This window comes from Pristiophorus japonicus, chromosome 7 (genome assembly GCF_044704955.1).
Source record: "Pristiophorus japonicus isolate sPriJap1 chromosome 7, sPriJap1.hap1, whole genome shotgun sequence".
NCBI lineage: Eukaryota > Metazoa > Chordata > Chondrichthyes > Pristiophoridae > Pristiophorus > Pristiophorus japonicus.
In genome coordinates, this window is record NC_091983.1 from 240,077,689 (window position 1) to 240,149,488 (window position 71,800).

Here is a 71,800-nt window from a genome sequence, read left to right on the forward strand (position 1 = left end):
GCCTAATCCTGCTCCTATTTCTTTTGTTCTTATGTTCTTAGTGTAGTGCTGTAAATCATGTAAAATGAGCAGAGCTGGGAGTTGGGGGATTGGGACTAATATCACACGGAGTGATTCAGGGAAATCACGGTGTGTGTAGCGGGAAATCAACAGGAAACCATCGTTAATTCATTCTCAGGATGTGGATGTCGCTGGCCAGGCTGGCATTACTGCCCATCCCTAGTTACATAGCAACAGGAGGAGGCCATTGAGCCTCTCGAGCCTGTTTCACCATACTCTCCATGTAACCCGTGCTGTACCTGCCCTGGGAGTGTTTGATGGGACAGTGTAGAGGGAGTTTTACTCTGTATCTATCCGTACTGTACTTTCCCTGGGAATGTTTGATGGGACAGTGTAGAGGGAGCTTTATTCTGTATCTAACCTGTGCTGTACCTGCCCTGGGTGTGTTTGATGGGACAGTGTAGAGGGAACTTTGTTATGTATCTAACCCGTGCTGTACCCACCCTGGGAGTGTTTAATGGGACAGTGTGGAGGGAACTTTACTCTGTATCTAACCCGTGCTGTACCTGCCCTGGGAATGTTTGATGCTGACACTGAGTAATGAAATGGGGATATGTTTGTGTCCCAGCACCAACATCCTTCAACCTTCAGGAACATAAAATGAATGAAAAAACTCCAGATTCTCATGTGATAAAAATGCAATGTGACTTTATTCAGTCCCAGACCATAAATAATTCATTCCTTTATCAGCAAATATTCATTGCTTGAGAGCTTGGCTTGTGACTGGAGCTCCGCAGATTGATGGTAACCTGGTTACTCTCGATCACTGACTGCAGATTGATGGTAACCTGGTTACTCTCGATCACTGACTGCAGATTGATGGTAACCTGGTTACTCTCGATCACTGACTGCAGATTGATGGTAACCTGGTTACTCTCGATCACTGACTGCAGATTGATGGTAACCTGGTTACTCTCGATCACTGACTGCAGATTGAGAATGGAACTGTCACTGTAAGTGTTTAATCCTCTCACACTGCATTCCCCTGTGGGACACAGCCCAGTATCCCAGCACAGTCCCCCATTCCCCTGTGGAACAAAGCCCAATATCCCAGCACAGTCTCCTAGTCCCCTGTGGGACACAGCCCATTATCCCTGCACATTCCCCATTTCCCTGTGGGATACAGCCCAGTATCCCAGCACAGTCTCCCATTCCCCTGTGGGACACAGCCCAGTATCCCAGCACAGTCCCCCATTCCCCTGTGGGACACAGCCCAGTATCTCAGCACAGTCTTCCATTCCTCTGTGTGACACAGCCCAGTATCCCAGCACAGTCCCTCATTCCCCTGTGGGACACAGCCCAGTGTCCCAGCACAGTTTCCCATTCCCCTGTGGGACACAGCCCAGTATCCCAGCACAGTCTCCCATTCCCCTGTGGAACACAGCCCAGTATCCCAGCACAGTCTCCCATTCCCCTGTGGAACACAGCCCAGTATCCCAGCAAGTCCCCCATTCCTCTGTGGGTCACAGCCCAGTATCTCAGCCCAATATCCCAGCACAGTCCTACATTCCCCTGGAAGGTGCACGGCTGCACATGCACGGAATCTTGAAAAGGTCGCGCGGCCCGGAATTTTTTTCACAGGTAACATGGAGGAGGTTGCAGAGATCCCAGTTTTATTTCAGTGACAGCAGAGTGTGGAATTTTGAAACTCTGTTTATATTCGGATCGATTTCTTTGTCCTCAGATATCTTTTAAATCTAATCTAAGGATCAGTTTACCGAAGCCTCTCTAAATACCAATAAATGGCGAGCTATTGCTTGTATTGTTCTGGGGTTTATCAATCGGACACGTTGATTGTTGTACATTGTTCCTTGGGGGAACAGTGTGGAGCAGAGTTTGGGAGAGAATTCCTTTCACCGTATCTAACCGCACGGCCGAGGGTTTGATCGAGTCGATGGTCCAGCCAGCGATCAGAAGCAGCTCGATCTGGGTGTGTGGCGACGCTCTGATCCGGATTGACGGGCTGAGGAGTTGCTGCTGCAACAATTGAGAAGCCTGAAGGACAGAAGTTTATTCGGCGAGTCTCTGCGATTCGGGCACTGGGCGTGTTGGTCACTGAGGCTTCGGAGCGGGAAATCTGCGGATGGTCCCAGATCAGGAGGGGTGGGTAATGGTTCAGAAGGTCCAAGGGCCCGGCACAGGGACATTATGGGATGGGGAATGGGCCGGACAGGGGCAGGGGGATATTATGGGATGGGGAGTGGGCTGGACAGGGGCAGGGGGATATTCTGGGATGGGGAGTGGGCCGGACAGGAGGATATTATGGGATGGGGAATGGGCTGGACAGTGGCAGAGGTATATTATGGGATGGGGAATGGGCTGGACAGGGACAGATCGATATTATGGGATGGGGAATGGGCCGAACAGGGGCAGGGGGATATTATGGGATGGGGAATGGGCTGGACAGCGGCAGGGGATATTATGGGGTGGGGAATGGGCTGGACAGCGGCAGGGGATATTATGGGATGAGGAATGACTGGATAGGGGCAGTTCAAGCATTGTGTGCAGCATTGGGCTCCACACTATCGAGAGGTGAGTGAGGCTGTTGAGGGGGAACAGCACAGATTCACTCGGGTGCTGCCTGGTGTGAGGGAATACAAATATGGAGAGAGACTTGGAAAATGGATCTCTGTTTCTCTCTCCCTATGTCTCTGTCGGTCTCTCTGTATCTCTGTCTCTTTTCTCGCTCTCTCCTTGTCTGTCTCTGTCTCTGTTTCTCAGTCTCTCTGTATCTGTCTCTGTCTGTCTACATCTCTCTTTCTCTCCATCTCTCCCTTTCTCTTTCCTTCCTTCTCACTCTCTCTCTGGGTTGAATGAGATGGGATTTTTCAAAATTGTAGATAATACTAAGTGGATTGGAAAGGGTTAGTCCCCAGTCACTATTTGAAGTTAAGCGGTGACTGCAGGACAAGGAGACACAGGTACAGACTGGGAAAAGGCAGTTTCAGGCCTGGTGTAAGGAGACACTTCACTCCCAGAGTGACCAATACGTGAAATGGGCCCAGGGCAGGGAGTGGGATTGAAACCTCTGGGGCCATTTTCAAGGGTCAGTGGGAGGCTGTGACAGGCGGGGCGGGGAATTGCAGTTTTTTTAAAATGTGGGGTTGGATGGGCTGAACGGCCTCCCTCTGCATCTCTCTTAAAGCTGCCGGACTTGCCTTCATTTCTCGAGTTAAATGCTGCAGACCAATGGGTCCATGAACCCCCCACCCCAAGGTTTATGTGTTTAATCCTTCCATACAATCAGACAGCACAGGAGGGGGTCATTCGGCCCATCGGGTCTGTACCAGCTCTTTGAAAGAGCGATCCAATCAGTCCCACTCCCTGCTCTTTCCCTAGAGCCCTATATAGATGGGATATTAGTCAGCTCTCCCGAGAAGATTGTAAACAGCAACAGGACAGATCCCTGAAGCAGTGCAGACATCTGACCTCCACCCTGACTGTCAGCTCCCCTCCCCCATATTATTAAATCTCTCATTACCGCATTTCATGTGGATTTTTATATTTAAATAACAGCAGAACACTTTCCCCAGCTCACAACCGAGCTGAATATCCGATTCGTTTTGATTGGGGCAGCCAAGTAATTGGACATTGGAACTTGGCGGGCTTTAGGACCGCGCGGAATGCTGAGCTGGGGCGACGTCTGGATTGAGATTTCAGTTTTCTCTCCCTCCCTCTCGCTCAGTCTCTCCTCTCTCTCTCTTTCCCTCCCTCTCTCTCTCTCCCTCAATCGCTCCCTCTCCCTCAATCACTCCTCTCTCTTTCCCTCCCTCTCTCGCTTCTTCTTCCTCCCTCGCTCTCCCTCCCTCTCGCTCAATCTCTCCTCTCTCTCCCTCACACTCTCGCCATCTCCCTCCCTCTCTTTCCCTCCCTCTCCCTCTCCCTTTCTCTCCCTCTCCCGAACTCTCTCTCCCTCTCCCTCCCTCTCCCCCTCCTTCTCCCTCCCACTTTCCCCCTCTCTCCCTCTCTCTACCTCCCTCTCTCCCACTCCCCCTCCTTCTCTCTCCCCCTCTCCCTCCCCTTGAGTGCGGATTATGTGCTGAACTCCTCCGGTCCATTGAATAGACTCCTGAACTTGTTGCTGAGCAATGCGGAGCTGTCTCCGGGACCTCGCCGCGCCCGGAGCTCGCTGATCTCCCCGAGAGTGAGTCAGACTCTGTCCCGGGATCTCCCGGGATCGCCTTGCTGTTTCCAGCAGCGATTGGCGGCTTGGCGCGGGGAGCAGACAGGTTCCTGTGTGGATTGTATCGGAGGGCTGGAGAATTGGAGAGGACGATTCTGTGTGCATTCTAGAGCAGCAATCTTCCATTGGATAAGAGTGCATTGTATCTGAGGATTGCAGGCATTGTATAGGAGCGCTGTGCATTGTATCGGAGCGCTGCAGCAATCTGCACAATAAAGAAACACATTGTACAACAACTTGCATTTATAGAGCGCCTCAACCCAGTAAAATATCCCAAGGCGCTTCACAGGAGCGTAAATCAGTGTGACTGGAGATGGTGAGTGTGTGTTGGGGTGTGACTGGAGATGGTGAGTGTGTGTTGGGGGTGTGACTGGAGATGGTGAGTGTGTGTTGGGGGTGTGACTGGAGATGGTGAGTGTGTGTTGGGGGTGTGACTGGAGATGGTGAGTGTGTGTTGGGGGTGTGACTGGAGATGGTGAGTGTGTGTTGGGGTTTGAGCAGGAGGAGTGACGTCAGGCCCAGAAGGTGACTGTGGATTGTGATGCTCGAGCTGAAAGGGAACAGCATTACGGGGGAGGAAGTGAGACATTCAGAGACTATTCCTGCTCGCGGTGGAGCAGTTTGTAAAAGCCCATTGAATTTATTATAGAAAATAGATTATAAATATCCCCGTTACTAGTCTGTATATCAGTCACAGCCCAGAGTAACACCTTGTGTCATAAAACAGGCCGTGGGAGGGTCACCAAACACAGAGTCTGTCAGTGTTTAAAGGGGCGACTTTTTAAAGTGTAAGAACATAACATAAGAATTAGGAACAGGAGTAGGCCATCTAGCCCCTCGAGCCTGCTCCGCCATTCAACAAGATCATGGCTGATCTGGCCGTGGACTCAGCTCCACTTACCCAGCCGCTCCCCGTAACCCTTAATTCCCTTATTGGTTAAAAATCTATCTATCTGTGACTTGAATACATTCAATGAGCCAGCCTCAACTGCTTCCTTGGGCAGAGAATTCCTCAGATTCACAACCCTCTGGGAGAAGAAATTCCTTCTCAACTCGGTTTTCAATTGGCTCCCCCGTATTTTGAGGCTGTGCCCCCTCGTTCTAGTCTCCCCGACCGGTGGAAACAACCTCTCTGCCTCTATCTTGTCTATCCCTTTCATTATTTTAAATGTTTCGATAAGATCACCCCTCATCCTTCTGAACTCCAACAAGTAAAGACCCAGTCTACTCAATCTATCATCAGAAGGTAACCCCCTCATCTCCGGAATCAGCCTAGTGAATCGTCTCTGTACCCCCTCCAAAGCTAGTATATCCTTCCTTAATTAAGGTGACCAAAACTGCACGCAGTACTCCAGGTGCGGCCTCACCAATACCCTATACAGTTGCAGAAGGACCTCCCTGCTTTTGTACTCCATCCCTCTCACAATGAAGGCCAACATTCCATTCGCCTTCCTGATTATCTGCTGCACCTGCAAATTAACTTTTTGGGATTAATGCACAAGGTCCCTCTGCACCGCAGCATGTTGTAATTTCCCCCCATTCAAATAATATTCCCTTATACTGTTTTTTTTCCCCAAGGTGGATGACCTCACACTTTCCGACATTGTATTCCATCTGCCAAACCTTAGCCCATTTGCTTAACCTATCTAAATCTCTTTGCAGCCTCTCTGTGTCCTCTGCACAACCCGCTTTTCCACTAATCTTTGTGTCATCTGCAAACTTTGTTACACGACACACTGTCCCCTCTTCCAGGTCATCGATGTATATTGTAAACAGCACCGATCCCTGTGGCACACCAAGAACCACCGATTTCCAACCCGAAAAGTACGCATTTATCCCGACTCTCTGCTTTATGTTAGCCAGCCAATTCTCTATCCATGCTGATACATTTCCTCTGACTCAGCGTACCTTTATCTTCTGCAGTAATCTTTTGTGTTGCACCTTATCGAATGCCTTTTGAAAATCTAAATACACCACATCCATCGGTATACCTCTATCCACCATGCTCGTTATATCCTCAAAGAATTCCAGTAAATTAGTTAAACATGATTTCCCCTTCATGAATCCATGCTGCGTCTGCTTGATTGTACTAAGAAGTAGAATAATTTTGCTTTTCCAGTGAGAGCTCTTAGATTGAGGTGTGATAATGGAGGAAGGAGAATAGATTTTGCTGAAGGAGCTGACTCAATCCCACTCCAGAGACTGGAGCCCAGCATCCAGGTTGACACTCCCAGTGCAGTACTGAGAGAGCGCTGCACTATCGGAGGGGCAGTACTGAGGGAGTGCAGCACTGTCGGAGGGGCAGTACTGAGGGAGTGCTGCACTGTTGGAGGGGCAGTACTGAGGGAGCGCTGCACTGTCGGAGGGGCAGTACTGAGGGAGTGCTGCACTGTCGGAAGGGCAGTACTGAGGGAGCGCTGCACTGTCGGAGGGGCAGTACTGTGGGAGTCCAGCACTGTCGGAGGGGCTGTACTGAGGGAGTGCTGCAGTGTCGGAGGGGCAGTACTGAGGGAGTGCTGCACTGTCAGAGGGGCAATACTGAGGAAGTGCACCACTGTTGGAGGGGCAGTACTGAGGGAGTGCTGCAGTGTCGGAGGGGCAGTACTGAAGGACTGCAGCAATGTCACAGAGGCAGTACTGAGGGAGTGCTGAACTTTTGGAGGGGCAGTACTGAGGGAGTGTTGCACTTTCGGAGGGGCAGTACTGAGGGAATGCTGCACTTTCGGAGGGCAGTACTGAGGGAGCACTGCACTGTCGTACAAGGCGGTAAATCGAGGCCCCGTCTGCCCTCTCAGCTTCACAGCAAAGATCCCCCGGCTTTATTTCAAAGAAGAGCAGGGGAATTCTCCCCAGTATCCTGAGCAATATTTATCCCTCAACCAACATCACTAAAATAGGATAATTGTTCATTTGTCTCATTTGGTATTTCAACAAAAGTGATTTAGCCACCTCCTATTGGCTGCAGTGATTCCCAACTGGTGATTATTTCTGTGTAACGCTGCAGCTAATGGGAGGCGGAGTTGGAGGGTGGGGGTCGAAGGTCAGGAGCAGCACCTGTTCCGAAATGCATTGATTTTATTCCTCTCCTTACAGGGAACTGATGGGAGAAGGAAGAGATGATCGATGGGAAACAGACTCTGGTCAGGAGACAGTCATCACATTGAGTCTCAGTACTGACTGGCCAGCCAATCAGAGCATCTGTCTGATACAGCAGGCAGCTGGGGGGAAACAGCTGGAATCCCAACACCTGGAACATCTGCAACAACACTGGGAAAACAGCTGGAATCCCGAAACCTGGAACACCTGGACCAACACTGGGAAAACAGCTGCAATCCCAACACACGGAACATCTGTACCAACACTGGGAAAACAGCTGGGATCCCAACACCTGGAACATCTGTACCGACACTGGGAAAACAGCTGGAATCCTGACACCTGGAACACCTGGACCAATACTGGGAAAACAGCTGCAATCCCAACACCTGGAAAATTTGCAGCAACACTGGGAAAACATCCGCAATCCCAACACCTGGAACATTTGCAAGCACCGAGATCGCCCCTCTGTGAGCAGGTCCAGTCAGAGCGGGGACCCCCTGAATCATCCCCAGATGGACCGAGATCACCCCTCTCTGAGAGGGTCCAGTCAGTGCAGGGCCCCCTGAATCACCCCCAGACGGACCGAGATCGCCCCTCTCTGAGAGGGTCCAGTCAGTGCAGGGCCCCCTGAATCATCCCCAGACGGACCGAGATCACCCTTCTCTGAGAGGGTCCAGTCGGAGCAGTGATCCCCTGAATCATCCCCAGACGTACTAAGATCGCCCCTCTCTGAGCGGGGTCCAATTGGACGATGCATCTGTCCGGTTTGTTGCCCCTTCAGGCCATTTGGGCGGCCCTGTCTCTTGCCACGCAGCACTTCCCGTCCTGGGGTCACTACGACCTGTGTAAGGCTCAGCTTCACTGGGACCAGGCCATGAGTTGGGATTACATGGCCTGCCAGCCCGAGGCCGCCCTGCTCACCAGGTCACTGAAGGTCAGCTTGGATCCCGCCGACAGTACGTGTGGAGAGACCCCCGAGATGTACTGCACGCTGGTGAGTAGAAGCCTTTCTGAGATAGCCTCTGTTGTGTGTCGCACTATGAAAGTGAATTCCATCCAAACTCCTACATTTGCTTCATTAATAGAAGCATCGAGTACAAAAGCAAGGGAGTCATGGTGAACCTTTATACATCATTGGTTAGGCCCCAGCTGGAGTATTGTGTCTGGGCACCACACTTTAGGAAGGATGACAAGGCCTTGGAGAGGGTGCAGAGGAGATTTACTGGAATGTTTCCAGGGATGAAGGACTTCAGTTATGTGAAGAGACTGGAGAAGCTGGGATTGTTCTCCTCAGAGCAGAGAAGGTTAAGGGGAGATTTGATGAGGTGTTTAAAATCATGAAGGGTTTTGAAAGAGTAAATAAGGAGACAATGTTTCCAGTGGCAGGAGGGCCGGTAACCAGAGGACACAGATTTCAGATAATTGGCAAAAAAGCCAAGGGGGGAGATGAGGAGAATGTTTTAATGGAGCGAGTTTTTATGATCAGGAATGGGCTGCCTGAAAGGGAGGTGGAAACAGATTCAAGAATAACATTCAAAAGGGAATTGGATAAATACTGGGAAAGGATAAATGGACAGGGCTATGGGGAAGGAGCAAGAGAGTGGGACTAACTGGACAGCTCTGAGCCAGTGACAGAGACAGACGATATCACGGAGGTGAAAGTGGGCGGGCTTGGTGAAGGAGGAGATATGGGGATGGAATAACAGTTTGATAAGTTGCATTTAGTGGAACTGTGAGGAGATGTAAAACTGCTGGACTGAAGAGGAAAGGTCAGGACACATAAACCACAAAACTCGCTGCTTCCCAGTGTCGCACCGTAAGGGGTGGCAGTGTTTGTAAAATTAGACACAGTAATAGATGTGAGGAGGGAGGTTGAATGTTTGTAAACACCCCCTGAAGCTCCTGACCCCTGTGTCTGAGCCCTGCCCAATATCCCCAGTGGGGAATATGTCCCATTATGTCTGAGCCCTGCCCAATATCTCCAGTGGGGAATATGTCCCATTGTGTCTGAGCCCTGCCCAATATCCCCAGTGTGAAATATGTCCCATTGTGTCTAAGCCCTGCCGAAAATCCCCAGTGAGGAATATGTCCTTGAGATGTAAATTCAAGCCTGTTTCTAAATATTAATGATGCTTTTGTTGAGTGAATCATCTCCTCAGGATAATTGGTTCCTACATCGTTGTTCGAGGGGAAACGCCTGGTTTAATAATCGGCCGTATGTTTCAGTAATAATTGAAAATGTATAATTTATTGCAGAACATGCAGTTTATCAGAGGGAATTATTCTCCAGCTCAATTAGTAATCTGTTATAAAAATACGACAAGTCTTTGAGGTAAATCTTCCAGCTGTCCCATATCCCACTGTGGAGCTGTGTGTGAAACAGGGCCCGGACCCAATGAGACCACACTAGATGTTACTGTCTCAGTTTCACACCTCAGGACGTCCCAAAGCGCTTCACAGCCAATGAAGGACTTTTTGAAATCGCAATCATGTTTCTTTCACCGATAAAAACGCGGCTGAATTTATCGGCCTTTATCTTGTAGTTTGCATTTTTTAATATGTAACAGTTTTTGACAGGTGTACTCGCTCCTTCTTTCCCGATGTGTCCCGACTCCTGAACTTGTGTTCCCTGATTGTGTGTTGACTGTGAGTGGGTGAGTGAGACGGAAAGACTCCAGGGTGAGAATGTATTCAGACTGTGGCTGTAACATTGGTGCAAAGACACGAATTCCTGGTCACAAGCTGTTGTGATCGAATGTACCGGGGCACGGTGGTGCAGGGCTTCTGTGACTGGACCAGTAATCCACAGAACCGCACTTCCAATCCCTCCATGGGCTTTGAGACTGGGCAGAGGGAGATACTGCCGGTCCTGCTGGGAGACTCAGTCCCAGGCACATCCTTCATTTTTTTATTTGTTCCTGGGATGTGGGCGTCGCTGGCAAGGCCAGCATTTATTGCCCATTCCTAATTGCCCTTGCGAAAGTGCTGACGAGCTGCCTTCTTGAACCACTGCAGTCCGCGTGGTGAAGGTACTCCCACAGTGCTGTTAGGGAGGGAGTTCAGGATTTTGACCCAGTGACAATGAAGGAACATTGAATATATTTCCCAATCAGGATGCGGTGCAACTTGGAGGGGAACATGGAGGTGGTGGTGTTCCCATGGAGACCATGGGTTTGTGAGGTGCTGCCGAAGAAGTCTTGGTGAGTTGCTGCAGTGCATCTTGTAGATGGTAAACACTGCAGCCACGGTACACCGGTGGTGGAGGGAGTGAATGTTTCAGGTGGTGGATGGGCTGCTTTGTCCGGGATGGTGTGAAGCTTCTTGCGTATTGTTGGAGCTGCACTCATCCAGGCAAGTGGAGAGTATTCCATCACCCGCCTGACTTGTGTCTTGTAGGTGGTGGAAAGGCTTTGGGGAGTCAGGAGGTGAGACACTCGCCGCAGAATACTCGCCTCTGACCTGCTCTTGTACCACAGTATTTATGTGGCTGGTCCAGTTAAGTTTCTGGTCAATGGTGATCCTCAGGATGATGATAGTGGGGGATCCGACAATGGTAACGCTGTTGAATGTCATGGAGAGGTAGTTGGACTCTGGCTTGTTGGAGATGATCATTGCCTTCCAGTTGTGGACCACAAATGTTACTTGCCACTTCGGTGTTGCCAGACTGGGAATCAACGTCGGTGAGTGAGCACAGGGGCGATGGGGGAACAGGACTTGTGTGTGTTAGGACACGGGCAGCACAGGTTTGGATGAGCTGAAATTTACGGAGATGGAAGGTGGGAGTCCGGCCAGGAGAACATTGGAATGGTCGAGTCTGGAGGGAACAAAGTATGGGTGAGGGTTTCAGCAGCAGATGCGTTGAGACTGGGGCAGAGACGGGCGATGTTACCGAGATGGAAATAGGTGGTCTTGGTGATCGAGCGGATATGATTGTTTGTTTTAGTTCTTCTCGACCAAAAGGCACCAGTTAATGCTCATCGATCTCCATGTTAGAAATAGAATCTCCCGCTGGTCTGTAATCCCCAATTTGATTAATCTCTGGCACCAGCTCAAAGTATTTGCCTCCAATTCCACTTCAGTGTTGATTTGTTCATTGATTTGAGTGTTTCACGTGCTGCAAAGCAAAACTCACAGTGTCTGAGCACAAACCGAGGGAGAGGCACATCTGGAATACTGCGGGCAGAGTGGGCTCCTCATTCTAGTGGAGAGATGGGACATGGGGCACAGGGACACAGTGTGACCGGGGCTGAGTGGAAAGAGAGATGGGACATGGGGCACAGTGACACAGTGTGACCAGGGGTGAGGGGGTGAGGGACTGTGTTATGAGGTTAGCTCGAACAATCGAATTGAAGGGAGAATCGTCACCACTTCTGCAGAAACACAGTCTGTGCCTTGCTCGGGTAAAAGTCTGACAGCCAATTATTTCTGAATCCGATCACCAATTCTGGAAATCCCAGCGAGTGGTGACAGCTGGTGAATGTTAACGTGGAGTTTCTGGGTAATTTCTGTAAGCTGAGTTTGAACTGATTGTAAACTGGTGCCTGGAGATTGTGTCTGATCCTCTCGGGATTGTTAACATCTGTATCCGTTCCCCCGCCAGCTGTTCACACAATCTCACAGCACAACAGGAGGCCATTCGAACCATCGTGCCTGTGCCAGCTTTTTGAGAGAGCGATCCAATTAGTCCCACTCCCTGCTCTTTCCCCATAGCCTTGCAAATTTATCCTTTTTCTCAAATTTATTAAGTATATTTTTCCCTGTTTTCAGGGAGTTTAGTTGAAGCAGGTTTAAACAGCTCTTCAAAGAGCGTGCACAGGCACGATGGGTCGAATTGCCTTCTGTGCTGTGAGATTCTGTGATATTTCCCCTGTTTTAAGGGAGTTTATTTTCAGCAGATGCGAGCAGCAGATGGGATTTCAGTCTGAACGAGCCAAACATTCTCTTTGTAATATCGCAGTCCGTTCTATTGGGTCTGGGACTAAACCTTTATTACTCAGACGGGAAATCGAGGGGTTGGGAGAGGCCCACAGTAAGTGGATTAAACCTGAGGCCATAGACTTTATCCCCATGAATCTTCCCCCTGTCCAATATCTCACTCACTGCCTACTGTCGCCAGTAAACCGGCTGCACATCAAACTTTCCCAGTCTCTTGATTCCTGGATCAGAGCTCCCTCACTGCGCTGCTCTCTGACAATGTTCCACTCACTTTAGCAGCTCAGACAGGAGAATGCTTGAAGAATGATTTACTGTTGTTGTGGCACTGACTGACTTACCCCTGAACCTGTCACCAGTGGATGGATTTTTCTATCGAGCAGTTTGAATGACGAGGAGTCTCGGTTCCATCTCCTGTTATTCTCTGTTACCCATTCTCTGTATTGGCCACGCGCAAATTTCATTATAAACACAGATAGAAGCAGACAGGCAAAGTCGATGGTTCAAGTCCCACTCCAGAGACTTGAGCACAAAACCCAGGCCGAGACTCCCAGTGCAGTACTGAGGGAGCGCTGCACTGTCAGAGGGGCAGTACTGAGGGAGCGCTGCACTGTCGGAGGGGCAGTACTGAGGGAGTGCTGCACTGTCGGAGGAGCAGTACTGAAGGAGTGCTGCACTGTCGGAGGGTCATTATTGAGGGAGCACTGCACTGTCGGAGGGGCAGTACTGAGGGAGCGCTGCACTGTCGGAGGGGCAGTACTGAGGGAGCACTGCACTGCTCTCATCCTGAGATAGTGAATCGCGCTTTAGAATTCAGTCTTTGCTCTCTCTTTCTCTCCACTCTCTTTCTCCCTCTTGCTCCCTCCTCCCCTCCCACATTACACGGGCTCAGTCATCAGAAACACTCTGTTGCCGAATTTGCCCCACGACCGAAAGGGGGCGCACTCACTGAGCGAGCCGATTTTCCCCGCCCCAATCCATGGAGTGGAGAGTTGAGCAAAATTCAGCTCTTTGTAGATTGTTTTTGTTGCGGGCGGTGTAGTCGGTTTGCGGCGGGGTGGAAGTGCGTGGGGAGCGGGGCGGACGGCGGTATATGTCTGCGAGCTCCTGTTTTATTTCCCACCCCCAGGAACCTGCTGACTGACGGAGCTGAAATGAGCCTGGGATTAAAGTGTTTGTTTAAATCTGGTTTGACAGACAGTCGGTGGGTTCCCTGAACACCTGCTCACAGCCCTGAGTCTCCGTGAGGCTGGGGCACTGGGGACATTAGTTTGGGGAGAAGGCCTTTTATTGGGGACCTTTCATTAGAAGGAGGTCACCCATTGGGACGGACGGTTTAAAATTGGAAGCTGGGTGTTTAATGAAAGATGGCTGTGGTCTATAAGGGCCGATCGACACAGGCCGGTCAATAATGTGGGATTACACCACAGCTGGTTGAAGATTTGCTGCAGATTCTCAATCTTTCCCCAGTCTGGTTTCTTTCTCTGAAACCTCCCTCTGGTCTTCTCATTGCTGAAATATTTAGAAACAAACACCAGGTGCAGAGTTCTGGGTTTCATTAACTTGAACAAACATTCATTTCTGCCGGCTCACGTTCTTCATAATTAAATTCCAAAGTGTAGAATCCCATCGAGCTCCCTGGCAAGATATGGACTTAAAACCGCCGTTCCTTTATTAAATTAATTCTGTGGATGTGGGCATCGGTGACACGGCCGGCATTTATTGCCCATCCCCAGGTGCCCTGAGAAGGTGGGGGTGGGCCGCCTTCTTGATCCACTGGGAGCGGGTTTGATACAAACTGAGTGTCTCGCTCGGCCACCTCAGAGGGTCATTAATAGTCAACCATGTTGGTGTGGGACTGGAGTCACATATAGGCCTGGACTGGGTACGGAGGCAGGTTTCCTTCCCTAAAGGACATTACTGAACCAGTTGGGCTTCACGGCAAACTCCCTGAGCTGTGGGCCGTGGGGAGAGGACCCTCTCCCTGACCCACTGTGGGCCGTGGGGAGAGGACCCTCTCCCTGACCCACTGTGGGCCGTGGGGAGATGGACCCTCTCCCTGAACCACTGTGGGCCGTGGGGAGAGGACCCTCTCCCTGAGCTGTGGGCCGTGGGGAGAGGACTCTCTCCCTGACCCACTGTGGACCGTGGGGAGAGGACCCTCTCCCTGACCCACTGTGGGCCGTGGGGAGAGGACCCTCTCCCTGACCCACTGTGGGCTGTGGGGAGATGGATCCTCTCCCTGACCCACTGTGGGCCGTGGGGAGAGGACCCTCTCCCTGACCCACTGTGGGCCGTGGGTAGATGGACCCTCTCCCTGACCCACTGTGGGCCGTGGGGAGAGGACCCTCTCCCTGACCCACTGTGGGCCGTGGGGAGATGGACCCTCTTCCTGACCCACTGTGGCCGTGAGGAGATGGATGATACCAGAAATGAGAGGGTATACATATCAGGAAAGGATGAACAGGCTGGGTCACTTTTCTCTTGAAAAGAGAATGCTGAGGGGTGATCTAATAAAGGTCTTTGAAATTATGAAAGGTTTTGATAGAGTGGATACAGAGAGAACCAAGAAATCCAATCGGGAATTCAGAAGAAACGTCTGTACCCAAAGAGTGGTGAGAATGTGGAAATTGCTACCACAGGGACTGATTAAAGCGAATAGTGTAGATGCATTAAGGGGGGCTAGACAAGCGTATGAGGGAGACGGGAATAGAGGGTTGTGGATAGATTTAGATGAGGGAAGACGGGAAGAGGCTCGAGTGGAGCATAAACACCGGCATGGACTGGTTGGGCTGAATGGCCTGTTTCTGTGCTGTGTATCTTATGTAATCCTATACATAATCCTATATGTAATCCTATGTAATCTTTCAGCTCAGTACTGGCCCACTAAATGCTGCTAACTGAGCAACTCTGCTCTAACATTAATTCCAACAAAGGGCCTGATTACTGGGTGATGGGAAGTGACAGCAATCTGCGGGATTGTACTTTATGGAGCCACTAACTTCTGGACTCAATGATACACTAATTAACATAATTAACCAGGGGACTGAACCGTGCTGATAGCGAGTGGTTTAGTTAGTGATAATCACAGGCTCTTCGTCACACCACACAGTGTAAATCTGAGACAGCAACAGTTAAAGCCCCGAAATAAATGTCAAGGGGTGAGTGGATTTGTAGAAGGAGCAATGATTTATGAGATGGTCCGTTTATGCTCCAGTGTCGCAGGAGCAGTTTCTGTAATACATGATCCTTATATTGAAATATCTTCCCTTCCCGCGTTGATGCAGCCACACACAGCAGGAGCCTGTTGTGTCTCTCTCTCCCTGGGCTGTGTGGTAATGTTTAATTCTTCTCTTCTTCTTAGGCAGTCCCCCGGAGTCGAGGATGACTTGCTTCCACATTAAAATGAGTTCTCAGGTGACTGATGAGACCAATGTGAGATCCACAGTCTCTGTCACAGGTGGGGTAGATGGTGGTTAGAGGGACGGGTGGGTGGGGTGCTTGGGTTGTCGTACGCACCTTCTGCTGTTTGTACTTGGCTTCCGCATCCTCCCGGCAAAGAGACTCGATGTGTTCGTCGCCTTCTCGGATGCTTCTCCTCCATTTTGAGCGGTCAGGACCCAAAGATCCAAGATGCGGCCACTCACAACATCATCGAGCAGACAATAGGGATGCTCAAGCAGCGTTTCCGAAGCCTGGACCACTCTGGAGGCAGCCTTCAATACTTCCCTCAACAGGTGTCGCTATTCATTGTGGTGTGCTGCATGTTGCACAACTTGGCCATCGTGAGGGCCCAGGCCTTACCAGTGGGGAGTGCAGCCCCAACTCAGGAGGAGGAGAAAGAGTAATAGGAGCCTGGCGAGGCCCCGACTGGCCAGCCAGAGGAGGAGGTGCAGCAGCCACGGAGGAGACACCGTGGCACTGCTCCCGATACAAGGGCCACATGTCAGCGGCTCATCATACATCGGTTCTCCAACAACACAACACAACCCCTGACCTGCAACCAATAAACATTTAACAACAGCTCCTTGAAACACCAAAACACACAATTAACATCAACAATATCTGTACACAGGCCCCTGCCATTTGTCATTCCTCAACAGTATCCATGTGCCATATTAGGCACATACACTTACAACAATAGCAGGCCTCAAAAACTGCAACCAGATCGTGACAAACATATTTGCAGGATGAGGCCTTCTGTCCATTGTGGCTAAAGTTTTTATTGAGACTAGCTCTGGCATTTGCTACCCCTTACCTTAACCCCCTCCCACACCTCCTGCTCCTCCTCAATGTTGCCCCAGTGACTGCAGCAAGGCTGCTTGAGGGCTGCTGTGTGTTTAACACAGACACTACAGATGGCCGAGTAGGATACATTGGACCAGCTCTGGGCCTGGAAGGCCCGGCTGTAGACTGCACCACCTCAGCATCGGCGGCAGCAGTCTAGGTTGGCTGGTGTGTAGACCGCAGCAGGTGGAAAGGCAGAGTGGCAGTGGTGGGAGCCAGAATGCTCCCATCTTGAGCAAAGACAACACGTTCCATTTCTCACGGCCCACTGCCACTCCCCCAGGGCGGAGCCTCAACATCTGGAGCAACATGTGGGAGCGCAGATTACTGGCCTGCTTCGGCACAATTACCTCCCCGTTGGACTGTGGGGAACAGAGAGGATGGCAGCAGTCAGTGTTTGCATGGCATCACTCTGTGACTGACTCAAAGCAGCCTGAGTCTGAAAGGCAGCAGTCTGAGAGTTGTTGCCACAATCATTGACAGCATCACATCACAAAGGCCTTGCGTGGCTTGGGTCTGTGATGCGATAGTTGCTGCCACGTCAACCATGGCACGCGCTCTCCCCTCTGCGACTCCACTGTCGCTGGTTGAGTCCATCTCCCTCTGTAAGTGGGCAAGGATGGGTTCATTGAACTGCTGAGAGGCAGGGACAATGCTTGAGGCAGCCTTCCGCAACCTCAGGGCAAGTGTATCCATGCTCTGCGGAACCTTCTCCAATGCACCCATTGGCTCGCGGTGCATTTGCATGGACTCTCTGGACATAGCCTCCAAGTCCAGGTCCACGTCTGACTCTCTCTGAGCAGGACTGATAGGCCGACTCACTGTGCGGGGAGATGGCCCCCGAGCTTCCCCTCGCTCTGGGCACTGCTGCAGGCCACTGGATTCAGGAGCCTCAGGCTCTTCAAAGCCCAGGAATGTTGGCTCTTCCACCAAGGTGGTGACCCCACTCGGAGCAACTGATGGAGGGTCCCTCAAAGACACCACACTTTCCTCACCTTCCTCATCATCTTCCCCGTCAGTCGAAGTGGACGGCGTTTGCTGTCAAGGGTCAAGGATCTCACAGAAATGCCAAAGGGCATACACATACCATCACAGTCCACAGGGGGCGCTGCTTCTCCGGCCACTACCGCACCAACTGGTGTGTGCCCATGGGGATGGACACTCGCTCCTCCACGTCACTGAGGGCATGTATGTCAGGCTCCCCTCCACCGGTGCACTGCTGCTCTCTCCTGTTGTGAACCAGTTTCACCTGCAGTAAGAAACACAAGAAGGTGTGAGTGAGTGTGCAGCTCATCGTGTGCCACATGTGCCTTCCATAGTTGAATAGCTGCTGCTGTGTGGATGTGTGCAAACGTGCATTTGAATCTGCGTGGCTGCTCACAGTGCATGTGTGAACGGTGGGATGAGGTGAGAAGGGCCTCAGATTAGGGATGAGGCTGAAGTCTTGTGAAAGGGTAGTGTGAGGTGGGGTGAGGCTGAGTAGGGAACCAGAAGGTGAGCCAGGTTTGGATGGGCCGGGCATGGCTGGTGAACTGAGCCTGAACATTTATGGTGCCTTCACCAACAAAGACCACGGCCTGGGACACACAGTGACGGAGCAGTCGGAGGTCAGTTGTAGCGCTGGGGCACGGTGCTGTTAATTATGTCCCGAGGACACGGCAATTCAGGAGCACGTCACATCTGCACCGTTCCATTATTCATTCACACATTACACAGCTTTAGGATTCTGGTACTAATGTTACTCCATTCCTTCTACATTGAGTATTATAAATAACCAATCCAATATGCGGCTTTAGTCACTGCCTTTAGTTGATGCTGTGACAATTGTAGATTCATTAATCTCTATGATCTCTGTATATTGCCGCGCTCTCCATCTTTATCACACGCATTAGTTTTATTGATTGCTGCAACAGCCACTTGCTGGGGATGAGGATGTTACAGGTGAGCTGTCTGATCATTTGGAAAAGGATGTCGGGCTGATTCTGTGTTGCCGATGTCAGGCAGAGTCCCAGTGTGTTCGATCCACAGGATGCACTGCAGCAACTCGCCAAGGCTTCTTCAGCAGCACCTCCCAAACCTGCCACCTCCAACACCTAGAAGGATGAGGGCAGCAGGTGCCTGGGAACACCATCGCCTCCAAGTTCCCCTCGAGTCACACAGTGTCCCGACTTAGAATCACAGCATCATATAATGATACAGCACAGAAGGAGTCCATTCGGCCCATCGTGCCTTTGCTGGCTCTTTGAAAGTATTACCCAATTAACCCCACTCCCCCGCTCTTTCCCCACAGCCCTGTAAATCTTTCTTCTTCAAGTATTTCTCCAATTCCCGATTGAATCTGCTGCCATCGCCCTTTCAGGCAGCGCATTCCAGATCACAACATGTGGAGCTGCCGCTGTGTTCATCGCTGCTTCATCGTGGAAGGTCAATGACCTGAAGTGACCCCAAGGGAGCCCTGCCACCTCCGACTGCTCCCTCACAAACCAGCCTGAGGTGAAGCATCATTAGGCCCACAGGCTGGGCGAGGGTCCGACACACAGAGCCCAGGGGTAAGGCCTGAGCACAAATAAGGGATTGTTTTATCAACAGACAATAAAAAGACAAGTTCCCATCAATCATTCTGCCCACAAAACTCTCGCCCTTTCTCTCTCTCTCTAACCCAAACAGACAGCTGCAGTGAGACTCATTTTTCCATCTCTAGAGGTCAGAGGTCGGAGATTCTTTCACTGAACATGAACTTTGGAAAATCTAAACAAAGAAAACGTCCAAAATGTCGTCATGTCAGAAATCTGTCCAAATGTCAGCTCCCTGGTCTCTTTACAGTCCATTTTATTTTGCTCAAAAGGATTCCCAAGAATGATTGGGGAACTGAGAGGATCTAACTATGGGGAAAGGCTGAACAGGCTGGGGCTCGTTCCTGGCCCCAGGGATGTGCGACTTCAGTTGCAGGGAGAGACTGGAGAAGCTGGGATTGTTCTCCTTACAGCAGAGAAGGTTAAGGGGAGATTTAATACAGGTGTTCATGGTCATGATGGGTTTAGACAGAGTAGATAGAGAGAAACTGTTCCCATTGACGGAAGGCTCGAGAATGAGAGGACACATATTTAAGGTGATTGACAAAAGAACCAAAGGCGACAGGAGGAAAAATGTTTCTGCGCAGTGAGTGGTTAGGATCTGGAATGCACTGCCTGAAAGGGTGGTGGAGGCAGAGCCCAGCGGGAGAATTGTGTCCAAATTCTGGGCACCACACTTTAGGAAGGATGTCAAGGCCTTGGAGAGGGTGCAGACGAGATTTACTGGAATAGTCCCAGGGATGAGGGACTTCAGTTATGTGGAGACTCTGGAGAAGCTGGGATTTTCTCCTCAGAGCAGAGAAGGTTAAGGGGAGATTTAATACAGGTGTTCAAAATCATGAAGGGATTTTGATTGAGTAAATAAGGAGACACTGTTTCCAGTGGCAGGAGGGTCGGTAACCAGAGGGCACAGATTGAAGGTGATTGGTGAAAGTACAGAGGGGAGATGAGGAGACCCCACTTTTACCTTCTGACACTCTGAATAGCTGCCCTTTACCCCGACTCTCTGCTTTATGTCCTGAAGCCAGCGAGCTATCCATTCTGCTACTGGCTCCCTGACTCTGCATTCTCTGACCTTATTCATTAGTCTATTATGTGGTCCCTTATCGAAGTTCTTTTGGAAATCTGGATAAATTATATCTACTGCATTACCCTTGTCTGCTCTCTCTGTTACCTCTTCAGAGAATGCAATGAGGTTGGTCAAGCAAGATTTTCTCTTTTGAAATCCATGCTGTCTATTCATTGTTATACTTCTGCTCTCTAAATGTTATTCTATATTCTCCTTTAGTAAGGATTCCATTATTTCTCCTACCACCGATATTAAGTTGACGGGTTTACAGTTCTCTGGACATGTTCTATCTCCCTTCTTAAATATAAGTATTATGTTAGCTAGCTTCCAGTCCTCGAGTATGACACCTTTTTCTAACTAATTATTAAATATAAGCCTCTGCTATTTCATCCCCAGATTCATTTAAAAAGCACAAAGTGTTCCGTCCAGAACTGGGGTTTTATTTAACCCATGCTGTACCTGTTCTGGGAGTGTTTGATGGGACAGTGTAGAGGGAGCTTTACTCTGTATATAACCCGTGCTGTACATGTCCTGGGAGTGTTTGATGGGACAGTGTAGAGGAAGCTTTACTCTGTATCTAACCTGTACTGTTCCTGCCCTGGGAGTGTTTGATGGGGCAGTGTAGAGGGAGCTTTACTCTGTATCTAACCCATGCTGTACCTGCCCTGGGAGTGTTTGATGGGGCAGTGTAGAGGGAGCTTTACTCTGTATCCAACCTGTATTGTACCTGCCCTGGGAGTGTTTGATGGGACAGTGTAGAGAGAGCTTTACTCTGTATCTAACCCGTGCTGTACCTGCCCTGGGAGTGTTTGATGGAGCAGTGTAGAGGGAGCTTTACTCTGTATCTAATCTGTACTGTACCTGCCCTGGGAGTATTAAATGGGACAGTTTAAATGGAGCTTTACTCTGTATCTGACCCATGCTGTACCTGCACTAGAAGTATTTCATCAGACAGTGTAGAGGGAGCTTTACTCTGTATCTAACCCATGCTTACCTGCCATGGGAGTGCTTCATGGGACAGTGTGGAGGGAGCTTTACTCTGTATCTAATCCATGCTGTACCTGCCCTGGGAGTGTTTAATGGGACAGTGTAGAGGGAGCTTTATTCTGTATCGAACCCATGCTGTACCTGCACTGGGAGTATTTCATCGGACAGTGTAGAGGCAGCTTTACGCTGTATCTAACCCGTGCTGTACCTGCCCTGGGAGTGTTTGATGGGACAGTGTACAGGGAGCTTTACTCTGTATCTAACCCGTGCTGTACGTGCCCTGGGAGTGTTTGATGGGACAGTGTAGAGAGAGCTTTACTCTGTCTCTAACCCGTGCTGTACCTGCCCTGGGTGTGTTTGATGGGGCAGTGTACAGGGAGCTTTACTCTGTATCTAACCCGTGCTGTACCTGCCCTGGGAGTGTTTGATGGGACAGTGTAGAGGGAGCTTTACTCTGTATCTAACCCGTGCTGTACCTGCCCTGGGAGTGTTTGATGGGACAGTGTAGAGGGAGCTTTACTCTGTGTCTAACCTGTGTTGTTCCGTCTCCGTTTCCAGGAGAACCCGTACATGTGCAACAACGAGTGTGATGCTCACATGCCCGAGCTCGCACACCCGCCCGAGCTGATGCTGGATGACGAGGGGCGGATTCCCAACACCTTTTGGCAAAGCATCTCCTGGAGGATTTTCCCCGAGCCCCTCCTGATCAACATTACTCTGTCCTGGAGCAAGACCATCGAGCTAACCGAGGACATAGTCATCACCTTCGAGTCGGGCCGGCCGGAGCAGATGGTCCTGGAGAAGTCTCTGGACCACGGCCGGACGTGGCAACCATACCAGTTCTACGCGGTCGACTGCCTCACCTCCTTCGGGATGGAGCCGAGAAGCGCCCGGGATCTGAGCCCGGCCTCAGTACTGGACATCATCTGCACGGAGGAGTACTCCAGGGGCTACGTGTGGAAGGTGGACAAGATGGTCCGCTTCGAGATCCAGGAGCGTTTTGCCCTGTTCGGGGGGCCCCGTCTCCAGGACATGGCCTCGCTGTACGGCCAGCTGGACACCACCAAGGACCTGAGGGACTTCTTCACCCTGACCGACCTGCGGGTCAGGCTGCTCCGGCCGGCCACTGGGGCAACCAGTGTTGACCAGCACAACCTCTCCAAATACTTTTACGCCATCTCCAACCTGGACATTCGCGGCCGGTGAGAGCTCCTCGCCCCTTCTGGCCAGAGTCGCAGACCCCACACTTCACACCCAGGGGGCGCCGTGTCAGGCCAACATCTAGGGGGCACTTACAGGGCCAACATCTGGGGCATTCATGGTCACCGTCTGGGGGCACTCTTTCAGGTCCAACATCTGGGAGCACTCACTAGACCAACATCTGGGGAACTCTATCAGGACCAACATCTGGGGGATACTCTCAGTCTATTAACTTGGTGATTCTCCATCAGGGTAAATATCTGGTGTTCCCTATCAGAGCTAACATCTGGGATACTCTATCGGAGATAACATCTGGCATGGCACTCTCAGTTATCATCTGGAGGGCACTATATCGGACTTAACATCTGGCACACAATCTCAATGAACATCTGAAGGGCAGTCTATCAGGGCCAACATCTAATTATGAGGAGCGATTACATAAACTAGGGTTGTGTTCCCTAGAATTTAGAAGGTGATTTGATTGAAGTTTTCAAGATATGAAGGGGAACTGCAAGGGTAGATAGAGAAAAACTATTTCCCTGGTTGGGGATTCTAGGAGTCGGGAGAAAAGTCTAAAAATTAGAGCCAGACCTTTCAGGAGTCAAATTAGGAAACACTTCTACACACAAAGGGTGGTAGAAGTTTGGAACTCTCTTCCGCAAATGGCAGTTGATGCAAGACCAATTGTTAATTTTAAATCTGAGATTAATAGATTTTATCAGCCAATGGTATTGAGGGATATGGGGCAAAGGCAGGTGAATGGAGTTCGGTCACAGATCAGCCATGATCTCATTGAATGGTGGAGCAGGCTCGAGGGGCTGAGTGGCCTCCTCCTGTTCCTGTGTGAACGCTGGGTAACTGGGGAGGTTTGACAGCGATAGATGGGGATCCCTCCCCTGGCCCACTGGGCACCATCAGCTGCCCTTGTGTCGGGTGTTTGAGCTTCCCTGAATGGCCCTGCGACAGTGGGCACAGACCAGCACTGTGCCAGCTCCCCCTGCCCCTGGCGATGGGCCCGTTAGCGAGCTTTCACAGTCCTGCTGGCTGGCTGGCGATGAGTCAGCGAGTTCCTGCTCAGTGTTCAGCCAATCGAGCAGCACGGAGCGAGCAGAGTCTGTCCCTTTACTCTCAACACTGCCGAGCTCCAGTCTGATCAGGATTCAGAGAGTGAGAGGATCACACAACACAGGGGGAGGCCATTCAGACCATCGGGCCTGTGCCGGCTGTTTGGAAGACATATCCAATTAGTCCCACTCCCCGCTCTTTCGCCATAGCCCTGCAAATCTTTCCCTTGAAGTATTTATCCAATTCCCTTCTGAAAGTTACAATTGAATCTGCTTCCACCGCCCTTTCAGGCAGCGCATTCCAGATTACAACAACTCGCTGCGTAAATAAACTCTCCTCATCTCCCCTCTGGGTCTTTTACCAATTACCTTCAACCTGTGACCTCTGGTCCCCGACCCTCCTGCCACTGGAAACAGTTGCTCCCCATTTACTCGATCCAAGCCCTTCCTGATTCGATGACTGATTGTGACTGAAGGCTTCCTTCGTGTTGGATCTATATTCAGTCTGGGTCAGTGAGTTCCCATTCTCCCATCACACAATCTCCGGGGCTCGGAGCCATTCCCTCATTATTCCACACTCAGCTTCTGGGAGGCTCGCTCCAGCTTTTAGCCAAGGACAATCTTCAGACACTAATTAGAGAACAGGAGCAGTAAAATGTTTACGCTGCCGTTAATGTGACTCCAGGAACTGTCTGGGCATCTGCTTAGTTCAGCAAACAGTGCCCAGAACTGACAAATTGCTGAATGTGCAACGTACAATCTGCGGATTGTGAAGCTTCACCCTCGCAGTGAGTTAAACAGCGGCTCGATGCTGTTAGCACAGAGTCACCGAGACCAGCGTTCTCACGCTTCACGGCACAGAGACCATCACAGCACTTTGCGCCTTTCCAAATCGCATTTACTGAACCACAACAACAACAAATTCTCATCCTTGTCGAAATCCCTCCATGGCCTCTCCCCCTCCCTATCTCTGTAACCTCCTCCCACCCTACAGCCCTCAGAGATCTCTGCTCTCCTCCAACACCAGGAACAGCCCTCCGAGATCTCTGCTCTCCTCCACCACAGGCCTCTTGCCCATCCCCCACTCCCTTCGCCCCACCATTGGCGGCCGTGCCTTCAGCTGCCTGGGCCCGAAGCTCTGGAATTCCCTCCCGAAACATCTCCCTCTCTACCTCTTTCTCCTCCTTTAAGACGCTCCTTAAAACTGACCTCTTAGACCAAGCTTTTGGTCACCTGTCTAAATATCTCCTTATGTCACTCGGTGTCAGTTTATCTGATTTATGCTCCTGTGAAGCACCTTGGGATGGTTTACTAGCTATAGGCGCTATCTAAATGCAAGTTATTGTTGCAGTTGTAGGTGTTGTAGTTGTAAAGAAATAACTTGTGAGAGGCGCTCTATAAATGCAAGCTCTTCCTTTGAGGGGCCTGGAAGGCCGGAGCTGATCAGAAACTCTCTCCTAACGTGTTGTTGTTGCTGCCCAGAATCTGATCGTCAATCAGCGGAAACACACCCAGAAACTGACCCGCCGCCTGGGTTGAAAGGCAATAAGTGGGAGAAAAATGTTGCTGTTTGCAGAGCGAAGCTGGGAAAGGGAGAGCGGACTCGCGGAGCGGCCAGTCCCCAGTCTAACCCGGCTGCTCAGCTTATTTGAAACCAGCTTGCTGTTGTTTTTTGCCAGGTGTAAGTGCAATCTTCACGCCAACAACTGTATCTGGGAGAAGGGGAAGCTGAGTTGCGAGTGTGAGCACAACACGACGGGGCCGGACTGCGGGAGATGCAAGAAAGGCTTTCAAGGCCGAGTGTGGAGAGCGAGCTCGTACCTCCCAATCCCCAAAGGGACGGCCAATGTCTGTGAGTAACCAGAGCTGCTCCGGCCCGGCCCAGTGCCGGCACCAGATTCCCTTCACATTTCATTCTCAGCCGAACTCCCGGCAAAGCACCGACTCCAAAATACAACCCACCCATCTTTGTCATTGTGTTCATGTGGGAACAGAGACTCACAGCGGGAAATTGGACAGAGCCAGTGACAGAAATAGGGTCCGTGCCCACAGCTCCACACTGAGGGGGCGGGGGGGGGGCGGGGAGAGAGGGAGAGGGGAGAGAGAGAGAAGGGCAGAGGGAGGGAGCGAAAAAGGGGGGGAGAGAAAGTGGGAGGGGGAGAGAAAGAGAGACGGAGGGAGAGAGAGAGAGATGTGTAGAGAGAGAAAGAGAGAAGTAAAGAATGAAAGACAACAAAAAAAAGTGGGAAAGAGAGAAATAGAGAATGTGAGAAAGAGGGAGAGAGAGCAGCAGAGTAAGTAACTGAGAATGAGAGATGGAAAATAAGGGAGTAGAAAAGAGAGAGTAAAGGAAAGTGAGAAAGAGAATGGAAGAGATCTAGAAAAGGAAATAAAAATGAAAGATTATCCAATTAGTCCCACTCCCCACTGTCCTGGCCCTGCAAATGTTCCCTTTTCAAGTATTTATCCTACTCCCTTTTGAAAGTTATGATTGAATCTGCTCCCACCGCCCTTTCAGGCAGCGCACAACCACTCGCTGCATAAAAATAATCCTCATCTCCCTCTGGGTCTTTGGCCAATCACCTTCAATCTGTGTCCTTGGGTTACCCACCCTCCTGCCCCTGCAAACAGTTTCTCCTTATTCACTCCATCAAAACCCTTCCTCATTTTGAAGCCCTCTATCAATGTAATGTCGGGGTCAGTGAGCGAGGGGGATCGCTGGCATTATGTAGAGGGTGAGGTTGTAATAGCAGGGGTTGAATTTGCTGAAACCTCACTCCAGACACCCACAGATACAGAGCCAGCAGTGAGGTGCAGACTGATGTGAGAATGAATGTTCACAGCTGGATGAACATCTGGGGAACAGCTGGGGAGGGTGAGAGGAGAATAAGCCTCTGTGTAATCAATATCTGAAGCAGATCAGGAAGTGAAGGTTGTGAGGGACATCTGTGGCCTGCTGTGTGTGGAATGTCCCGAGATCAATATCCAGATAGTGAGCTGACTGGGCAGTGGGGGAGGGGTGTGTGTGACCACTGATGCCCTTACGTATTAACCCTGTGTACTTACACACTAATCGCACATAGTGGGAGCGTCCCCACGTACTACTCTCACACTCACCTTATGGGAGCACTTTAGCAACTCTACCTGGTCTCACACAGGGCTGGTGTGAGCGCTCAGAGGATGCAGCACGCCAATCCCCCATCAGTTCCTTGTTCGTGAGTTTGAGTGACGTCGATCTGATGAACACTCCATGTGATGGGTTGTGTTAATGTGTTTATCGATAAAGATTGTTAATCAGATGTCTCTCTAACTCTGTTTGTTTCCGTTTCCCTCTCCAGGCTTCCCTAACCCCTCCGTGGCGAGTGGCCGTAAGTAGGACCTATGCTCTCTGACCTGTGACTTGCTGACCCAGAGCTCATTTCTGTATCGGGAATGATCCGCTTCCCTCAAACCTCCCTTGTCGCTCAGTGAGCGAGGAACAGGTGTAGGTGTGAGCAGGGATTGAGTGTGAGCAGGGGCTGAGTGTGAAAAGATGAAGGTGTGAGGCTGATTAGGTATGAACAGGGCTGGGATCAGGAGTCTGCTTGCCCGTGTATCTATGCAGTAAAGTATAATCTCCTCGAGCAGTGCAGCAGATATAAAGCAGGGAAGATGTAATATATACGACGCACATCTTAGCTGAGATGAAAATGCTTCTTAACTGTGTCTCAGTGAGAACGTTCAGTGGGAAGTGGAGGGAAGATTTGTAGAAATCCATATGGTGGCTGAGGCCGAGATCAATGGGGACCTGTTGTAATCCCGTGATCCCAGATACAGGAATGGGAACTGGGTGAGTGTCTCGGCCTCAATCTCTTCCGCTTTGTTCCTGGATCTTACATCAACTTGTTCCCGTTTATTTAACCCTTCGCATGCTGTCCATGTCATTCCAAACCATCCGCCATATCGCAACCCCGAACCAACACCCAGACTGACTGGGAGCAGAGTGACCATAACTCCCCACACTGACCGGGAGTGACCATAACTCTCCACACTGACCGGGAGTGACCATAACTCTCCACACTGACCGGGAGTGACCATAACTCCCCACACTGACCGGGAGTGAACATAACTCCCCACACTGACCGGGAGTGACCATAACTCCCCACACTGACCAGGAGTGACCATAACTCTCCACACTGACCGGGAGTGACCATAACTCCCCACACTGACCGGGAGTGAACATAACTCCCCACACTGACCGGGAGTGACCATAACTCCCCACACTGACCAGGAGTGACCATAACTCTCCACACTGACCGGGAGTGACCATAACTCCCCACACTGACCGGGAGTGAACATAACTCCCCACACTGACCGGGAGTGACCAAAACTCCCCACACTGACCGGGAGTGAACATAACTCCCCACACTGACCGGGAGTGACCATAACTCCCCACACTGACCGGGAGTGACCATTACTCTCCACACTGACCGGGAATGAACAAAACTCCGCACACTGACCGGGAGTGACCATAACCCACCACACTGACTGAGACTGAGGGTCTATGAAATGTTACACTTTGACCCCAAACCTGCTCCTTTCCTGCCCAGGTTCAGCCAGAACCAACACTCAAAACCTTCATCACCGACACAAACTGAACTAAAGACAAACTAGTTCTAACATCTGGTGAAGAATCTCCATTTTCTGCTAAATTACTGAGTGAGTTGTTGCTGTATTCAGTCACATTGAATAATAACAGGGAGACTCCATCACATCCGACATTACACAGTTTGCCTTTCAAACCCTCAACCCACTCGAATGTACCGTAATCCCACAATAACAGCCTGTCACAGCCTCACCCCATTCACTGGAGTTCAGAAGAATGAGAGGGGACCTCATAGAAACGTTTAAAATTCTGATGGGTTTAGACAGGTTAGATGCAGGAAGAATGTTCCCAATGTTGGGGAAGTCCAGAACCAGGGGACACAGTCTAAGGATAAGGGGTAAGCCATTTAGGACCGAGATGAGGAGAAACTTCTTCACCCAGAGAGTGGTGAACCTGTGGAATTCTCTACCACAGAAAGTTGTTGAGGCCAATTCACTAAATATATTCAAAAAGGAGTTAGATGAAGTCCTTAATACTCGGGGGATCAAGGGGTATGGCGAGAAAGCAGGAATGGGGTACTGAAGTTGCATGTTCAGCCATGAACTCATTGAATGGCGATGCAGGCTAGAAGGGCCGAATGGCCTTCTCCTGCACCTATTTTCTATGTTTCTATGTAATCATCTCTCCGCGGACCAGATTCCCACTAATTATCCATCGATCCACTTCGAGCGACAGCCCGGGCAGTGAGTAGACCCGAGAAAGTGATTGATTGATCCGACATTGGCTCCCGGTCCAGCAACGCCTCCAATTTATAATTCTCATCCTCACGTTCAAATCCCTCCGTGGCCCCACCCCTCCCTATCAGTCAAGCCTCACACCCTACAGCCCTCCCTATCTCTATAACCCCCTCCCATCCTACACCCCTCCCTATCTCTATAACCCCCTCCCATCCTACACCCCTCCCTATTTCTATAAACCCATCCCACCCTACAAACCCTCCCTATCTCTATAACCCCCTCCCACCCTACACCCCTCCCTATCTCTATAACCCCTCCCACCCTACACCCATCCCTATCTCTGTAACCCCCTCCCACCCTACAACCCTCCCTATCTCTGTAACTTTCTCCATCCCTACCACCTTCCCAAGCCTCCAGCTGCCTGGGCCAGAAGCTCTGGAATTCCCTCCCTAAACCTCTCCATACCACCTCTCTCTGCTCCTTTAAGAATCTCATTAAAACCTATCACTTTGACCGAGCTTTTGGTCACCTGTCCTAATATCTCCTCCCGAGTCTCGGTGTGAGTTTCTGTCTGATTGGCGGTGTAGCGGAGATGGAAATGTCTGTTTGCTTGTCTCTCGGACACTCCTGCCATCCCGGACAGTGTTCACTCGATGTGTGTGCGCACAGTACAGATGTTCTGTTCAGAACGCGCGTTGTTCTCCAGCTGGGATTAATAATTGCTGATTTCTCCTGACACATGCAGCTGACCCAAAGCTCGGTCGCACACGGCCAAGAATCTCATCACTAGAGGTCACGAACCCAGAGCAAGGTAGGAACTCTCAAACACCGCGACTGGCTCAGAGCACAGGAGAAAGCAAGGATTTGCATTTATATGTTGTTCCTTCAGGACTGCCCCTCCGGCAGGGCAGCAATCCCTCAGTACTGCCCCTCAAACAGTGCAGTGTTCCCTCAGTACTGTCCCTCCAACAGTGCAGCACTCCCTCAGTATTGTCCCTCTGGCAGTGCAGTAGTCTTTCAGTACTACCACTCCGGCATTGCAGCAATCCCTCAGTAATGCCCCTCAAACAGTGCAGCACTCCCTCAGTACTGCCCCTCCGTCAGTGAAGCAATCCCTCAGTACTCCCCCTCACACAGTGCAGCACTCCCTCAGAACTGCCGTTCCATCAGTGCAGCAATCCCTCAGTACTGCCCATCCGATAGTGCAGCAATCTCTCAGTAATGCCCCTCACACAGTGCAGCACTCCCTCAGTACTGCCCCTCCGACAGCACAGTGCTCCCTCAGAACTGCCCCTCCGACACTGCAGCGTTCCCTCAGAACTGCCCTTCCGACAGTGCACCACTCCCTCAGTACTGCACTGGGAGCGTCTGTCTGGATTATGGGCTCAAATCTCTGAAATGGGACTTGAACCGATGACCTTCTGACTCCGAGGGGAACGTGCTGCCCACTGAGCCACAGTTGAAAGGCCCCTAACTTGGCAGTGCTGTGTAAAACCCGGCACAGAATCTATAACCTGGGATTGGGACCATCCATTGCCATCTGCCTGATTCAATGCAAACCGTAACTAGCCAGGAGTCTGATGTTTTCCCCTCACTGCTAAAAGCCTCAGTGTTCCCTCCCTCCCTCCCATTCCTGCCATTTCCTCCCCACCTCTCATTCCTGCAGTATGTGACCCTCTCACAGTCTGCAAACTGTCTGTGTCCCATCGACACTCTCTGTCTTTTCCCTGCAAGCCTGCGAATGCTTCGGCCATTCGAACCGGTGCAGTTACCTCGAGCTGCTCACCACCGCCATTTGCGTGAGCTGTAAGCACAACAGGAGAGGCCGACACTGCCAGTTATGTCGGCTGGGCTACCACCGAAACTCTTCAGCACAGCTGGACCACCACAACGTTTGCCTAGGTCAGTTCCTGTTACAATCTCTGCTCTCTCCTTCTTTCACCCTTCTGCTTTCAGCCCAAAACAAGATAAAGAAACAAAGAAAATACCTTCAATAGGGCTGAGCAAAGCGCGTCGGAAATCAGCCCCTCTTTCCCCAGTGACCAGCCTCAATCCAACCTTTCCCCAGTGACTAGGCCCCCGACCCAACCTTTCCCCAGTGACTAGGCCCCCGACCCAACCTTTCCCCAGTGACTAGGCCCCCGACCCAACCTTTCCCCAGTGACTAGACCCCGACCCAACCTTTCCCCAGTGACTAGACCCCGACCCAACCTTTCCCCAGTGACTAGACCCCGACCCAACCTTTCCCCAGTGACTAGACCCCGACCCAACCTTTCCCCTGTGACTAGACCCCGACCCAACCTTTCCCCAGTGACTCGACCCCGACTCAACCTTTCCCCAGTGACTAGACCCCCGACCCAACCTTTCCCCAGTGACTGGACCCCGACCCAACCTTTCCCCACTGACTAGACCCCGACCCAACCTTTCCCCAGTGACCAGCCTCAACCCAACCTTTCCCCAGTGACTAGACCCCGACCCAACCTTTCCCCAGTGACTAGACCCCGACCCAACCTTTCCCCACTGACTAGACCCCGACCCAACCTTTCCCCACTGACTAGACCCCGACCCAACCTTTCCCCACTGACTAGACCCCGACCCAACCTTTCCCCAGTGACCAGCCTCAACCCAACCTTTCCCCAGTGACTAGACCCCGACCCAACCTTTCCCCAGTGACTAGACCCCGACCCAACCTTTCCCCAGTGACTAGACCCCGACCCAACCTTTCCCCAGTGACTGGACCCCGACCCAACCTTTCCCCAGTGACTAGGCCCCGACCCAACCTTTCCCCAGTGACTAGACCTCGACACAACCTTTCCCCAGTGACTAGGTCCCGACCCAACCTTTCCCCAGTGACTAGGCTCCGACCCAACCTTTCCCCAGTGACTAGGCCCCGACCCAACCTTTCCCCAGTGATTAGACCCCGACCCAACCTTTCCCCAGTGACTAGACCCTGACCCAACATTTCCCCAGTGACTAGACCCCGACCCAACCTTTCCCCAGTGACTAGGCCCCGACTCAACCTTTCCCCAGTGACTAGGCTCCGACCCAACCTTTCCCCAGTGACTAGGCCCCGACTCAACCTTTCCCCAGTGATTAGACCCCGACCCAACCTTTCCCCAGTGACTGGGCCCTGACTCAACCTTTCCCCAGTGACTAGGCCCTCGACCCAACCTTTCCCCAGTGACTAGGCCCTCGACCCAACCTTTCCCCAGTGACTAGGCCCCCGACCCAACCTTTCCCCAGTGACTGGGCCCCGACCCAACCTTTTCCCAGTGACTAGACCCCGACCCAACCTTTCCCCAGTGACTAGGCCCCGACCCAACCTTTCCCCAGTGACTAGACCCCGACCCAACCTTTCCCCAGTGACTAGACCCTGACCCAACCTTTCCCCAGTGACTAGACCCCGACCCAACCTTTCCCCAGTGACTAGACCCCGACCCAACCTTTCCCCAGTGACTAGGCCCCGACCCAACCTTTCCCCTGTGACTAGACCCCGACCCAACCTTTCCCCAGTGACTGGACCCCGACCCAACCTTTCCCCAGTGACTAGGCCCAGACCCAACCTTTCCCCAGTGACTAGACCCCGACCCAACCTTTCCTCAGTGACTCGACCTCGACCCAACCTTTCCCCAGTGACTAGGCCCCGACCCAACCTTTCCCCAGTGACTAGGCTCCGACCCAACCTTTCCCCAGTGACTAGACCTCGACCCAACCTTTCCCCAGTGACTAGGCTCCGACCCAACCTTTCCCCAGTGACTAGACCCCAACCCAACCTTTCCCCAGTGACTAGACCCCGACCCAACCTTTCCCCAGTGATTAGACCCCGACCCAACCTTTCCCCAGTGATTAGACCCCGACCCAACCTTTCCCCAGTGACTCGACCCCGACCCAACCTTTCCCCAGTGACTCGGCCCAGACCCAACCTTTCCCCAGTGACTAGACCCCGACCCAACCTTTCCCCAGTGACTAGACCCCCGACCCAACCTTTCCCCAGTGACTTGGCCCCAACCCGATCTTTCCCTCGCGATGAGGCCTGGCCCAGGCTGTGTTGAGGTAAATTGAAAGCTCTGTGTTTTGACGATATAATTGCTGCCTCCCTGTCTCCATTGTTTTTCAGGAATTTGTATGTTGTTTGTAATATGTCCTTACTATACAGTATAAATGCACACGAGGCCCATACTTGAGAGAAGGTCATTCTGTGACCAGTTACCTTTCTTGCCAAGACCTCAAGAGACAGACGGTGGGTGGAGCTTCCCCTTTTATACCGGAAAGTCCAGGTTAGGAGTGTCTCCCACAAGTTCGCCCCCTGTGGTCAGTGTTCTTACGGTGTACAACTTAGGTCAGCTTATTCATGGGTCACACTGACAGTTGAATACATGACATCACCTCCCCCCCCAAAGTTTTATTGGGATCACAGGTTAAGTCGCTCTGGTGGTTGATGCTCCCTTGTAGAGCGCCTGAGTTGGGGCTCCGGTTGTTGGACGCTGGCCTGAGTGTCTGCTGTTTGCGGTGCCTCAGGCCTGTCCAGACTGCCCACAGTGACTGGGCTCTCCTTCACTTGGTTCCAGTGTTCGGTCACCTGTTGTGGAGTAAATTCAACGTCGTGTTCTTCCTCTGTTTCTTCTATGGGGTTGCTGAACCTCCTTTTAGTTTGATCCATGTGTTTGCGGCAGATTTGTCCATTGGTAAGTTTAACTACCAAAACCCTATTCCCCTCTTTGGCAATCACAGTGCCTGCAAGCCATTTGGGCCCTGCAGTGTAATTAAGGACAAAAACAGAGTCATTGACATCAATACATCTTGCCCTCGCATTCCTGTCATGGTAGTCACATTGTGACTGACGCCTGCTCTCAACAATTTTTTTCATAGTAGGGTGCACAAGGATAACCTGGTTTTGAGTGTCCTTTTCATCAGCAGTTCTGCAGGTGGAACCCCTGTGAGCGAGTGTGGTCGGGATTTTTGGCCAACAGGAGACGTGATAATCAGCTTTGTTGGGAACCCCCTTGGATTCTGAGCATCCACTGTTTGATTATCTGTACTGCTCGTTCCGCCTGGCCATTTGAGGCTGGCTTGAACGATGCCGTTCTGACATGGTTGATTCCATTGCCTGCCATGAAGTCCTGGAATTCAGTACTTGTGAAGTACGGACCATTGTCGCTGACCAAGACGTTCGGTAGACCATGGGCGGCAAATATTGCCCGTAGACTTTCTACCGTGGCAGAGGATGTGCTTGAATTTAAAATGGCACACTCAATCCATTTGGGGTAAGCGTCTACTACAACCAAAAGCATTTTTCCCATGAAAGGACCTACATAGTTCACATGGAAGCGTGACCATGGCTTGGCGGGCCAGGAACAGGGCTAAGGGGGCTTCCCTGGCTGCGTTGCCCAGCTGAGCACATGTGTTGCATCTGCGAACACAAAGTTCCAGGTCTGCATCTATCCCTTGCTACCAAACATATGACCTGGCAATTGCCTTCATCATGACAATGCCCGGGTGCTCATTGTGAAGTTCTCTGATAAACACCTCTCTGCCCTTCGGGGGCATGACTACTCGGTTTCCCCACAGTAGGCAATCGGCCTGAATCGAGAGTTCATCCTTGCGCCTATGAAACGGTTTAAACTCCTCAGGGCATGCCCCGTACATAGCTGCCCAGTCCCCATTCAGGACACATTTCTTAACTAAAGACAGCAGCGGGTCTTTATTTGTCCAGACCTTAATCTGATGGGCTGTCACAGGTGAATCTTCGCTTTCGAAAGCTTCAACAGCCATGACCATCTCAGCATCATGCTCAGCTGCCCCCTCAGTGGTGGCTAGTGGGATCCTGCTGAGTGAATCGGCGCAGTTTTAAGTGCCCGGCCTGTGTCAAATTGTGTAGTCATAGGCAGCTAACGTGAGTGCCCACCTCTGTTTGCAGGCCGATGCATTCGCATTTATGGCCTTGTTGTCGGCCAAAAGGGACGTTATTGGTTTGTGATCTGTCTCCAGCTCAAATTTCCTGCCAAACAGATACTGATGCATTTTTTTTACTGCATATACACATGCTAGCGCTGCCTTTTCTACCATCCCGTAGCCCCTTTCTGCCTGGGACAGACTTATGGAGGCATAAGCTACCGTCTGTAACTGACCATTGGCATTCACATGCTGCAACACACACCCGACCCCAAAGGACAATGCATCATCCATTAAAATTAGTTTCTTACACGGGTCATACAACGTTAACAGTTTGTTAGAGCACAACAAATTGCGTGCTCTATCAAAAGCCCTTTCCTGGCTGTCCCCCCAGACCCACTCACGACCTTTGCGTAGGAGCACGTGTAGTGGCTCTAACAGCGTGCTCAATTTGGGAAGAAAGTTACCAAAATAGTTCAGGAGCCCCAGGAACGAACCCAGCTCCGTCGTGTTACAGCTCTCTGGATCGTTTCCGTTTTGGACGCAGTAGCTCTGATCCCGTCTGCTGCTACCCTCCTCCTGAGGAATTCTACCTCTGGAGCTAAGAAGACGCACTTCGCCTTTTTCAGTCGCAGCCCTACCCGGTCCAGTCTGCGTAGCACCTCCTCCAGGTTGTGGAGGTGTTCTTCAATATCGCGATCCGTGATGAGGATGTCGTCTTGAAAGACCACTGTCCTTGGAATCGACTTGAGGAGGCTTTCCATATTTCGCTGAAAGATCGCGGCGGTCGAATGAATCCCGAACGGACATCTGTTATACTCAAACAACCCCTTGTGTGTCGTGATTGTGGTCAGCTTCTTTGACTCACTCGCCATCTCCTGGGTCATGTAAGCTGAGGTCAGGTCCAATTTTGAAGAAAGTTTGCCACCGGATAGCGTCGCAAAGAGGTCCTCCACTCTCGGTAGCGGGTACTGATCTTGGAGTGATACCCGATTGATGGTGGCCTTGTAATCGCCACATATCCTGACTGACCCATCCGCCTTGAGCACCGCCACGATTGGGCTCACCCAGTCACTGAATTCGACTGGCGAGATGATGCCTTCCCTCAGCAGGCAGTCCAATTCGCATTCTATCTTTTCCCGCATCACGGACGGCACCGCGCTGGCCTTGTGGTATACTGACCTGGCGTCCATGTTTATGTGAATCACTACCTTGGTCCCCATGAAAGTGCCGATGCCGGGTTGAAATAATGTGTCAAATTTGTCCAGGACCTGTGAGAATGATACTCGCTCCACAGAAGAAATTGCATTGATATCGGCCATTTCCAGTTCATGACAGCAAGCCAAATCCTCCCCAGTAGTGCGGGACCGTCCCCCGGGAAAATCCAGAGCAGCAACCTGTTCTCCGAATCTTTGTGGGTCATGGCTACCGTGGTGCTGCCTAGCACTGGAATGATCTCCTTTGAATATGTCCGTAGCAGTGCGTCAATCGGCAATAATTTTGGCCTCCTGGCCTTGGACACCCACAACCTTTTGAACTGTTTGATACTCATCAGGAACTGGCTGGCCCCCGTGTCTAGCTCCATTAATACTGGGATGCCATTGAGGAGCACTTTCATCATTATCGGTGGCGTCCTGGTGTATGAACTGTATATGTGCTCCACCTGAACTCGCTGAACTTCAGCTTCCAGTGATTTCCCCCAGTATTCATTTGACTTCTTGGGCTTACATCGGGCCCGTCCTCCTCGTACATCAACCTGGCTGCAGGCTTCCTGCACATACGCGCCAAGTGACCGCTGATGTTGCAGTTTCTGCAGGTATATTGCTGATACCTGCAAGCTCTGGCTGGGTGTTTGCTTCCACACCTCCAGCATGAGCTGGAGGCTCCATTGTTGGAAACAAAAGATCCATTACCAGTCGATCGTCTCTGACTATCTCTGTAACTGTCCTTAAGCGCACCATTAACAGATATTGATGAACCCATTACTGGCCGCACATTGTCCATTGCGATGGCCTGAATCGCCGTTCAGCTAGCCATTGTCTCTGTTGAATTCCCCCTTTGGGTTCGACTGCATGCTGGGGCATGTCTGATTGCCCTTGTCTGCCTAGAGAAATGTGCACCGCGTTAACAATGTTGACTCCCTGGTCATTTGACACATTTGAGCCAAGATTTTTGCCATAAATCATTCTAGTCTCTTCCTCCCCTGAGATAATTGTCTGGGCTATCAGAGCCGCCACTTCCAAGGTCAAGTCTTTGGTCTCAATCAGCTTCCTGAAAACCCCAGCGTGCCCGATGCCCTCAAGAAAAAAGTCTCACAGCATCTCCACTCTTCATGCATCTGGGAACTTACATAGGTTCGCCAGTCGCCGGAGATCTGCCACGAAGTCTGGAACACTTTGCCCTTATCGCCGCCGGTGCATGTCTCACCATGTGCATGCTGCTCGCTGGTTTAAGGTGTTCCCCGATCAACTTATTGAGCTCTTGTAAAGTCTTATCCGCCGGCTTCTCTGGCACTAGAAGGTCCTTCATCAGGGAGTACGTTCTGGATCCACAAACAGTCAGGAGATGAGCCCTGCGTTTGCTGGCCCAATGCTATCCCAACCATTCCTGAGTGACAAAACTTAGCTATAGTCTCTCAATAAAGTCGTCCCAATCATCACCAACACAGTACCTCTTTTCTCTGCTGCTAGTGGCCATGCTCGCGTGGTTTAAATCCCAGTTTCTCGTTGCCAATAATATGTCCTTACTATACAGTATAAATGCACACGAGGCCCATACTTGAGAGAAGGTCACTCTGTGACCAGTTACCTTTATTACCAAGACCTCAAGAGACAGACGGTGGGTGGAACTTCCCCTTTTGTACCGGAAAGTCCAGGTTAGGAGTGTCTCCCACAAGTTCGCCCCCTGTGGTCAGTGTTCTTAAGATGCACAACTTAGGTCAGCTTATACCTGGGTTACAATGACAGTTGAATACATGACAGTTTGTATTCTCGGTAAACGACCATCCTGCATCGTAGCAGCATTGCTTCCCTCTGCTCAATGTTACCCCTCCCCCCCAGTGTCCACCAACAATCCTCTCTCTCCATTTCCTCATCTCCTCCCATTCTCCACACACACAATTACACAGAATGTACAGCACTGAAACAGGCCATTCGGCCCAACCGCTCCATGCCGGTGTTTATGCTCCACACGAGCCTCCTCCCACCCCTCTTCATCTCACCCTATCAGCATTTCCTTTTTTTTCCTTTCGCCCTCATGTGTTTATCTCGCTTCCCCTTAAATGCATCGATACTATTCGCCTCAATCATTCCCTGTGGTAGTGAGTTCCTTTCTCTGGATAAAGAAGTTTCTCCTCCATTCCTTATTGGATTTATTAGTGATGATCTTATATTTATGACCCTAGTTTCCGACTCCCCACAAGTGGAATCATCTTCTCTACGTCCACCCTATCAAACCGCTTCACAATTTTAAAGATCTCGATCAGGTCACCCCTCAGTCTTCTCTTTCCCAGCAAAGAGCCCCAGCCTGGTCAACCTTTCCTGATAGGTCCAACATCTCAGTTCTGGTATCATCCTTGTAAATCTACTTTGTACCTTCTCTCGTGCCTCTCTGTCCTTTTTATAATACGGAAACCAGAACTGTGCCCAGTGCTCCAAGTGCAGTCTAACCAAGGTTCGATACAAGTTTAACATCACTTCTGTGCTTGTGCATTCTATCCTCTATTGATGAATCTGGTTTGTTTTTTCTGGCCTTGTTAACCTGCGTTAATTCTGTGCAGTCGCCCCAGGGAGTGGAACACGGGCCGTGTGCAGTCAGTGTGTGGAGGATTGAAGCTGTTTGTAAAGTGTTGGAGACTTGTTTCACCCCCACAGTCTGAGCCTCCCTTGTCCCGGCTCGCACTCATTCCTGTCGCTGAGATTGTGTTGCTGTATTTATTGGGAACAGCCGTGTGCAGTGTGTGTGTTGTCTTGTTTCTGCAGACTGTGAGTGTCACCCTGATGGCTCGCTCCACCATCGCTGTAATGACACGGGATATTGTGACTGTAAGGAGGGGGCGACAGGGCCCAAGTGTGACAGGTGCCTGCCCGGATATTACTGGCACAGGGGCTGTCGAGGTAAGTAACCGTTCCAGCACCAGCCCCTCCCCTCACTCCGCCCCGGCTTCTGGGTGTCAGGGTCAGCAGAGTATCTGATAGCAGAGGTACCGTGGGGGGAAACACAGAGGCTTTTAGTGAGTGAATCCCCCTGGACTCTCCCATCACCTGCCACACAATTAGTGGCACAGCTCCTCACAAAGGGAGGCCTGGAGTTCAGTGAGGGTGGGTCATAGAATCAGACAGCACAGAAGGAGGCCATTCGGCCCATCGGGCCTGTGTTGGCTCTTTGAAAGAGCGATCCGATTAGTCCCACTCCCTGCTCTTTCCCAATAGACCTGCACATCTTTCCTTTTCAAATATTTATCCAATTCCCTTTTGAAAGTTCCGATTGAATCTGCTCTCACCGCCCTTTCAGGCAGCGCATTCCAGATCACAACAACTCACGGCGTAAATAAACTCTCCCCATCTCCCCTCTGGTCCTTTGCCAATTACCTTCAACCTGTGACCTCTGGTCCCTGACCCTCCTGCCCCTGGAAACATCTTCTACTTATTTATTCGATCAAAAACCTTTCACAATTGTGAACACCACTATTAAATCTCCCTTTAACCTTCTCTGCTCGAAGGACAAGAATCCCAGCTTTTCCAGTCTCTCCACATAACTGAAGTCCCACATCCCCAGTATCATTCCTGTAAATCTTCTCTGCTCCCTCTCCAAGGCCTTGACATCCTTCCTAATGTGCCCAGAATTAGACAGAATAATTGGACACAGAATTTAATCCTCAATCTCTGCCTCAATATTGAATCCCATCCTAATTTGTACCAAGTCCCGTTCACCCATCCCCGCTGTGCTCGCTGATCCTCATTGGCTCCCAGTCTGGCAATGCCTCGAATTTAAAATTCTCATGTTTGTGTTCAAATCTCTCCATGGCCTCATACCTCCCTATCTCTGTAATCCCCTCCACTCGACACCCCTCCCTATCTCTGTAATCCCCTCCACCCGACACCTCTCCCTATCTCTGTAACCTCCTCCCAACCTACACCCCTCCCTATCTCTGAAACCCCCTCCAGCCCTACAACCCTCGCTATCTCTGTAACCCCCTCCAGCCCTACACTCCTTCCTATCTCTATAACCCCCTCCAGCCTTACATCCCTCCCTATCTCTGTAACCCCCTCCAGCCCTACGCCCCTCCCTATCTCTGTAATCCCCTCCAGCCCTACATCCCTCCCTATAACCCACTGCAGCCCTACACCCCTCCCTATCTCTGTAACCTCATCCAGCCTCATAACCCTCCCTATCTCTGAAAACCCCTCCAGCCACATAACCGTCTACGAACTCTGTGCTCCTCCAGTTCTGTCCTCTTGCATATTCCCGACTCTAATCGCTCAACCATTGGTGGCCGTGCCTTCAGCTGCCTGGGCCCGAATCTTTGGATTTCACTCCCTGAACCTCTCCACCTCTCGCTCCTCCTATAAGACAATCCTTGAACCTGACTTCTTGGGCCAAGCTTTTGGTCCCCTGTCCTAATATCTCCTTTTGTGTCTCGGTGTTAAATTTTGTCTGATAACCTGTGAAGCACCTTGGGACGTTTTATTACGATTAAGACGCTATATAAATGCAAGTTGTTGTAAAAGTGAGAGAGAGTTGGAACAATCTGTAACGTGGGAGAGTTTCTATGACCTGACCTTTCTTTTCTCTGACCTCTTGCAGCGGGCGTGTGCGATAACTTTCTGACGCGGTGTGAGAACGGAGGAGTGTGTGAGGACAATGGGAGGTGTGTGTGCCCCGCTCCCTACACCAGGCTCCTGTGTGAGAAAGGCCAGTGTGGGGAGGAAGTGGGAGGGTGTGTCTCCCAATCTCCGCGGGACCCCACCTTACACCGGGTGCTGCTGTCGCTGACTGCGCTGCTAACCACCGCTAACGGCCGCCCGCCGCTCTGACCGGCTTCCAGCGCCATGGCCGCTCACGGGAAGGTGCGAAGAGCGCAGGAGGATCCAGCGTTTACTGCGTCGCCGGTAAAACACGCTCCCCTCCCCCATTCCCACCCCTGGGAAAGGCAAAGTGGAACTGAGCCCGGAGCCCACCCAGCCCGACTGGATGTGAGAGGCCGGAAGGAATGGGCAGTCAGTGGGGACTGGACTCTCGGACTCCCCGCAGGGCCCAGGCAGCTGCTAATATTCATTCTGTAATCGCCAGCCGCTCGGCCCATGTCCAGCTTTGGGACAAAGAAAGAAAGAAAGGACTTGCATTTCTACATCGCCTTTCACCCCCTCAGGATGGCCCAAAGCGCCTCACAGACAATGAAGGACTTTCTCAACAAACAGCAATGTGATAATGACCAGACAACCTGTTTTAGTGATGTTGGTCAAGGGATAAATATTGGGCAGGACACCGGGGATAACTGCCCCACTCTTCTTCCAAATAGTGAAATGGGATCTTTTACACCCACCTGAGAGGGCAGACGGAGCCTCGGTTTAATGTCTCATCCGAAAGATGGTACCTCCGATAGTGCAGCACTCACTCACTCACACTTGTTACTGTTATGTGTGTAATGCACTTATGAATGACTCCGCGAGGCAATGTGTTGTACTCAAACTGTAGTGATCTTGGTCCTTTAATCATAACTCCAGAGTCAGGCACAAGCTTGGTGGGCAGTCTTTTATACTGGACCCTGCAGATCTATGCAGGTGACCCTCAGTTCTCCCACCGCAGTGCCCTCTGGTGGACATCCTCTGCCACAGGAGCAAGAAACCCCGGTCTCCGCCAGTTGCATCCTCCAGTGGTGCCAGCATAATATATACACAGTGTAAACCTCATTGATGGTGCATCAGGTAACAAGTCTCCATCTTATGCAACTATACAGTGACGACACAGAGAGTATATCTATAGTCTGCACATATAACAGTTACACGCTATCACTCTCAGTCCATCCACTCCCTCCCTTCCTCACTCCATTTGACAGTGCAGCACTCCCTCAGTACTCCTCTCCGACAGTGTAGCACTCCCTCAGTACTGCCGCTCCGACAGTGCGGCGCTCCCTCAGTACTGCCCCTCCGACAGTGCGGCGCTCCCTCAGGACTGCCCCTCCGAAAGTGCGGCGCTCCCTCAGTACTGCACCTCCGACAGTGCGGCACTACCTCAGTACTGCCCCTCTGAAAGTGCAGCACTCCCTCTGTACTGCCCCTCTGACAGTGCAGCACTTCCTCAGTACTGCCCCTCTGACAGTGCAGCCCTCCCTCAGTACTTGCCCTCTGACAGTGCAGCGCTTCCTCAGTGCTGCCCCTCCTCAGTACTGCTCCTCTGACAGTGCAGCACTCCCTCAGTACTGCACTGAGAGTATCTGCCTGGATTATGGGCTCAAGGCTTTAGGAGCCAACTTGAACCCACGACCTTCTGACTCAGAGGCGAAATGCTGCCCACTGAACCACAGCTCACACCTAAACATAGAAACATAGAAAATAGGTGCAGGAGTAGGCCATTCGGCCCTTCTAGCCTGCACCGCCATTCAATGAGTTCATGGCTGAACATTCAACTTCAGTACCCACTTCCTGCTTTCATGCCATATCCCTTGATCCCCCGAGTAGTAAGGACTTCATCTAACTCCCTTTTGAATATATTTAGTGAATTGGCCTCAACTACTTCCTGTGGTAGAGAATTCCACAGGTTCACCACTCTCTGGGTGAAGAAGTTTCTCCTTATCTCGGTCCTAAATGGCTTACCCCTTATCCTTCGACTGTGACCCCTGGTTCTGGACTTCCCCAACATTGGGAACATTCTTCCTGCATCCAACCTGTCCAAACCCGTCAGAATTTTAAACGTTTCTTTGAGGTCCCCTCTCACTCTTCTGAACTCCAGTGAATACAAGCCCAGTTGATCCAGTCTTTCTTGATAGGTCAGTCCCACCATCCCGGGAATCAGTCTGGTGAATCTTCGCTGCACTCCCTCAATAGCAAGAATGTCCTTCCTCAAGTTAGGAGACCAAAACTGTACACAATACTCCAGGTGTGGCCTCACCAAGGCCCTGTACAACTGGAGCAACACCTCCCTGCCCCTGTACTCAAATACCCTCGCTATGAAGGCCAACATGCCATTTGCTTTCTTAACCGCCTGCTGTACCTGCATGCCAACCTTCAATGACTGATGTACCATGACACCCAGGTCTCGTTGCACCTTCCCTCACATTTATCCACATTATACTTCATCTGCCACGCATTTGCCACTCACCTAACCTATCCAAGTCACTCTGTAGCCTCATAGCATCCTCCTCGCAGCTCACACTGCCACCCAACTTAGTGTCATCCGCAAATTTGGAGATACTACATTTAATCCCCTCGTCTAAATCATTAATGTACAATGTAAACAGCTGGGGCCCCAGCACAGAACCCTGCGGTACCCCACTAGTCACTGCCTGCCATTCTGAAAAGTACCCATTTACTCCTACTCTTTGCTTCCTGTCTGACAACCAGTTCTCAATCCACGTCAGCACACTACCCCCAATCCCATGTGCTTTAACTTTGCACATTAATCTCCTGTGTGGGATCTTGTCGAAAGCCTTCTGAAAGTCCAAATATACCACATCAACTGGTTCTCCTTTGTCCACTTTATTGGAAACATCCTCAAAAAATTCCAGAAGATTTGTCAAGCATGATCTCCCTTTCACAAATCCATGCTGACTTGGACCTATCATGTCAGCATTTTCCAAATGCGCTGCTATGACATCCTTAATAATTGATTCCATCATTTTACCCACTACTGAGGTCAGGCTGACCGGTCTATAATTCCCTGCTTTCTCTCTCCCTCCTTTTTTAAAAAGTGGGGTTACATTGGCTACCCTCCACTCGATAGGAACTGATCCAGAGTCAATGGAATGTTGGAAAATGACTGTCAATGCATCTGCTATTTCCAAGGCCACCTCCTTAAGTACTCTGGGATGCAGTCCATCAGGGCCTGGGGATTTATCGGCCTTCAATCCCATCAATTTCCCCAACACAATTTCCCGACTAATAAAGATTTCCCTCAGTTCCTCCTCCTTAATAGACCCTCTGACCACTTTTATATCCGGTAGGTTGTTTGTGTCCTGTTTAGTGAATACTGAACCAAAGTACTTGTTCAATTGGTCTGCCATTTCTTTGTTCCCCGTTATGACTTCCCCCTGATTCTGACTGCAGGGGACCTACGTTTGTCTTTACTAACCTTTTTCTCTTTACATACCTATAGAAACTTTTGCAATCCGCCTTAATGTTCCCTGCAAGCTTCTTCTCGTACTCCATTTTACCTGCCCTAATCAAACCCTTTGACCTCCTCTGCTGAGTTCTAAATTTCTCCCAGTCCCCAGGTTCGCTGCTATTTCTGGCCAATTTGTATGCCATTTCCTTGGCTTTAATACTATCCCTGATTTCCCTAGATAGCCACGGTTGAGCCACCTTCCCTTTTTTATTTTTACGCCAGACAGGAATGTACAATTGTTGTAATTCATCCATGCGGTCTCTAAATGTCTGCCATTGCCCATCCACAGTCAACCCCTTAAGTATCATTAGCCAATCTATCTTAGCCAATTCATGCCTCATACCTTCAAAGTTACCCTTCTTTAAGTTCTGAACCATGGTCTCTGAATTCACTGTTTCATTCTCCATCCTAATGCAGAATTCCACCATATTATGGTCACTCTTCCCCAAGGGGCCTCGCACAATGAGATTGCTAATTAATCCTCTCTCATTACACAACACCCAGTCTAAGATGGCCTCCCCCCTAGTTGGTTCCTCGACATATTGGTCTAGAAAACCATCCCTTATGCATTCCAGGAAATCCTCCTCCACCGTATTGCTTCCAGTTTGGCTAGCCCAATCTATGTGCATATTAAAGTCACCCATTATAACTGCTGCACCTTTATTGCATGCACTCCTAATTTCCTGTTTGATGCCCTCCTCAACATCACTACTACTGTTTGGAGGTCTGTACACAACTCCCACTAACGATTTTGGTGGACATAAATGCCTGGGCTATCGTTATGGCTTTGCTCACGTTTGGTGTTTCAACAGTCAATAGTTTGCGAAGGATAGCCTCATGGCCAATGCCAACCACAAAAAAGTCTTTTAGCATTTGTTCAAGGAATCCATCGAATTCGCAATGTCCTGCAAGGCACCTTAGTTCGGCAATGTAGCTCACCACTTCCTGGACTTCCGACCGTTGACACGTGTAGAACTGATACCTCACCATCAAATGCTTTCCTTCGGATTTAGGTGCTCCCGGACCAGCGTACACAGTTCTTCATAGGACTTGGTTGTTGGTTTCACCAGAGCTAGAAGATTCGTCATGAGACCATAGCTTGTTGCCACACTGACAGTAAGAAGGATCGCCCTTCGTTTGGCAGCATTCTTGTCCATTTCCAGCTCGTTGGCCACGAAGTATTGGTCGAGTCACTCCATGAAGGCCACACAATCGTCCCCGTCCAAGAATTTCTCCAGGATACCAACAGTTCTTTGCATTTTCACGTGGTTGTTCATTATCTCGTCGCCAATTGTTATGCTCATAATAAACAGATACAACTGAGTATTGTATGCAGTGAGTATGGGTGACCTTAGCTACTTTAATTAAACTCCAGAATGCTGGTACAGCATGGGAGGCCTGCTTATATACAGTGCTCCCAAGGGATGCTGGGATCCCTTGGGACTCCAACAGGTAGGCCATCTAGTGGTGATATGATACAGGTTGCCAAGGGTTACATGCATAACAACCTGGATATAAATGTGCGAGCTAGAAGCAGCTCAGCAGAAGATGGAAGAAGGGCAGGAACAGACGGAAGAAGCACACAGAAGAAGTAGAAGGACACGTGCACAGATGGACACAGGTCAAAAAAACGATCAGACGAATGGACGGAAGGACATGTAGTATGGGACGTACATGAAAGGGACAGCACTGCAGAGAATTGCCAGAAGAAGAACCAACCGGTCATGGAACCAATGACCACATACTTACAATAGCTACAGCCAGGAAGGGTGATTATATATTTTCAGTCGATTTCTCTCAGAATTCTAGTCATGTAGTTTTAGTCATTTGTTGTGCAAAATAAAACTGACACTGGGTGAAGCCTAAATTTTGTACCACATGTTGTCCTTTCCCACTATAAGTTCCGAGGTCTAAGAATTAGAGTAGAATGAAAAATAAACACCCTACAATTGTGCTTCCTCTCCAGAGGCTGATGGTCCGGAGCTGACCAATGTACAGACTCTGGCCAACGCTGAATCACAGGGGAAATTATAGAGATCATTTTCTCATCTTTTACCTCACCCATAACTCTTTGGGTGGGAACTTCTGGCTCCCTTAGTCACCATTCCTGTTCATGCTGGGCCAGATTGGGGACACAAGGCCCTTTCCCTCTGAAGAACTTATGACATCCCCATAGCCATGGAAAGCTTCATCTGACTGATGTAGAATCCAGTCTGTGGCCCTTCATGAGTGGGAGGAGGATCCCCTCGAATGGCACCAACACTGTCCCTGGGTCTTTTTCTCCCATCAGCAGCACAACCTGCCTTTACCATCTCCTGCATCAAACACTCAGGTTGACCTTACTGGTCTTCCTCTGATTCCTTTCCTTATTTTACAAACTTTCCTGCCGTCTATTTTCTGTAATTGTGAACCCAGGTGTCGGGCCAGACCCAGTAGAAGCAGAGTGTGATTTGTTAGAAGAAATCTTTGGGATCTGGGAATGGAATGACTGTGGAGAATAAAAAATAAATAGAAAAAGAGGACAAGAGAGCAGGAAAAGGTTGAAGCAAAATTAATTTACAATTAAGAAAAACAAGGAGGGCGATATGTAAAAAAATACACTTTTATTTTTTATTTATTCATTCTCGAGATGTGCGCATCACTCTCAAGGCCAGCATTTATTGCCCATCCCTAGTTGTCCTTGGGAAGGAGGTGAGCCGCCTTCTTGAACCGCTGCAATCCGTGTCATGAAGGTACTCCCAACATGCTGTTAGGTCGGGAGTTCCAGAATTCTGTGAGACTTGGAGGGGAACTTGGTGGTGGCGGTGTTCCTATGTGCCTTGTCCTTTTTTGGTGGTCGAGGTCGCAGGTTTTGGAGGTGAAGTCAAGGAAGCCTTGGCAAATTGTTGCAGTGCATCTTGTAGATTGAACAAACTACAGCCAAACTGTGCGCCGATGTTGGAGGGAGAAAATGTTTAAGATGGTGGATGGGGCGCTGATCATGAGGACTGCGTTCTTCTGGATTGTGTCAAACTTCTTGAGTGTTGTTAGAGCTGCAACCATACAGGCAAGGGGAGAATATTCCATCACACTCCTATCTAGTGCCTTGTCGGTGGTGCCAAGATTTTGGGGAGTCAGGAGGTGAGTCACTTGTGCAGAATGCTTGGTGTCTGACTAGCACTTATAGCCACAGTATTTATTTGGCCAGTCTAGTTAGAATTCTAGTCAATGGTGACCATCAAGATGTTGATGGTAGGGGGTTCAAAGTTGGTATTGTCATTGAATGTCATTGTTCATCATCATCGGCAGTCCCTGAGGAATGAGGAAGACTTGCATCCACTCTTAAAAATGAGTCCTTAGGTGGCTGGACAGTCCAATATGAGAACTATAGTCCCTGTCACAGGTGGGACAGATAGTCGTTGAGGGAAAGGGTGGGTGGGACAGGTTTGCCACACGCTCTTTCCGCTGCCTGCGCTTGATTTTTGCATGCTCTTGGTGCTGAGACTCGAGGTGCTCGGCGTCCTCCCGGATGCACTTCCTCCACTTCGGGCGGTCTTTGGCCAGGGACTCTAAGGTGTCAGTGGGGATGTTGCACTTTTTCAGGGAGACTTTCAAGGTGTCCCTGTAATATTTCTTCTGCCCACCTTTGGCTCGTTTGTCATATTGCACGCATCCCTAATTTCTTGTTTGATGCTGTCCCCAACCTCACTACTACTGTTTGGTAGTCTGAACACAATTCCACGAGGGTTTTCTGCCCTTTGGTATTCCGCAGCTCCACGCATACAGATTCCACATCATCCTAGGAAGAGGCATATAAATTAGCCATAAAAAGCAGCAAACCTGAGGAGTTGGAGAAATATAGAATTCAGCAGAGGAGGACAAAGGGTTTAATTAGGAGGGGGAACATAGAGTATGAGAGGAAGCTTGCTGGGAACATAAAAACTGACTGCAAAGCTTCTATAGATATGTGAAGAGAAAAAGATTAGTGAAGACAAATGTAGGTCTCTTGCAGTCAGATTCAGGTGAATTTATAATGGGGAACAAAGAAATGGCAGACCAGTTGAACAAATACTTTGGTTCTGTCTTCACGAGGGAAGACCCAAATAACCTTCCGGAAATACTAGGGGACCAAGGGTCGAGTGAGAAGGAGGAACTGAAGGAAATCCTTATTTGGCGGGAAATTGTGTTAGGGAAATTGAAGGGATTGAAGGCCGATAAATCCCAGGGGCCTGATAGTCTGCAGCCAGAGTACTTAAGGAAGTGGCCCTAGAAATACTGGATGCATTGGTGATCATTTTCCAACAGTCTATCGACTCTGGATCAGTTCCTATGGACTGGAGGGTAGCTAATGTAACACCACTTTTTAAAAAAGGAGGGAGAGAGAAAACGGGTAATTATAGACTGGTTAACCTGACATCAGTAGTGAGGAAAATGTTAGAATCAATTATTAAAGATGAAATAGCTGCACATTTGGAAAGCAGTGACAGGATCGGTCCAAGTCAGCATGGATTTATGAAAGGGAAATCATGCTTGACAAATCTTCTAGAACTTTTTGATGATGTAACTAGTTGAGTGGACAAGGGAGAACCATTGGATGTGGTGTATTTGGACTTTCAAAAGGCTTTTTACAAGATCCACACAAGAGATTCGTGTGTAAAATTAAAGCACATGGTATTGGGGGTAATGTACTGACTTGGATAGAGAACTGGTTGGCAGACAGGAAACAGAGAGTTGGGATAAACGGGTCCTTTTCAGAATGGCAGGCAGTGACTAGTCAGGTGCCTCAGGGCTCAGTGCTAAGACTCCAGCTATTTACAATATGCATTAATGATTGAGTTGAAGGAATTGAGTGTGATATCTCCAAGTTTGCAGATGACACTAAGCTGGGTGGCCGTGTGAGCTGTTAGGAGGACACTAAGAGTCTGCAGGGTGACTTGGACAGGTTAGGTGAATGGGCAAATGCATGGCAGATGCAGTATAATGTGGATAAATGTGAGGTTATCCACTTTGGTGGCATAAACACGAAGGCAGAATATTATCTGAATGGTGGCAGATTCGGAAAAGGAGAGGTGCAACGAGACCTAGGTGTGATGGTACATCAGTCATTGAAATTTGGCATGCAGGTACAGCAGGTGGTGAAGAAGGCAAATGGTATGTTGGCCTTCACAGCTAAGGGATTTGAGTATAGGAGCAGGGAGGTTTTACTGCAGTTGTAAGGGCTTGGTGAGGCCTTACCTGGAATGTTGTGTCCAGTTTTGGTCTCCTAATCTGAGGAAGGACGTTCTTGCTCTTGAGGGAGTGCAGCGAATGTTCACCAGACTGATTCCCAGGATGGCAGGACTGACATATGGGGAGAGACTGGATCGACTTGGCTTGTATTCACTGGAGTTTAGAAGGATGAGAAGGGATCTCATAGAAATATATAAAATTCTGATGGGACTGGACCTGTTAGATGCTGGAAGAATGTTCCCGATGTTGGGAAGTTCAGAACCAGGGGACACAGTCGAAGGATAAGGGGTAAGCCATTAGGACTGAGATGAGGAGAAACTTCTTCACTCAGAGAGTTGTTAACCTGTGGATTCCCCTACCGCAGAGAGTTGTTGATGCCGGTTCATTGGATATATTGAAGATGGAGTTAGATATGGGCCTTACGGCTAAAGGGATCAAGGAGTATGAGAGAAAGCAGGAAAGGGGTACTGAGTTAGATATGGCCCTTACGGCTGAAGGGATCAAGGAGTATGGAGAGAAAGCAGGAAAGAGGTACTGAGGTGAATGATCAGCTATGATTTTATTGATTGGTGGTGTAGGCTCAAAGGGCCGAATGTCCTACTCCTGCACCTATTTACTATGTTTCTATGTTTCTATATTTCTATGAAGGAGTTTCAAGTAGAGCATTTGCATTTGGGGTCCCACGTCTGGCATGCGAATGATGTGGCTCATGGACAACAGGGCTGTAATAATACCCGTCCTCCTGTATAGCTCAGACACATGGACCATGTACAGTAGACACCTCTAGTCGCTGGAGAAATACCACCAATGATGCCTCCGCTACATCCTACAAATCCCCATGGAGGATAGACGCACCAACATTAGCATCCTCGACCAGGCCAACATCTCTTGTTGGAGATTGTGATTGGCTGGCACATGTGTGGTACAAATGTTTCTTATCATCCCCCAACCTGAGTGTTGTCCCGGTCTTGCTGTATGCCATCACAGACTGCCTCAATATCTGAAGAAATGTGAGTGTAACTTAACACTGTGCAATCAGCAGCAAACTCGCACAATTCTGAAGGTCTTTAATAAAACAGTTGAAAATGTTGTGCTGAGGACACTGTCCTGAGTAACTGCTGCAGCAATGACCTGGGGCTGAAATAATTGGCCTCCAAAAACCACAACTGTCTTCCTTGTCCAATATATGACACCATTCAATAGAGTTTTCCCCCTGATCCTCACTGACTTCAGTTTTACTAGCGCTCCTTGATGCCACACTCAGTCAAATGCTATCTTGATTTTGAGGACAGTCACTCTTTCCTCACCACTGGAATTCACCTCTTTTGTCCATGTTTGGATCAAGGCTGTAATGAGGTCAGGAGTCGAGTGGTCCTGACGGAAACCAAATTGGGCATCAGTGAGCATGTTGTTTCAGAGTAAGTGCAGCTTGAGAGCACTGTCGGTGACATATTCCAGCACATTGCTGATGTTTGAGAGATGGCTGATCGGGTGATAATTTGCTTTAGGATTGTTAAGCTCATAGTACTGTAGACAATGTGTAAGTGTGACCTTAGCTCCTTTATTCAAACTCCAGAGTGCTGGTACAGCATGGGAGGCCAGCTTATATATAGTGCTCCCAAGGGATGCTGCGATCCCTTAAGACTCCAACAGGTAAGCCCTCTGGTGGCAGTATGATATGGGTTGCCCAGGGTTGCATACATAACAAGGATTAGTCTGCCGTTTTGTAGGCAAGGCATACCTGGGCAACTTTCCATTTTTTCAGGTAGATTCCAGTGTTGTAGCTACACTAGAACAGCTTGGATAGAGATGTGGCTTGTTATGTTGTACATGTCTTCAGGTCAACAGCCGGAATGGTGACGGGGCCCATAGCCTTTGCTGTATCCAGTGCACTCTGCCATTTCTTGATATCACGTGGTGTGAATCGAATTGGCTGAAGGCTGGTGTCTGTGATGGTGGGGACCTCAGGCAGAAACCAGGATGGATAATCCACTTGGCACTTCTGGCCAGTTGGTCTTGCCTTTTACACTCACATACTGTTCTCCACCATCGTTGAGGATGGGGATATTCAAGGAGCCACCTCCTCCCATTAGTTGCTTTATTGTCCATCACCATTCACGACTGGATGTGGCAGGACTGCAGAGCTTTGATCTGATCTATTGGGTGTGGGATCACTTAGCTCTGTCTGCAGCATGCTACTTTCACTGTTTAACATACCTAGAGTCCTTTGTTGTAGCTTCACGAAGTTGGTATCTGATTTTCATGGTGCAGCTCCTGGCATGCTCTTCAACCCTGCTCTTTGAACCAGGTTTGGTTTAATTGAAACAGAAGAGTGAGGGATATGCCAGCCCATGAGATTACAGATTGTGGTGGAATACAATTCTGTTTCTGCTGATGGCCTAAGCGCCTCATGGATGCCCAGTTTTGAGCTATTAGATGTGTTCTTAATCTATCCCATTTAACACGTGAAGAGATGTCCTTAGAGTGAAGAGAGGGCTTCGTCTCCACAACGTCTGTTTGGTGATCACTGCTTCTAGTACTGTCATGGACAGATGCATCTGCATCAGGTAGATTGGTGAGGACGAGATCAAGAAGGTGTTTCCCTCGTGTTTGTTCTCTCACCACCTGCCATGAGCCCAGTCTGGCAGCTTTGTCCTTCAGGAATCGTTGGTCAGTTAATGTTGCTACTACCGAGTTACTCTTGGTGACGGACGTTGAACACTTCAACCAGAGTAGATTGTGTGTCCTAGCAGCCACGGTGCGCCGGTGGTGGAGGGAATCAATGTTTAAGATGGTGGATCGTGTGCCAATCAGGTGGGCTGCTTTGTCGTGGATGGTGTCGAGCTTCTTGAGTGGGGGCTGAGATGAATGCCCTCCAACAACCACAACAATCTTCCTTTGTGCTAGATATGACACCATCCAGTGGAGAGTTTTCACCTTGATCCCCAATGACTTCAGTTTTACTAGTGCTCCTTGATGCCACATTCGGTCAAGTGCTGCCTTAATATCAAGGGCAGTCATTCTCATCTCACCTCTGGAATTCAGCTCTTTTATCCATGTTTGGACCACAGCTGTCATGAGGTCAGGAATCAAGTGGTCCTGTCAGAAACCAAACTGAGCATCAGTGAGCAGGTTATGTGTGTGTAATTGCCACTGGATAGCACTGCTGCTGACAACTAACATCACTTTACTAACGATTGAGAGAAGGCTGATTGGATGGTAATTGGCAGTTGGATTAGTCTGGCATTTTGTGGATAGGAAATGCCTGGCAAATTTTCCATTTGTGGGGTAACTGCCAGTACAGGAACAGGTTGGCTAGAGATGTGGCTAGTTCTGGAACTCAGGTCTTGAGCTCTACAGCCTGCATGTTGTCGGGGCCCATTGCCTTTGCTGTATCCAGTTCACTCTACCATTCTTTATATCACATGGAGTGAACTGAATTGACTGAAGACTGGCATCTTCGATGGTGTGGACCTCAGGAGGAGGCCGAGATCAGTCATCCACTCGGTACTTCTGGCTGAAGAGAGTAGCGAAGGCTTCAGCCTTGTCTTTTACACTCACGCGCTGTTCTCCGGATTCGTTGAGGATGGGAATATTCTTGGAGCCTCTTCCTCCTGTTAGTTGTTTAAGGGTCCATCCCTTTTCATGACTGGATGTGGCAGAACTGCAGAGCTTTGATTTGAACCATTGGGTGTGGGATCACTTAGCTCTGTCTATAGCATGCTGTCTCCGCTGGTCAGTGTTAGACTCATAATAAATGGTCAGACCGAGTACTGTGTGTAATTGAGCAAATGTGCTCTTAGCTCCTTTATTGTAGTTCCAGAGTGCAGGTACCTCGTGGGTGGCCTGCTTATATACTGTACTCCCAAGGGATGCTGGGATCCCTTAGGACTCCAACAGGTAGGCCCTCTGGTGGACAGGTGTGATGCAGGTTACAAGGTTACAAGGGGTTAAATATATAACATCACACCCCCGTGAAGTCAACAATACACTTATTTACAAGGTGAAACGATCTGGGGCTTTGCGGTCCCTTGTCGATCGTCTCGGTACAATTGTTGCTGTGGTTGGGTTGGTCAGTTCTATATTTGGCTGTTGGGCAGCCGGCCTTGCCGGGCTGCTGGGGATGATGAGTTCTGTTTTGTGGTTAACTGTGATGTCAGTTGCCACTTGTGTGTGTGTTGGAAGGTCAAAGTTGGTGGTGTCCTCTTCAGGTTGTGCGTAGCTGTTGGTGAACCGCAAGTTAATTTGGTCCAAGTGTTTTCTGTGCGTTTTTCCATTGGTCAGTTTGACCTGAAACACCCTACTGCCATCTTTGGCTGTGACCATGCCAGCGAGCCATTTGAGACCATGTCCATAAGTGAGCACAAATATAGGATCATTGACTTCAATATCGCGTGACAAGTTTGCACGGTCATGGTACACACTCTGTTGATGCTGCTTGCCCTCCACATGATCATGTAGATCAGGGTGGAACAGAGACAGCCTTGTTTTATACGTCCTTTTCATGAGCAGCTCATCTGAGGGAATCCCGGTGAGTGAGTGGGGTCTGGTGTGGTAGCTGAACAGTACTCGGGACAACCGGGTCTGCAGGAAGCCTTCTGACACACATTTCAAGCTTTGTTTGATGGTTTGGACTGCCATTCTGCCTGGCCATTGGATGCGGGCTTGAACAGCGCAGATGTGACATGGTTGATCCCGTTGCGGGTCATGAACTCTTTGAATTCGGCAGTTGTGAAGCACGGCCCATTGTCGCTGACTAGTACATCGGGCAGGCCGTGTATGGCAAACATAGCTCTTAGACTTTCAATGGTGGCTGTGGACATGCTTCCAGACATTATTGCACATTCAATCCACTTTGAGTAAGCATCCACAACAACCAAAAACATTTTGCCTAGGAATGGGCCTGCATAGTCTACATGGATCCTCGACCATGGTTTGGATGCCCAGGACCATAGATTTAGCGGTGCCTCTCTGGGTGCATTGCTCAACTGAGGGCAAGTGTTGCACTGGCGTACACAAGACTCTAAATCTGAGTCGATGCCTGGCCACCACACGGGGGAATCTGGCTATGGCTTTCATCATCACGATGCCTAGGTGGGTGATGTGTAGGTCCCCGATAAATGTGTCTCTACCTTTCTTGGGCAATGCCACACGATTGCCCCACAAGAGACAGTCCGCCTGCAGGGACAGCTCATCTTTACATCTGTGGAATGGCCTAATCGCTTCCTGCATCTCCATTGGGACACTGGACCAGCTCCCATGGAGGACACAGCTTTTTACCAGGGATAGTAAAGGATCCTGGCTGGTCCAGGTCCTGATCTGCCGGGCCGTAACGGGGAATTTCTCATTCTCAAATGCCCCCATGACCATTAGCAAGTCCGCTGGCTGTGCCATTTCCAACCCTGTGGTGGGCAACGGTAGCCGACTGAGAACATCTGTGCAATTCTCTGTGCCCTATCTATGGCAAATTACATAGTTGTACGCTGACAGCGTGAGCGCCCATCTTTGGGTACGGGCAGAGGCATTGGTATTGCTCTCCGAGAATAGCGATATGAGTAGCTTAGAAACATAGAAAATAGGTGCAGGAGTAGGCCATTTGGCTCTTTGAGCCTGCACCACCATTCAATATGAATATGGCTGATCATTCACCTCAGTACCCCTTTCCTGCTTTCTCTCCATACCCCTTGATACCTTTAGCTGAAAGGGCCATATCTAACTCCCTCTTGTATATATCCAATGAGCTGGCATCAACAACTCTCTGTGGTCGAGCATTCCACAGGTTAACAACTCTCTGAGTGAAGAGATTTCTCCTCCTCTCAATCCTAAATGGCTTGCCCCTTATCCTTAGACTGTTTCCCCTGGTTCTGGACTTTCCCAACATCGGGAACATTGTTCCTGCAGCTAACCTGTCCAGTCCCGTCAGAATTTTATTTTTTCTATGAGATCCCCTCTCATCCTTCTAAACTCCAGTGAATACAGTTGATCCAATCTATCCTCATATGTCAGTCCTGCCATCCCGGGAATCAGTCTGGTGAACCTTCGCTGCACTCCCTAAATAGCAAGAACATCCTTCCTCAGATTAGGAGACCAAAACTGAACACAATATTCCAGGTGAGGCCTCACCAAGGGTAAAACTGCAGTAAGACCTCCCTACTCCTATACTCAAATCCCCTAGCTATGAAGGTCAACATACCATTTGCCTTCTTCACTGCCTGCTGTACTGCATGCCAATTTTCAATGACTGATATACCATGACACCCAGGTCTCCTTGCACCTCCCCTTTCCCTAAGCTGCCGCCATTCAGACAATATTCTGCCTTCATGTTTTGCCACCAAAGTGGATAACCTCACATTTTTCCACATTGTACTGCATCTACCATGCATTTGATCACTCACCGAACCTGTCCAAGTCACCCTGCAGCCTCTTAACATCTTCCTCACAGCAGACTCCTTCACCCAGCTTAGTGTCATCTGCAAACTTGGAGATATTACACTCAATTCCTTCATCTAAATCATTGATGTATATTGTAAATAGCTGGGGTCCCAGCACTGAGCCCTACGGCACCCCGCTAGTCACTGCCTGCCACTCTGAAAAGGACCCATTTATCCTGACTCTCTGCTTCCTGTCTGCCAACCAGTTCTCGATCCACATCAGTACATTACCCCCAATGCCATGTTCTTTAATTATGCACACCAATCTCTTGTGTGGGACCTTGTCAAAAGCCTTTTGAAAGTCCAAATAGACCACATCCACTGGTTCTCCCTTGTTCAATCTACTAGTTATATCCTCAAAAAATTGTAGAAGTTTTGTCAAGCATGATTTCCCTTTCATAAATGCATGCTGACTTGGACCGATCCTGTCACTGCTTTCCAAATGCGCTGCTATTTCTTCTTTAATAATTGATTCCAACATTTTCCCCAATACTGATATCAGGATAACCAGTCTATAATTGCCCGTTTTCTCTCCCCTTCCTTTTTAAAAAAGTGGTGTTACATTAGCTACCCTCCAGACCAGAGGAACTGATCCAGAGTCGATAGACTGTTGGAAAATGATCACCAATGCATCCACTATTTCTAGGGCCACTTCCTTAACTACTCTGGGATGCAAACTATCAGGCACCTGGGATTTATCGACCTTCAATCCCATCAATTTCCCTAACACAATTTCCTGCATAATAAGGATTTCCTTCAGTCCCTCCTTCTCTCGAGACCCTCTGTCTCCGAATATTTCAGGAAGGTCATTTGTGCTTTCTGAATCTGACTGCAAGGGACCTACATTTGTCTTCACTAATCTTTTTCTCTTCACATATCTATAGAAGCTTTTGCAGTCAGTTTTTATGTTCCCGGCAGGCTTCCTCGCATACTCTATTTTCCCCCTCCTAATTAAACCCTTTGTCCTCCTCTGCTGAATTCTAAATTTCACCCAGTCCTGAGATTTGCTGCTTTTTCTGGCCAATTTATATGCCTCTTCTTTGGATTTAACACTATCATTAATTTCCATTGTTAGCCACGGTTGAGCCAACTTCCCCATTTTATTTTTACTCCAGACAGGGATGTACAATTGTTGAAGTTCATCCATGTGATCTATAAATGTTTGCCATTGCCTATCCACCGTCAATCCTTCAAGTATCATTCTCCTGTCTTTTCCAGCCAACTCACGTCTCATACCATCGAAGTTACCTTTCCTTAAGTTCAGGACCCTAGTCTCTAAATTAACTATGTCACTCTCCATCTTAATAAAAAATTCTGCCATATTATGGTCGTTCTTCCCCAAGGAGCCTCGCTAATTAGTCCTTTCTCATTACACGTCACCCAGTCCAGGATGGCCAGCCCTCTAGTTGGTTCCTTGACATTTTGGTCACGAAAACCATCCCTAATACACTCCAGGAAATCCTCCTCCATTGTATTGCTACCAGTTTGGTTCGCCCAATCTAAATGTAGATTAAGGACGCCCATGATAACTGCTGTACCTTTGCTGCACGCATCCCTAATTTCTTGTTTGATGCTGTCCCCAACCTCTCTACTACTATTTGTTGGTCTGTACACAACTTCCACTCGTGTTTTCTGCCCTTTGGTATTCCATAGCTCCACCCATACAGATTCCACATCATCCAAGCTAATGTCCTTCCTTACTATTGTGTTAATTTCCTCTTTAACCAGCAACGCTACCCCACCTCCCATTCCTTTCTGTCTATCCTTCCTGAATGTTGAATACCCCTGGATGTTGTGTTCCCAGCCTTGGTCACCCTGAAGCCATTTCTCCGTGATGCCAATTATATTATATTTATTAATTGCTGCCTGTGCAGTTATTTCTTCCACCTTATTCCGAATTCTCCTCGCATTGAGGCACAGAGCCTTCAGGCTTGTCTTTTTAACACACTGTGCCCCTTTAGAATTTTGCTGTAATGTGGTCCTTTTTGATTTTTGCCTTGAGTTTCTCTGCCCGCCACTTTTACTTTTCTTTTTTCTATCTTTTGCTTCTGCCCCCATTCTACTTCCCTCTGTCTCCCTGCAAAAGTTCTCTTCCCCCTGCCATATTAGTTTAACCCTTCCCCAACAGCACTAGGAAACACTCCCCCTAGGACATTGGTTCCAGTCCTGCCCAGGTGCAGACCATCCGGTTTGTACTGGTCCCATCTCCCCCAGAACCGGTTCCAATGTCCCAGGAATTTGAATCCCTCCCTACTGCACCACTCCTCAAGCCACGTATTCATTTTAGCTATCTTGCGATTCCTACTCTGACTAGGACATAGCACTGGTAGCAATCCTGAGATTACTACCTTTGAGGTCCTAATTTTTAATTTAACTCCTAGCTCCCTAACTTCAGCTTGTGGTCTGTATCAAGCTCGAACTTGAGGCCAAACAAGTACTGGTGCACTTTTGTTACCCCGTAAATGTATGCCAGATCCTCTTTTTCAACCATTCTGTCGGCCCTTTCGGCCTTGGACAAACTCCTGGATGCATACACAACAGGTTGCAATATTCCCGATTCATTAGCCTATTGTGACACACACCCGAACCCATATGACGACGCATCGCAAGCTAACACTAGTCATTTACATGGGTTATACAGGACAAGCAGTTTGTTAGAACACAGTAAATTTCTGGTTTTCTTAAAGGCAGCCTCTTGTGAATTCCCCCAGACCCAGTCATCTCTCTTGCGCAGTAGCGCATGCAAGGATTCTAGCATGGTCCTTAACCCAGTTAGGAAATTACTGAAGTAGTTTAGGAGTCCCAGAGACGACTGCAGCTCCACCACGTTTTGTGGTGCAGCGCGTTCTTGATGGCCTCCATCTTGGCGTCAGTGGGTCTGATGCCATCTGCTGCGATTCTCCTTCCTAAGAATTCGATGTTCTCTGCCAGGAAAACATACTTCGAGCCTTTCAACCTGAGCCTCACACGATCCAACTCCTCCAGGTTCTTCAAGTGCTCCATTGTGTCCCGACCTGTAACCAATATGTCATCCTGGAAGATCACTGTACAAGGAACCGACTTTAGCAGGCTTTCCAGGTTTCGCTGGAAGTTCGCTGCATCCGACCGAATCCCAAACGGGCACCGGTTGTAAATAAATAGACCTTTGTGTGTGTTGATGCAGGTGAGGCTTTTCGAAAACTCTGCCAGCTCCTGCGTCGTGTAGGCTGAGGTCAGGTCCAGCTTGGTGAACGTCTTCCTTCCAGCCAGGGTTGCGAATAGGTCATCTGTCTTGGGTAGCGGGTACTGGTCCTGCAGCGAGAAACAATTAATTATTACTTTATAGTCACTGCAAATTCTAACACTACAGTCCTCCTTGAGTACCGGAACAATCAGGCTGGCCCAGTTGTTGAATTCCACCAGAGCGATGATGCCTTCACTTTGTAGCCTGTCCAGCTCGATTTGCACTTTTTCACGCATCATGTATGGTACCGCCCGAGCCTTGTGGTGGATGAGTTGCGTACCAGGAACCAAATGGTTCTGCATTTTTTCCCCCAAAACTTCCAATGCCTGGCTCGAATAACGATGGGAACTTGCTTAGAACCTGGGTGCATGCGGTGTCATCGACTGACGAGAGCACTCGGATCTCATCCCAGTTCCAGCAGATTTTCCCCAGCCAGCTTCTACTAAATAACGTGGGGCCATCCCCTGGCACAATCCACAGCGGGAGTTCATGTACTGCCATCATAGGAGAATTTGACTTCAGCACTGCCAATTACTGGGATTAGTTCCATTGTGTAAGTCCATAGCTTCGTGTGAATCGGGGTGAGCTTGGGCCTGTGTGCCGCCTTCCCCCACAGCCTGTCAAAGGCCGTTTTACATTTTATGGATTGACTTGCCCCCGTGTCCAGCTTCTTAGTCACTGGAATATCGTTCAGTTCAACTTTCAACATTATTGGTGGGCATTTCGTCGTGAACGTGTGTACCCCATACACTTCTGCCTCTTCCTTGTGAGTTTCCAATTCCGCTTGATCTACTGTGGACTGATCTTCCTCTGCAACATGGTGGTTTGCAGGGTTTTCAGGGTTTGCAGCTCATCTGCACATTCATTGGAGGTGTCCCATTGTTCTGCAGCCATTGCACGCATAGTGCTTAAAGCGGCATTGATGGGGCCGATGAATACCCCCGCAGTGCTAATAGGGTGTTAACTGCCTCACATTAACAGATGATGACGGACTGTGGCTCAATTGAGGTCGGGCCACAGCAGCCGGTGCGTACATTCTGTCTTGTACATTTCTGCTCAAAACCGACATTATTTATGTACAATACTGGCCGAAACTTCTTTGTTCTGTAAAATCGGCTTGGTGTTGTCGCTAGTGGACATAAATGCTTGAGCTATCGTTAAGGCTTTACTCAGATTCAGAGTTTCTACATTCAACAGTTTGCGAAGGATTGTCTCATGTCTGATGCCCAGTACAAAAAAGTCTCTGAGCATTTGTTCCAGAAATCCCTCAAACTCACAATGTACTGGAAGGCGCCTTAGTTCTGCGAAATAGCTCGCAACTTCCTAGCCCTCCGATCATTGATACGTGTAGAACCGATATCTCGTCATCAAAACACTTTCCTTAGGATTTAGATGCTCCCAGACCAGCGTACACAGTTCTTCGTAGGATGTCTTTGTAGGTTTAGCCGGGGCCAGGAGATTCTTCATGAGGCCATAGGTAGTGGCCCCACAGACAGTTAGGAGGATCGCCTATCGTTTGGACCCGGTCATGTCCCCTTCCAGCTCGTTGGCTATGAAGTATTGGTCGAGTCTCTCCACAAAGGCCTCCCAATCGCCCTCCTCCATGAACTTCTCCAGGATGCTGACTCTTCGTTACCTCATCACCAATTGTTACACTCATAATAAATGGTAAGACTGAGTACTGTGTGTAATGAGCAAGTGTAACCTTAGCTCCTTTAATGTAGTTCCAGAGTGCAGGTACCAAGTGGGTGGCCTGCTTAGATATAGTACTGCGGCACTCGGAGGAGGCGGGAGTACGGGGAGCAGCTTCGGAGAGGCCTATAAATGACCCGCGAGTCCAAGAGGCGGGAGTCTGGGGAGCAGCAACGGAGAGGCCTATAAAAGGCCCGCAAGTCCATGAGGCGGGAGTCTGGGGAGCAGCGACGGAGAGGCCTATAAAAGGCCCGCGAATCCATGAGGCGGGTGTCTTGGGAGCAGCGACGGAGAGGCCTATAAAAGGCCCGTGAGACCAAGAGGCGGGAGTCTGGGGAGCAGCGACGGAGAGGTCTATAAAAGGCCCGTGAGTCCAAGAGGCGGGAGTCTGGGGAGCAGCGATGGAGAGGCTTATAAAAGGCCCGTGAGTCCAAGGAGCAGCGATGGAGAGGCCTATAAAAGGCCCATGAATCCATGAGGCAGGAGTCTGGGGAGCAGCAACGGAGAGGCCAGCTGGTGCAGCTGCTGGGGCAGAAGGTAAACAAAGAAGTAGAAAGAAATCAAAAGGTGATGTCACAGCCAAGGGGGTAAGTGAGTGGCTGGTGATTGGTGAGTAGTTTTTCTTTTTCTTTTCCTTTATCAGTAGGTAACCTTTATCATTGTTGTTGCCAAATTAAGTTAATCTAGAGGTGAAGTCACGGCAGGAGAGCTCGGACACATGTCATGCTCCTCCTGTGCTATGTGGGAACTCAGGGATGCTTCCAGTGTCCCTGACGACTACATGTGTGGAAGTGTGCCCTGCTGTAGCTCCTGACAGACCGCATTGTGGCACTGGAGCTGTGGGTGGATTAACTTTGGAGCATCCGCAATGGTGAGGATGCTGTGAATAGCATGTTTAATGAGCTGGTCTCACCGCAGGTAAAGGTTACACAGAGAGATAGGGAATGGGAGACCAACAGGAAGAGCAGTGGAAGGAAGGTAGTGCAGGGGTCCCCTGCGGTCATCCCCCTCCAAAACAGATACACCGTTTTGGGTACTGCTGGGGGGATGACTCCTCAGGGGAGAGCAGCAGCAGCCAAGTCCATGGCACCGTGGGTGGCTCTGCTGCACAGGAGGGCAGGAAAAAGAGTGGGAGACGATAGTGGTAGGGGATTCTATTGTAAGGGGAATAGATAGACATTTCTGCGGCCGCAATAGAGACTCCAGGATGGTATGTTGCCTCCCTGGTGCAAGGGTCAAGGATGTCTCGGAGCGGTTGCAGGACATTTTGGAGGGGGAGGGAGAATAGCCAGTTGTCGTGGTGCATATATGCACCAATGATATAGGTGAAAAACGGGATGAGGTCCTACAAGGTGAATTTAGGGAGCTAGAAGCTAAATTTAAAAGTAGGACCTCAAAGGTAGTAATCTCACGATTGCTACCAGTGCCAAGTGCTAGTCAGAGTAGGAATCACAGGATAGCTCAGATGAATACGTGGCTTGAGGAGTGGTGCAGAAGGGAGGGATTCAAATTCCTGGGACATTGGAACCGGTTCTGGGGGAGGTGGGACCAGTAAAATCCGGACGGTCTGCACCTGGGCAGGACTGGAACCAATGTCCGAGGGGGAGTGTTGTCTAGTGCTGTTGAGGAGGGGTTAAACTAATATGACAGGGTGATGGGAACCTATGCAGGGAGACAGAGGGAAGTAGAATAGGGGCAGAAGCAAAAGATAGAAAGAAGTAAAGTAAAAGTGGAAGACAGAGGACCTCAGGCAAGTATTTAAAAAGGGCCACATTAAAGCAGAATTCCAAAAGAGCAAAGAGTGTTAAAAAGGCAAGCCTGAAGGCTCTGTGCCTCAGTGCGAGGAGTATTTGTAATAAGGTGGACGAAGTAACTACACAGGCAGCAATTAATGAATATGATATAATTGGCATCACGGAGACATGGCTCCAGGGTAACCAAGGCTGGGAACTCAACATCCAGGGGTATTCAACATTCAGGAAGGATAGACATAAGAACATAAGAACATAAGAATTAGGAACAGGAGTAGGCCATCTAGCCCCTCGAGCCTGCTCCGCCATTCAACAAGATCATGGCTGATCTGGCCGTGGACTCAGCTCCACTTACCCGCCCGCTCCCCGTAACCCTTAATTCCCTTATTGGTTAAAAATCTATCTATCTGTGACTTGAATACATTCAATGAGCTAGCCTCAACTGCTTCCTTGGGCAGAGAATTCCACAGATTCACAACCCTCTGGGAGAAGAAATTCCTTCTCAACTCGGTTTTCAATTGGCTCCACCGTATTTTAAGGCTGTGCCCCCTAGTTCTAGTCTCCCCGACCAGTGGAAACAACCTCTCTGCCTCTATCTTGTCTATCCCTTTCATTATTTTAAATGTTTCTACAAGATCACTCCTCATCCTTCTGAACTCCAATGAGTAAAGACCCAGTCTACTCAATCTATCATCATAAGGTAACACCCTCATCTCCGGAATCAGCCTAGTGAATCGTCTCTGTACCCCCTCCAAAGCTAGTATATCCTTCCTTAAGTAAGGTGACCAAAACTGCATGTAGTACTCCAGGTGCGGCCTCACCAATACCCTATACAGTTGCAGAAGGACCTCCCCGCTTTTATACTCCATCCCGCTCACAATGAAGGCCAACATTCCATTCGCCTTCCTGATTACCTGCTACACCTGGGCCAATTGTGGAGCAGTGGAGGCGTGGCCTAAACATTTGGAGCTGTGAGCAGTGAGAGAAGGAGCTGCTGCTTTTGCTCCTGGCTGGGCCTGTGAATCAGCCCAGGAAGAGAAGGAAGGAAGGACGGGGCTTCACCACCAACTTTCACCCAGAGGGAGAGGAGGAAAAAGCAGAAAACTTGAACAACTTCACCATTTCTACAAAGAGTTGGAGAGAGGGGGAAAGACCAACAACAACATCCAGTGTGGAAGGAGGGAGACTCTACCATTCTACAGGTGGGTGTTTTGGTGCAGTCCCTAAAAGACTTTGCTGTATCGGTGGGGGGAGGAAAGAAGACCAGTCGGGGGCCGGAACATCGCGGGGGGTGTGTGTGTGTGGAAGTGTGTGTGGGGGCCTTGCTTACAACTAGGCCCCACACACCTTTGAAGCACCCCTCCCCCATTGCCTAGCCTGGGATAGCTGGAGCTACCAGGCTGAAGAAACAATTAATCCACCCTAATTAAACATCGTTGGGAGTGTGTGCCTGTGTGGCTCCAGCTGCACCAGGTGAAGACATCTTCTCCCCTCACCCGAAGACCACCCCAAAGACTATTTTTGTTTGCCATCTGGGGATTGCACCCACCCACAGCTGTGAGGGGAGACCTGCCCTCGCAGTTTCCCCCCCTTCCCACCCCCTCTCTCTTTCTCTGTTACTCTCTGTCTCTCCCCTCTCTCTCTGAGAGCCCTTTTCCTCCCAAATTGATTGGAAAAATATAAAACAATTAAGACAACTGAGCAGAGGGAGCAAGGCCCCTCCCCAATTGTCAACTAGGGGAGAGGTGTGCCTCGTGAAGAGCTCCTCTGCTCAGTCTATTAAACGAGGCCATTTAAAGACGATTAAGGCCTGTGACTTTGGGGTGGGTGTAGCCCTTAAAGTGACCCCGTGATGGTGACCCCATCTACACCGGTGGCAGGGCCAGCTAGGACTTATGCACAGGCGGCATCCACATCCACGGCACCTCCTGCGCCACCTTCTGCCCTGCCACCATTCAGACTTATAACTACGAAACACAGGGTCAAGAGCTACACTCAACCCACAATGAGCACTGAGGAGGGCGTGCGGGCGATGGCTGGGGTAGTCGGCCCCTCGGCCATTGTCGCAGCCGCCAAGATGTCTGGGAAGGCCGTGTTCTTCCTGGGGTCGGAGCGGGCGGTGTTCCTGGCCATTGAAAAGGGGCTCACGGTGGGGGGGGCGTTTCTGCCGGTGGACCCTCTCGAGGCCACCGCACAGAGGGTCATTCTATCAAACATCCCGCCCTTTGTTCCCGCTGAGCTCCTCCTCCCTCACCTACACCAACTGGGGGAGGTAAGGTCGGGGATCAACCCCATACCGCTCGGCCTCAGGGAGAACAGCCAGCGCCATGTGTTCTCCTTCCGCCGCCAGCTCTTTGTCCGGCTGGCGCGGGAAGAGACGACAGAGGGCAATTTTAATGTGGTGCACGAGGGGACTGCCTACCGCGTCTTTTGGACGTCGGACGGCGTGCGGTGCCATGCCTGCAGGGAGGTGGGGCACGTTCGCAAGAACTGCCCCGCCTCCAAAGCCGCCAAACCACCGAGGGCGGACAAGGCTGGCGACGCCGCCACCCCTCCCCCTAGTAGCGTCCGCGTGCCGGGAGCTGTGGGTGCGCGGGCATCGTCGGGAGCCTTTGTTTTCACGGCCTCCGGCGGGGGGGAGGGAGAGCGTCCAGCCGGAAAGAAGGCGCAGAAGAAGGCGAAACACCTAGAGGCGGGTCCCCTTAGTGCGCCAGACAAGCTGTTCACCGCGCTCGGCCCAACCCCGTCACCGGCGAGCGTGGGGTGCTCTGAGCCCATGCCCGAGCCCTTGACTAATACCGCAGAGGGGTTCGGGCGCGGGCAAGATAAGAAAAAGGGGAGAGTGGAGCGGGAGGCCTCGGCAGACACGGGTGTCTCCCTGTCTCCGTGCCCCCCCAGGAAAAAAAGGAGGCGCCGCTCCAATGAGGCGGGGGGGGAACAACATCCCTCCGCGGAGGAGTCGGTGCCCGCCGCGTGTCCCGCGTCCCCCACCGGCGCCCCCAAACTGCGCCGTAGGCACGAGGAATCTGTCCCCGGGGAGGGTGAGGCAGTCGAGGCTGCCCAGCCGCTGCCTCCCGGGGATGGCGTGAAAGATCTGCCTGTCGTGGGGGGCGTGGGGCCAGCGGAAGAATGCGTAGCCGCCGGGTCGAGCGTCCCAGGGACTGAGGCGGGCGAGGCCGAAAAGGCCGAACCTGAGCCCGCCCAGCCAATATCCAACTCCCCCCCGGATTTGCTCGACTCGGCAGAAATACAAAGTATTAACACTTTTAAATGAATCTGTACACGCTGGGCCGGGGGGTGGCGGCGGGGAGGGGGAGGAACACCCACCCTGGCCCCCTATTTTGGAGCTGGAGCGCTTGGAGGGCCTGGGGATTTTCTATGGCCGGGTCTCTCCTTGTTCCCCGGTTCCTGGGGCGGAGGAGGAACCCCTTCCACTGTCGCTTCCCGACCCAGCACCAATTTTAAAAGAGCCCAGTGGGGACTCCTCTGCCGACGATCCTGGGGGTGGGATCGGGGCAGAGCCAGGGCCGGTTGGAGCGGCCGGGCCGTTTGCCGTACCTCGTACGGTCGGCGGGCCGGCTGCTAGCGGCGACCTCCCGGAGGAGGACGGGGACTCGGTGGAGGACGCGGGTGAAAATCTCGAGTCCATCGCCAGTGAGGCAGTGGATCTCCTCGTGCCCGCCGCTGAGTCCCCCCTCATTCCCGTAGAGGACCTCCGGGACTTTTTGGTCGAGAGCCAGGGTCACCGCAACCGAGCCCATCTGGCCCTGGAAAGATGGTCCGAGCCGGGACTGCTCATTGCTTCCGTCCGCGTCGCCGTTAAAACCTTGGCCGCGGGCGGGCCCTTGACAAAGGAACAACACATTGAGCTGCGCGAGCTCGAGGGACTCCTCACTGGGCTGCGGAGGGAGCAGAGTTCAACAAAAGACTCCGCTCCCTCCCCCACAATAGGTTAAGGTAGAGGTTGCACTATGCTTTTGCCATGAAGATAACCATAGCCAGCCTCAACATCAACGGTGGCAGAGGGTCACGCCGTAGATTTGACAATTTTTTCGCTCCTGCGGGAGGGGAAATATGCGGTGTGCTTCCTGCAAGAAACCCACACCGTTCCGGGAGACGAAGCCACGTGGCTCCTGGAATGGCAAGGAGAGGTCCGCATGAGCCACCTCACCGCCATTTCTAGTGGGGTGGCCATCTTGCTGGCCCCGCATTTTCAGCCGGAGATCTTGGGGGTGGAGTAGCCCGTGCCAGGCCGCTTGCTGCACGTAATGGTTCACCTGGGGGACGTGCCGCTCCATCTCGTGAACGTGTACGCCCCTCAGCCCGGCCCGCAGCAGACGCGCTTCTTTGAAGAGGTGTCCGCTCTTCTTGACTCCGTCGACGTCGGCGACTGCATTGTCCTCGGGGGGGATTTTAACTGCACCCTCAAGGCGAGGGACCGCTTCGGTGCCCCGCAGTGCATGACGGCGATGGAGAAGTTGAGGGACCTGGTCGGGTCCTTCGACTTGGTGGACGTCTGGCGAAATCTCCACCCCGCCTCCAGCGCCTTTACTTGGGTGAGGCCTGGAGTTGGATGGTCTAGAGTCGACCGCCTTTACGTGTCTCGGGCGTACGTTTCCTGCGTCCCGGCGGCCTCCATGCGGCCGGTGCCGTGTTCGGACCACCACCTGGTGTGGGCGGAGCTCGCTTCGCTCCGCGCGAGGACGGGGTCCGCGTACTGGCACTTTAACAACCGGCTGAAGGAGGACGTGCGGTTCCAGGACTCGTTCCGTCGATTCTGGTCCGACTGGAGAAGGAAGCAGGGGGGCTTCCCCTCCTTGAGGCTACGGTGGGACGTGGGCAAGGCTCACATCCGCGTCTTCTGTCAAGAGTACGCGAGGGGGTCGACCAAGAGGAGGGCGGCCAGGGTCGGGCGCCTAGAAAAAGAGGTGCTCGACCTGGAAGCCCGTCTCGGTCAAGTCGTCCAGGACCCGGCCCTGCGGACGGTGTACGAAGCGAAGAAGGCCGCGCTGAAGGACCTGCAGCTCATTGGGTCCCGAGGCGCGTTCGTGAGGTCGCGGATCCGGTTCCTGCGGGATCTGGACCGCGGCTCCCCCTTCTTCTACTCGCTGGAAAAAAGCCAGAGTGTCCGTAAGCAGCTCTTGACGCTGCTGGCCGACGATGGCTCTCTCGTCTCGGATCCGGAGGGCGTCAACAACAGGGCCCGTGAATATTACGGGGCTCTGTGTTGTGGGAGGACCTGCCGAAGGTCAGCCCGGAGGGCGCCAAAAATCTGGAAGCTCCGCTAAGCCTGGCGGAGCTGACCGGTGCCCTAGACCGGCTCTCAAGGGGAAAATCCCCGGGGCTGGACGGGCTGACCGTGGAGTTCCACAGGGCGTTCTGGGACGTCCTGGTGGGGCGACTACGCGCGGGTCCTGGGGGAAAGTCTGGCGACCGGGGAGATGCCCCTCTCTTGGCGCAGGGCAGTCATTGTCCTGCTGCCTAAGAAGGGCGATCTCCGCCTCCTTAAGAACTGGCGCCCGGTCTCCCTCCTCAGCACGGACTACAAAATCTTCGCCAGGGCGATGTCTGCTCGCCTTGGTGCCGTGCTGGACCACATGATCCACCCCGACCAGTCCTACACGGTCCCAGGCCGGACAATCCACGATAACATCCATCTGGTCCGGGACCTCATCCATTGTTCCCAGGAGGCTGGTCTGTCGGTCGCCTTCCTATCCCTCGACCAAGAGAAGGCGTTCGACAGGGTGGATCACGACTATCTGCTCGGAACTCTGCGCGCTTTCGGGTTCGGGACGCATTTCGTCGCCCGGATCCGACTTTTGTACGCCGCCGCGGAGTGTCTGATTAAGGTTAACGGGTCCTTGACGGTGCCCCTTCGCTTTAGGAGAGGGGTGCGCCAGGGATGCCCCATGTCCGGCCAGTTATACGCCGTTTGCGTGGAGCCTTTCCTGCGCCTCTTGCGGACGAGGTTGACGGGACTGGCTCTGCAAGGGCCGGGCGTGGAGGTCGTCCTCTCGGCTTACGCCGATGACGTGCTCCTCGCGGTAGAGGATCCCGCTGACCTGCGGAGGATGCGTGAGTGCCAGGAGATTTACTCGGCCGCGTCCTCCGCCAGGATCAACTGGGAGAAATGTTCCGGACTCATGGTGGGTCAGTGGCGGGTGGACTCCCTGCCGGAGGAGCTCAGGCCTTTTGCCTGGAGCACGACCCATCTCCTCTATCTGGGAGTCTACCTTAGCCCCGACGAGGGAGCCTGGCCGGCGAACTGGCAGGAGCTGGAGGCCAAGGTCACCGCTCGCCTAGGGCGCTGGACAGGACTGCTCCGAGTGCTGTCCTACAGGGGTCGAGCGCTAGTCATAAACCAGCTGGTGGCCGCAATGCTGTGGTACCGGCTGGTCACTTTGACCCCTCCCCCTGCGTTTGTCGCCAAGATACAGAAGAAGCTGGTGGACTTCTTCTGGAACAACAGGAAGCACTGGGTCTCTGCCGCGGTCTTGAGTCTCCCGCTTGAGGAGGGCGGTCAGTCGTTGGTGTGCGTCAGCGCCCAGCTCGCGACTTTCCGTCTTCAGACCCTGCAGAGATACCTTTACGTCGAGCCCCCTCCTAGGTGGTGCGCTCTGGCGAGGTATTTCTTCCGCCAGCAGCGCGACCTCAATTATGACACGCAGCTCCTGTTTGTGAACTTGGGGGTTGCCAGGACCGCCCTCCGGGAGCTGCCTGTCTTTTACAGGGAACTCATCAGGGTCTGGAACAAAGTCTCCACCAAGCGCAGCTCTCCGCCGGCTGGAGTGGCGGCCGTCCTGCAGGAACCGCTGCTCGGGAATCCGTACCTCCACGGCCGAGGTTTTATGTGGCGGTCGGAAGAGAGGGCTGTGGCTGGTGAGGTGACCAGGGTCAGGGACCTGCTCGATGGCGGAGGAGCGGGCTGGATGGCGCCAGACACGCTGGCGCGACGCCTAAATTCTGCCAACCTCCGCCACACGGCCGATGCCATCGAGTCGCTAAAAACAGCTCTGGGCCCTGACTCCGTTAGGTGCATCGAGGAGGCTCAAGCACCTGGGGAGATCCCGTCCGAACTGACCCCCGTCCGGACGGAATTCCTCATCGCCGCCAAACCCCGGAACCTCCCTCGGGGACCGGCGCCTCACAACTTGAGCCGCCTCGGGGAAATCCCCTCCGTGCCTTTCAGTTCCGCGCGGAGGGGTTTCCTGTACGGGCTGCTCCTGCACACTCTCAACTTTGCCATCCTCGCCGGCCGTCCGGACACGCCATGGCATACCATCTTGCCGTCCGGAGGAGGCGGGGGTCCCCGATGGAGGGCACTCTATGCAGGGGTCCTCCCACTATTCATCGGGGACTTGGCCTGGAGGGTGGTGCACGGAGCAGTGCCGTGCAATAAATTCTTAAGCCGGTTCACGGACTCCCAGGCCGCCTGCAATTTCTGCGGTCTGGAAGAGTCTGTGTTCCATGTTTTTATGGAATGCACAAGGTTGCAGCCCCTGTTTTATTATTTGAAGGGGCTGCTCCTGAAATTCTGGCTGCACTTCAGTCCCACTCTCCTGATCTTTGGGCACCCTGTGCGGAGGGGAGCGGGTAGGTCCGAAGGCCTCCTCGTAGGACTGCTCCTGGGCACGGCCAAGGGTGCCATCAGCCGGTCCAGGCAGCGGGCGGTCGAGGGGGTCGTTCAACCTGACTGCCTGCCTCCCTTCCGCTCTTACATCCGGTCCAGGGTGTCCTTGGAGATGGAGCACGCGGTGTCCACCGGTACGCTCGCGGCCTTCCGCGAGAGGTGGGCACCGGAGGGACTGGAGTGCATCATCACGCCCGGCAACCAAATTTTAATTTGATTTTACGTTTTAAAGTTTAATTTGTTTTAATTGCCGGTGCTTTTAGTGTCCCCTTCCCTTTTATAGGGGGCACTGGAAAAATGTGATTTTAGCGCCCAAAAAAAACCCCCAAAAAAAATGAAAAACACAAAAAAAAAAGGAAAAAAGGGCCTTGTAAATGTCTGGTGTGTCACCCAGGTCGGGTGGCACGGTTTAATGTTTTATGTTTTTGCAGGTGAACTCCAAAAAGAGTTTCATGCACAAGGACCAATTGTGGAGCAGTGGAGGCGTGTCCTGCTCAGTAGGAGCTGTGAGCAGTGAGAGGAGCAGCTATCAACCTGTGCTCCTGCCTGGAGAGCCCTGAGAACAGCCCAGGAAGAGAAGGAAGGAAGGGGCTTCACCACCCACTTTCACCCAGAGGGAGAGGAGGAAGCAGAAAACTTTTAAACAACATTTTACCATTCTGCAAAGAGTTGGAGAGAGGGGGAAAGACCAACAAACATCCAGTGTGGAAGGAGGGAGACTCTACCATTCAACAGGTGGGTGTATTGGTGCAGTCCCAAAAGACTTTGTTGAATCGGTGGGAGGAGGAAAGACGACCACTGAGGGCCAGAACATCGCGGGGGGTATGTGTGTGTGGAAAGTGTGTGTAGGGGCCTTGCTACAACTAGGCCCCACACACAACTGAACCCCCCCCCCTCCCCAATTGCCTAGCCTGGGATAGCTGGAGCTACCAGGCTGAAGATTCTTCTTAATCACCCTATTAAACATCATTAGGAGTGTGTGCCTGGTGGCTCGAGCTGCCCCAGGTGAAGACATCTTCTCCCCTCACCTGAAGACCAACCCAAAGGCTGTGTTTTTGTTTTGCCATCTGGGGATTGCACCCACCCACAGCTGCGAGGGGAGACCTGCCCTCGCAGTCCCCCCCCCCCTTCCCACCCCCCTCTCTCTTTCTCTGTTACTCTGTTTCTCCCCTCTCTCTCTGAGGCCCCTTCCTCCTAATTTTTTTTTTTTTTTTTAAACCAATTGAGACAACTGAGCAGAGGGAGCAAGGCCCCTCCCCAATTGCCAACTAGGGGAGAGGTGTGCCTCATTAAGGGCTCCTCTGCTCAGTCAATATACAAGAGGCCAATAAAGACCATTAAGGCCTGTGACTTTGGGGTGGGTGTAGCCCTTAAAGGGACCCCGTGATGGCGACCCCATCCACGCCGGTGGCAGGGCCAGCAAGGACATATGTGCAGGTGGCAACCACTTCCACGGCCCCTCCTGCGCCACCCGCTGCCCTGCCACCATTCTGATTAATCACAAAAAAACACGGGGTCAAGAGCTACACTCACCCCACAATGACCATCGAGGAGTGCGTGCGGGCGATGGCTGGGGTAGTCGGCCCCTCGGCCATTGTCGCAGCCTCCAAGATGTCTCGGAAGGCCGTGTTCTTCCTGGGGTCGGAGCGGGCGGTGTCCCTGGCCCTTGAAAAGGGGCTCACGGTGGGCGGGACGTTCCTGCCGGTGGACCCTCTCGAGGCCACCGCGCAGAGGGTCATCGTGTCAAACGTCCCGCCCTTTGTTTCCGCTGAGCTCCTCCTCCCTCACCTACACCAACTGGGGGAGGTAAGGTCGGGGATCAACCCCATACCGCTCGGCCTCAGGGAGAACAGCCTGCGCCACGTGTTCTCCTTCCGCC

The 71,800-nt window shown here is 51.0% G+C and overlaps 1 protein-coding gene across 1 annotated transcript; it reads left to right on the forward strand.

Annotated features, from left to right (window-relative positions):
- Positions 1–7,991: 7,991 nt before the first annotated feature.
- Positions 7,992–40,700, forward strand: LOC139266710 (netrin-G1-like). The gene is made up of 7 exons (XM_070884297.1): positions 7,992–8,333; positions 21,746–22,389; positions 25,131–25,303; positions 26,790–26,819; positions 29,519–29,584; positions 38,646–38,780; positions 40,471–40,700. Exons 1-7 carry the CDS (start codon positions 8,091–8,093, stop codon positions 40,698–40,700), a joined length of 1,521 nt encoding a protein of 506 aa, XP_070740398.1. The 5' UTR covers positions 7,992–8,090.
- Positions 40,701–71,800: the final 31,100 nt, after the last annotated feature.

Coding starts and splice junctions, on each gene's coding strand:
- LOC139266710 (XM_070884297.1), top strand. CDS start 8,091: ATGCATCTGTCCGGTTTGTTGCCCCTTCAGGCCATTTGGGCGGCCCTG. Junction 25,304..26,789: donor CAAAGGGACGGCCAATGTCT/GTGAGTAACCAG, acceptor TTCCCTCTCCAG/GCTTCCCTAACCCCTCCGTG. Junction 38,781..40,470: donor CTGGCACAGGGGCTGTCGAG/GTAAGTAACCGT, acceptor GACCTCTTGCAG/CGGGCGTGTGCGATAACTTT.